The sequence below is a fragment of the Amblyomma maculatum genome, chromosome 5 (genome assembly GCF_055883805.1).
Source record: "Amblyomma maculatum isolate TAMU_Amacu chromosome 5, ASM5588380v1, whole genome shotgun sequence".
In the NCBI taxonomy this organism is placed as follows: Eukaryota; Metazoa; Arthropoda; class Arachnida; order Ixodida; family Ixodidae; genus Amblyomma; species Amblyomma maculatum.
Genome location: NC_139348.1, coordinates 38761707 through 38833795, shown reverse-complemented (window position 1 = coordinate 38833795; position 72089 = coordinate 38761707).

Here is a 72089-nt window from a genome sequence, read left to right as displayed (position 1 = left end):
TTCTAATTACATGCTCAAAACTTGAGGCACTACGGAGAAAACATTTTACTATATTTTACAATCATACCATCCCATTCCATCCCACCTTGCTTTTAGGAGAAAGAGCACTTGTAAACCTAGCATCTGTTCTCAGTTTCCTAGAAGAAGGAAGCTTTTTAAATAAACTATAGATTAAACATATCCATTTCCTCTTTTGCAACCAGAACATACATTAACCTCGCTCTTGGCGCATGATAGCCTTAGTTGCTTATGCGCCATAAAACCCAACACAACACAACACAACCAAAATGAATAGCCTATAGCGCGCACAATATGGCTTAAGGCGTACAACATGCACAATTTTTTGGTGCACTTGGCGTCGCTGAGATGCTGTCGCACCGTCGGGAACGTCCTCGTAGTTCAATTGTCTTAGTCGGCGAAACACCTTGTACGGGCCGAAGTATCGGTGTAAAAGCTTTACGCTCAGCCCGCTGCGGCGAATCGGCGTCGAAATCCAGACTTGATCTTCCGGCTTGTAGTCGCATCGCGTCGTCGTAAGTGGTAACCTTGGGCGTCGATTCGTTGCTGATCTTTATTGCGCATTCGGGCGAGTCTTCAGGCGTCCTCTGCACGTTTATGGTAGGCGGCAACGTCCAGGTTCTCCTCGTAAGTTGCGTGCGGCAGTATTGCGTCAAGCGTCATCGTGGACTCCCCGCCCTACAGAAGGCGTAACGGGGTTGACATGGTTGCCTTCTGGTCGGCGGCATTATAAGCGAAGATGACGTAGGGTAGAAGGGCGTGCGTCTTGTATTCGGCGTTAACTTACATTGCAATCATGTCCGTAATCGTTTTGTTGAGGCGCTCCGTAAGTCCGTTTGTCTGAGAATGGTACCCAGTAGTTCATCGATGGCTTGTATGACTATTCCAGGATGGCTTGCGTCAGCTCTGCCGTAAATGTCGTTCGCCTGTCCATGATGGGCACTTCGGGTGCGCTGTGTCGCGAGAAAATTTATTCGACAAGAAATTAGCGACTTCTTTCGCAGTGCTTTTGCTTCAGCGTAGAGGGTAAGGTAGTCGGTGGCCACGATAATTCACATGTTACCCGCAGATGAAGATGGAATGAGGCCAAAGAGATCCATCCCAATTTGTTGAAAGCGCAAGCTTGGGCGCGGTATTGGATTCAATAGCTCAGCTGGGCTGCTCGGGGGCGTCTTGCGTCGCTGGCACTCACTGCACGTTTTCACTTAATGGGCAACATCAGCAGGCAGTCGTGGCCAGTAGTAATTCACCTAGATTCGATGCAACTTGCGCGCAAACCTGAGATTCCCTACTGTTGCCCCGTCGTGTAACGCATGAAGAATATCTTGCCTGAGGCTTTTATTCGCGACAAGAAGCTGCGGGCTTTTGTTGGGAGCGAAGTTTTTCTTTACGAGGACGTCATTGCTTAAGATGAACGACGACAATTCACACCTAAACACAGCAGGAGGGGAAGCGGTCTTGACTTCCAAGTAATGGGCTAGTACTTTCAGCTGAGGATCTGATCGCTGCTGTTGTGCAAAACTGATGGCGCTTACTGGTCCCAGAAAGACATCGTCTTCATCCTTCTTCGGGGGAGCGTCGACGGAAGCGCGGGATAAGCAGTCTGCGTCGGAATGCTTGCGACCCGACTTTTAGACTGCAGTGAAGTCAAATTCTTTAAGTCGTAGGTTCCATCCGGAAAGGTGGCCGGGGAGGTCTTTCAAATTAGCCGCTTACCACCCTGAATGTTCGGCCGTATAGGTATGGACGGAACTTCGAAATGGCCGAGATGATCGCGAGGCACTCCTCGGTCGTCGAGTAATTGACTTCTGCTTTTGTGAGGGACCTGCTAGCGTACGCAATTACTTTCTCCTATCCGGCACACTTCTGGACGAGAATGGCTCCTAGGCCTATACTGCTCGCGTCGGTGTGAATATCGGTGTCGGCGTTTTCATCAAAGTCGCCAAGTACAGGAAAGCACTGCAGGCGGCGCTTAAGTACGTCGAAGGCTTCTACTTGTGGCATTCCCAATTAAAAGGTACGTCAGCCTTTGTAAGCTGCGTCAACGATTCGGCGATGCGCGAAATGTTTCTAAAAATTCGTGTGTAATAATCGCACAGCCCAAGGAATTTGCGCACAGCTTTCTTGCCGGCAGGCGGTGGAAATTGTGCGGCTGCAGCTGTTTTCTCCGGGTCTGGGCGAACACCATCCTTGCTAACGATGTGACCTAGGAACCACAATTCCTGGTAGGAAAAGTGGCACTTCTCTGATTTCAGCGTTAGTCCCGATAACTTGATGGCTTCCAGCACTGTCTGCAGTCGGTTTAGGTGGTCTTCAAAGTTTGGGGAGAAGACAACGACGTCATCCAAGTATAACAAACAAATCTGCCACTTCAAGCCCGACAGGACTGTGTCCATTACTGGTTGAAACGTGGCTAGTGCGGAGCAGAGGCCAAATTGCATCACTTTGAACTCAATAAGGCCGTCCGGTGTTATGAATGCGGTCTGCTCGCGATCTCTCTCGTGGACCTCAATTTAAATTCCAATAGCCGCTCTTCAGGTCCATCGATGAGAACTACCTTGCATTGCTGAGCCTATTCAGTATGTCATCAATGCGAGGGAGAGGGTACACATCTTTCTTCGTTCGCTGTTTAGGCGGCGGTAGTCGATGCAGACACGAAGTGTCCTGTCTTTCGTCTTCGCCAAAACGACTCGTGCCGCCCAGGGGCTCTTCGATGGCTGGACCACGTGATCACGAAGCATTTCCTCAAATGTATTGCGTATACCCTGGCGTCCTCGGAGCGATACACGATAGGGGCTTTGGTGTAGCGGTCGAGTGTGCTCTTCCGTAGTGATGCGGTGCTTTGCAGACGGAGTTCGTCGCACCTTCGACGCTGAAGAGAAACACTTCCTGTAGCTTTCAAGCAGAATGCGAATCTGGTCTCGTCTGTCTTGGGGTAGAGCTGCATTGATGTCGAATGTGGGCTGCTGTCCTCGGTTGGGTGCATCGTCTTGAGGTGGGTTGGGGAGGGTGAAGATGTTTTGGGTGTCCGCTAGCTCGTCTAAGGAAAGCATCGTCGTACCCTTGTTCAGGTGCCGGTATTCTTCGGTGATGTTTGTTACCTGAACTCGAGCTTGTCCGTGACTTAAATGAGCGACCCCTACTGAAAAATCAAAAGTTCTACAGGGCAATAACCTCATAAAATCTCATCTAATCGCATAGACTCTCATACGGTGCACATCATTATCATAATATATCGTACATAATTTATGATAACGTACAAGAAACTGAGACCTTATGCAATTATATGCGACTTGTATGTACTTTCTTATGCGAATTGAGTGAGATTGTGTGAGAAAATGTGAGGTTATTGCCTCATACAATTTTTTTTAATAGGGACGCCTCTTGCGATTCCTAGCCCACGCTCCAAGAGCAATTGAGTGTTTCCTTCGACGACGCCTTCGGCGGTTTCGACATTTGCATCGCGCACGCAGGCGATGGCCCTTGTTCTCGGCAGCATGGCGAAGTTTCCGTCGAGGACATTTAGAGAAACGCGTTGCTTCGAAGTCGTCGTAGTAGGTATAGCTTTGTCCAACCAACAACTTGATGAGCTTGGATCGGAGGTAGATGATCGCTCTATGATCATTTAGGAAGTCCATGCCCATATCACGTCGTGTGAGCATTGCTGTAGGTCGACGAAACTGGTAGGGTAAGTACGTCCTTTTACTGTAATCCTTGCGGTGCATCACCCCAACAGGGTAATAAGGTTACCGCCAGTGGTACGGATTCGTGGGCTATCCCAAGTGGTTGTCACCTTCTTGAGCTGGGCGGCGAACGCTCCGCTGATGACAGAATAGTCAGCTCCGGTATCCACTAAGGCGGTAATCGTGTGACCGTCGATAGCAACTTCGAGGTCACTCGTTCGCGTCCTCGTTGTGCATGTCGGCTTCGGTGTTCGATCTATTTCGTCTCGTTCTGAGGACGCGGCCGGGGCATATTGTCGGCGGTGTTGGGTTGGAGTCTGGTCGCGTCGTCTTGGATGATGACGTCGAGCGTAGTGACGGTGTCACTTTGAAGTCTGGGCGTGTCTAGGGCGTGTTCACAAGTAATGTCAGCGGCGGCGGCAGAGGATCTTCGTTAATTCAGCGTATAGCAACCTCACCTCCAAAGGTTGCTGCTTTTAGTTTCCCCTACGGGAGTTTGGGGACCTTCCTCGCACATTGTCATCGTAGCTGCGGCCTGGCGACGAAAAGCGGGCCCTGTACGGCGATGGGAATCTCAACTGACGGCTTCGTGGTGCAGTCACCGCTACGCAGGTAGCTATTACTTGGGGTAGCTCACCGGAGTGGTGTTGTGGGGCGTCGACTGCAAATCCGCGGAGGTCGATTCCTCCGTACGGGCAGTGGCGTAGAATGTGGCCGGCCTCACCTTAGTGGAAGCATATTGGCCGGTTGTTCGCAGTCCTCCAGGCGTCGCACTTCTTCGGGCTTGGGTGTCTTTGATAGGCTTGGCGGGCGCTGGCACGGGGCGGCTCTCTGGAACGGAACGATAGCGGCGAAGGCTTGGAAATTCACGCCGGGGCGCAGAACAACGTAATGCGGCAGCGTAATTAATCACTGTCGTTTCGTGTGCTGCAGTCGTCAAGAGCTGTAGCTTGAGGAACACCTAGCGCCTGCTGGACTTCTCTTCGGACGACGTCTGTAAGTGTCACCACCCGGGGTTGTTGGATTGATGGCCGCAACCGGCGAAGGTCCTTTCGCACGATCTCACGGATGAAGCCTTGAAAGCTTCCTCCGTTCGCATATGCATTGCTGCAGGGGTTCCGCTCCCCGGTTGCAGTGGTCGATCATAGTGGCGCATCCGGGTGTCCATCATCTTCTCGTTGGTCGACGCTTCGCTTTCAAATTAATCCACAGTTTTCGGAGGGTTCCGGAGAAGTCCTGAAGAAAGCGACCCTTTAGCGCTTCGCATTAAAAATTTGACTCTCTCACCTTCGGTCATATTAGAGTCGGCGCGGCTAAAAAGGCGCTTCATCTCCTCAACGTAAAGCATGGGAGGCTATTTTTGGATTTCAAGTCTTGATTGAAGGATGGCCCGGCTCTCTCCTTCTGGACAACACGTTCAAGGCATTTAAACTTTCTTTCTTGAAAATCTGTCAATCCTTCAAAGCTGCCTCGTGATTTTCGAACCATGCACGGGCAGATCCTTGAAGAGCAAAATAGACTTGCCTTACCTTCGCTTCGTAGTTCCAGCCATTTAATACTGCCGCACGGTCGAAAAGGTCCATCCAGTCTTCTGCATCTTCGGTGGGCAGTCCTTGGAAGATGGGGGCTCCCGGGGCTGCACAAAGACAACCGGTGCGTTTAACTGGACCCTTTTCAAAGTACGCCTTCCGGGGTCCAACGGTGTCAGGCAGCAGACCGTGTTCGGGTTGGAGCCCTTGAAGTCGGCGGCTGGTTCGGTGGCGTATTGGCTGGCCCCCAAGGTAACATGAACTGTACTGTTGTCTTGGCTTGAAGGGGTAAACCGAGACTCGAAGCGTAGCGCCTCCACCAGGTGTCACGTGGTGGTAAAAAGGTCGATTACACAAATAAATAGTGTGTGAGTGCACGGAAGAAACTTTTTATTGGGCTGACTTGCGCCCGCAAAAGAACTAAGCGATTCGACGGCGGAGATAGCAACAATCGTGCTCGGCGATAGTCGAAAAAAGAATACCTGTTTCCCTTGTCAGCACTGAATATCAAGGCGGCGAGGAAATATATAGATGAAGTCGCAAGTGGTACTAGCATGACCTGGAACATTGCTGAAACACACGCGAGCGGCTGGAATATTTGAGATACCGACTGACACATATTTCGCGACAAAGAAATTGATAAAGCTTTGTCTCACGAAAACGAGATTGAACAAACACTGAATACAGAATCGATAAGCTTGCTAGAATCACAGTAATAAGGCCACATTCCAGTGGCCGTCGAATAAGAACAAACAAAGATTTAAATTGTTCGCGGCAATATATTTGTCACTTGAAGTAATTTATGGTTACTCAGCGAATAATTTATGTCCTACTCCGTCTCAGGGGCTAGCTGTTGTGAAAATGAGGTCATATATTAGGACCGCGGGTTGGTTGCGCGACTAATTGAAATATGTTTAATTCTAACTTTATGTTTGCGAAGTTTGTTGAAACAGTGCAAGAAGTTGAGAGCTTTGTCCAGTCGATCTGTGAAAATTAAACTCGCCGTGTGGGTAAGCTACAAGTGCTCTCGTAATGTTTTCGTGGAGTTTTTCGAAAAGGATAGGTTGGAGTTCGGTACGCGGTAGCAGTTGACTATAAAACGTTTGGTGAAAGAATTAATGCAAGGTGCCGAAATGATCTCGAGGTAGGAATCGGTATTGATAGCAAATGAAGTGAGCGATTTTTAGTGCCTAAGAGTACTCCTCCCTCTCGTTTATGAATGCTATCACGCTTGTATATATTATATGTGTTGGAACCAGAAAGAACTTCGCAGTTCCTAGCATTGGGGTGCAGCCATGCTTCAGTGAAAGCGATATCAGATTCAGTCTTCGAGAAAAGATGAGGTGTGGTTACATTTGGATAAGATATTTTTGAAATTAGCAGACGATACTAATAATGGAGAAGATATGGCCTTTACAGTTTTTTTTTGGATGTGCGCACTCTTGCTTCGTATGAGCTATTGCACTAACTGCACGAAGAGCATCTGTAGTGACATTTATGTACGTTTTTGAAATCATGGGCAGTTTATCAACTGGTAACGTGTACTTCGTTTTCTGCCGTTTTGCGAACTCGATCAGCTTTGCTCTTGCCTTGCGTGTTGCAAGCGAAAATCATCATGGATCGCAAATTTTGTGCCCTTAAGTTTGTGCCCTGAAGACAGAATAAGAGCTTTGTCCTTCAATTAGGTTAACTTCGCTATTCTTAGCCGCCGCTTCTCAGAGCTATATTTTCCTACCGGTGAACTAGCTCAAATTGTTGTCCGGTAGTAGCAATTTCTAATTTTTTTCGGAGAAGTTGATAAGTTTCTGTTCTGATATTGCCCAGTCTTCGACAGATTCGTCTTCTATTCTAAAAAAAATGATATGAGCGCCGCATTCCATTTTCCGCTTCGTCACACGTTGACGTAATGGATGTCAGCTGATTCGAGACGCATACCACTTTTGCATTTGTTTCCTCATCCGTTGTGCTGCTTGAGGCGATGGCTGCTATTTAGGTAGTGCTAAATAGTACTAATGTAGTGCTATTTAGCACTACATAGTGCTAAATAGCTTAATTTGATTTTCACTTGCTGCCTGCTTTTCTTCAGTAAGAAAGCATGCTCTTTGCCTCGTTTACGGACTGTTTCGAGAGCCGTGGCAAATGGTTCAGCTCCGACTTCAGACGTCAGGCCGGGGTTTGATTCCGCATCATCAGATAACATGAGAAAAATATTGCACAAGGCGGAAAAAATGTCAAACGAAAACACAAACATTCGTTTCAATATGTCTTTAAAAGCTGGTGGGCAGGACACCGCAATAATACAATTACTACTCTTAACACAAGTGGCGTTGTTGAAATAACTAACCCGCAACATCAAGCAGCATGAGCGCATCGTCTAAGGTGCGATGTCGTACCCGTGGTGTGAACTTGGTGGGTGGCTCTTATAAAGCGCGCCAACCGCTCCGAACGCAAGTGTCGTAGATCTGGGTTCCCAGACGAATGGGACGTCTAGCTCTAAGTCTCGGCTCGGTGCACTTGGCCCTGTGGCTTATACGTAACTTAGCCAATGTGCTACTGCACGATGGGTTTCTACAAAAACGTTGTTTCGATCTCTGGAAAAGCTGCAAGGGCTTTTGGGAATGTCTCCTCTCAGTAAATCCCGAAAGGCTTTACCGGCACCTAATAATGCAAGTTCTTCAAGCATCAGTGCATCGACAGCAACGTGTCCATTGCGGTGGGCAAGAGATATGTTCTTCCAACCATGTCAGCAGACCTTCTGTTGCAACAGGCCCCAAGGAGTTTTTCCACTTCAACGCAGGAGTTGGCCCATGAGAGCTCGTCACGAAGACCGCGATTTATTTCTACCATGGGGTGCAAACTGCCTCGTGTGCGGCATGAGAGAGACCGCACAACACGTCTTCATGAAGTATATGGCGCTCAACTTCTGGGTCAAAGTGCATAGCTTTTTTGCATCCAGGTGAACACTACGGGACCAGACCTCTTGTGTGTCAATGCCGCCTTTGAATGTCTATGTTCCAAGGCTGCGTGCTTTTGCTTGAACTGCATGCCCTATGGCATATGTGTGTGAGTCTGTGGGCACATCCCAAACCCAGTGTACGACACTTTACGAACAAAACATAGTGGGTAGCGTGTACACTTAATTTGTCTGGCTCCTGACGGCCTGTGGAAGGAGCTGCAACGGAAATGCACCGCTGTGGATTCTTGCAAGGCCTGATAGTGCCAGTAGTTGGTGCCACTGAAGTCAGCATCATCAACAGCAATGCCGCTCAATGTTACCAGCCCCTTTTCCTGGCGAATTCTTTCTTGATTCGTTTGTTTTATGTGTCCAGCAAATATACAAGCAAATTTCTCTATCCCCTTATTACCTGTCCTTTTTCCTTGTTTCTTGCGCGACAATTTCGAAGCCTTCCGCATTGATTACGGACGCTCCGCGTCATTTGGCGTGTTATCAGGCAACTCATGCTTAGTTAACAACGTAGTTTTCCGTTTTTTTATTGACGCACCATTTCTAACCTGCCTTGAAGGTGCGGCTCATCTACTTTTTCATGCCACGCGATGATTTTCATGCCGATTTCAGAGCTTTTGGTCTAGTTTCCAAGGCAGCATGAGCTATCAACCGAATATTGGATCAATGTTTTGAAGTATTGGTAATGTACAGGTCATATAATGGGACAGACATAGCCACCACAGTCCCAATACTGGGTTATTGGGTTGATGGTTTGTGCTTTCTGGGCTATGGACGTGTTGAACCGCCTGTCACCTGATGAGTGGACTGAAATTTCATTTTTGATGTTTTATCGAGGCACTATTTTTTACCACATTCAAAATGCATAGTAGCGTCCAGGTTGACAACACTCAGACAGCAGAGCTAACTGGCCCGATATTGGGAATGTGCTGACAAAACACAGCCCAAGAGTGATGCAAAATGGCACAGTGATATTCGCAGCGCCATTTTATAACCTGGTTTCAATGGGCCATGTAGGCGACTGCGTACTGACATTGACAAATGTTTGGAAACCAGTGGTAAACATTGTCCTGCTATAAGTGTTGCTTGCCAATATTTCACATAAGCTGGTGTGAGCTGGGCAACATCGTCCTTCATTAGGTTTGGTGTTCAAACATCTCATATACGCTCATGTGCGTTGGCAAATAATGGTGGCGTGTTTAGATTTGAATGTGAATATTTAATATACAATCATGCATGCTTGAAATTATTGTTCGCTTGTTTAGGTATGACTGCCAACATTTGATAAACGTCTTTGTGTGTTAAGAAATATTGTTCGCTCATTAAGATCGCGTAGACAACATGACCCTATTGAAGAAGCCGTATGAGAAATGTGCGATATCTGACTGATGTGTATCCGAACGATGTGATAAAGGTAATAATTTTGTGCGATCTCACACAAAGCTCGAATGATTCCTGTTTGAGATCAAACAAGTTGTAGAAGTTATGTGATATCGTCATTCATGCAACATCGTATGTCAGCCGCCTCATTCAGCTCTCACACAACTGGCATCGATATCATATACGCTGCGTGACACTGAGCGTCAATCTCATTCAGGATCATTCAGTTGGTACGTGAGGTTACAAGAAATGCGTGATATTCTATCATTCAAAATCATTCACCTTTACTTTCACATAACATCATACAAAATATTTTGTAGAAAAATGAGCAAGGTACGTGTCACAGTGCTTGAGACGTCAGGATACTTTGTTGGCCACAATAAAGTTTGTACGATGTACCACGAAGAGTAATGAGTAATGTAAATAACTTATGGATGACTGAACAGCTTTTGACTAACATTTTGTGTGAACGCAATCTATTCGGAATAGTAGTATAAAAGAACACTGCACAATATATATTTAGGAGAATTTACTTAAGGAATAATCCCTACCGAAAAAGCTATGAGAAAGCTATGAGATATTAATAACCTCATACAGGGTTCTCATGCTAAACTCGTACAATTCTTAAGAAAATGTTATTCAACGTATGAGACCTATGTGGATTTGTATGAAATTTGTATGTGGTGATATGAGAAAATCTGCATGAGGTTATTCGGACTCAAAGACCTTTTCTCTAGGTATGCAGCGCAAATAAAGTCAACGTCGTTTGCCGTACCAAACAAGGCCAATAAACAGTGCTTTCGCATGTGTTGGACAGTGTATACGGAGTTAAACTGCGGTTAACGTGTTTGCGGGGACAAAAAGCAAAAAGCCAGAGCTGAAGCGGGCATTCTGAGATGTACGTACTTGTTTCCGCTCAGTTTCGTCGAACTCAAGGCCGGCCGAACGCTGCTTGCGAATGTGTATTTTTGCGCATGTGTGCGTGCGTGTGTATGTGTGTGGGTGAGCTGGAGGCTGAACTACACAGATATTTCCACCGTCATAGGTGCCGCGAGCGGGCGCTGACGAAGCGATGAGAAGAATCGGACCAGTTTCCGCCACCGTTTTTCATGTAACCATATGTCCGCCGCGACTATACATGCTTCGAAGACCCACAGAGTTCGGAGGCCTGCCAAGCACGAATGAGGTAAGAGAAGGAGACAAAGGAAGACCTGGAGAGGGAGGACAAGGCCAAGCGGCCTCGGGAACAGTGACTTGCGAGATGCCAAACGAAAGTGTAGTAGATATCATTTTCTCTAGTTTTCTTAGTTCGTCTAGCCAATTAAACGAGCGGTCAAGTTTTACCGGAGTTTTACTGTATGACCAATATCCCAATGCATAGACGACAACGACAAAAAACGACGACGGATTATGGGATAGATCAATCCAATAGCACCATCAGCTCACTCAGAATTGTTGAAATATCCGAGGTTAGTTGTACGCTGGGCCTCGATGCCGCTCAACTAAAAAAAAAGTATGCTTTCCAGGTGATAACAAATTATTTCAAGAAATTTTATTGAGCTTAAAGGAGATATATTAATCTAAGAGCAGAGTTTATTATTTCAGGTACAGACCCAGTGTATGCATTCTGCAAGCAATGTTTCTGGAGGTTGCTGTTTTTGTGCACTTTCTATTTAGTTCTGGAAACAGAAGTACACTTCGTGAGCCCAATTTATTTTTTCTTTAAAGCACAGCATATTGAAAATTGTTACACGATTTATTCAACCACAATACGAGCACTGATTTTCAAATCAATTTGAGAAACCGCACCGTTTTCGAGGTATTGAAATAAACAAAATTTAGACGCGAAATTTTTCATTTCTGCATTAAGCTTGAGCGTGAAGGAGCGTGTGCATATGTAAAAAAAATTTGTAAATCCAGTAATATGATCAATGTCAGTCTTTAAAAATTCTAATCCCTGTTTACACAAGCTTCAAGATGCATTTTTTCTCGAAACATATTCGGAAGATTAAGAATATTTATACGCACTACCACAAAAGCTTTTTTTTTCAGGGAGAGTTGAGATAGCCCCGTGTTACACCTGAGATGTTTGAGATGCAATGACTCAACGACGTCAATGCAGATGGAGTACTTGAACTCTAGTACAAACTAGGTTGTCAATGAAAACGCGCATTGAAAACGGAACCGTGCGATCAGAGCACGATCACGCGACATTAAATTGGCGAATCAGAATGTAACAATTTCAATGCTGACAAGGAACACGTTGCCTCAAGGAAAGTTGATCGAATAAGCGACCGTGCTCATAGTCACCTTCCTTCCGGACGCTGTTGCATTATCCATAAGGCACTACGCGCCGCGTCGTCTGTTTACTTAGGGAAAGGACCAAAAGCGCTGTGCGCGTTGTTTAGACATATGACGTGAAAATGAAACGCAGGAAGACCCTCAAGGTTACCATTTTAGTGTTTGCCATACTTATGGTAGCAAAAAACAACATGCGGTTTCTCGCACAGGCTGCAGGCATTACAAGGCTCGGTACGATATATGGAACACAACACATATATCGGCAATAAACTTGTCTATCAGTCCAACCGCTCTGCGCGGTAGAAAAGAAATAAAGATTACTAGTGAGAAGGAGCGCTTCCCATGAGTGGTAATCGAAAAAGGAGGAAAAGATCTGCGTGTTTGTCGACGTACGCAACTATATGGGTTCCCACAAGTTTGTTGCGTTGTCAGAAACTATAACGTGGTTCAGGACAGGGCGAAATCTTCTGGTCGAGACAAAATTGAAAACGTTATCCTTTCAAGCTGCTACAGGAGTTCAAATACTCAGCAGATGGGTGCATGCCTTTTTTTAGCACCGCGGCCGACCAACCCAGTTATTTGATAGGGGAGAGAGAGAGAGAGAGCCAGGATTGGCGCCTACAGCGAGCCGAGGAGAGATAGGCTTCTCTAAGCAGGGCTTTACTATAGAGCCGGAGTTCGCTAGACCCCTCCTTCTCTCCTGTCCCTATGTAAATGTCGTGCTGCGATCGCTTTGGTTTTCTGGGAAGACAATACTTAACTCGGGGGCCTGGGGGGTAAATTTCGAAAGAATGGATGTGCAATCTATGATGCCTAAGTCGGAGAACCGGAAGCCAAAATGGCAAAAGGGGAAAAATGTTGGAGGGTAGATGGGGAGGCTCTTTATTTTTTTAGACCAAGCGCTTGTAAAGGAGGAAAACATTTATTTAAACCTAATATTTGGGCACAGGTGAGAAGGGGGTCGAATCGTCTTCGGGCGGCTTCCTCAGTCGAGGATGCCAGCAGCCGCTACTAACCCGCGCTCGATCAGCCTTTCCTGATCTTGCAGGTGTGAGCTAGACAGAGCAGCTTCCCAAGATGAGACAGTTGATGGTGAATGGGCGGGAAGCCTTAAGGCTTTGGACACGTCCATAAAAATGGTATAGGATAGGTTTAGAGCTGCCGCATGACTGGCAGCTCGAGGGGTACTGCGAGGGAAAGAAAGGGTGTTTGTGGCAGAGGTTCGGGAACGTTTGCGTTTGGAGTTGTAGCAAGGTTGTGGCATCTTCTCTGGGGAGGGATTTGTGCGGTGCGGGAAGTATTCTTCGTTGTCTTCTGTAGTATTCAATGGTAGTGGTTCTCTGGTGATTGATAGCGGAGTGCTGGGTGGTGGCCTCGGAGCAACTTCCTCTTTGGTTTCCGTATTAACTGCTTTTCAGCCGTCCCCCTCCTGGTGACCGGAGAGCTAATTCGCGGGCGAGAGCGTGGCCATGCTCGTTGCCAGAAAGGAATGCGTGTCCTGGTGCCGAAAGTCTTCGAACAGGTGGCGTGTGCGCCTTCTCTTTGCACTGACGTAGAATTTTGTGGACTTTGGGAGACAGCAGGCCGGATGAGAAGACTGAGAAGCTGCCTGTGAGTATGTAACAATACTGCAGGTTTTCAAGTGTTTGACCTAGGGGTTGGATAAGATGTATCGGATGGCGAGGGCTGTGGCTGTTTCTTCCGCCATTCTAATCGAGGTCGTGAGCATGCAGCCTGTTATTTGTACATGACAGTCGTCGTTCGTGATGGCCAGACTTGCGGCAGGTTTGCCGAGATAACTTGTGGCATTGGAGTATAAAACGAATTCGTTTTTTCTAAATGTAGGTTGAAGTTTCTGCACTCAGGCTCTAATCCGCTCTCTGCATCAGTTCGCCTATGTTCACAACTCCTTACCTGCTTATTCCGGACAGTACCCGTATATGCAAAAGGCGGAAACCGGATTGCCTGCGCTGTGAAAGCAAGAGCCGCAAAAGAATGAAACTCAGCTCGAGTCTGTATGACGTTGTACACACCTTTCCTTTAAACCGCACTTTTCTCGAAAATATCCGAGGTCACTGCCGCAATTGAAACTTCGCACACATGGTACACGGACATTCTTCAGCATATTGAATTTTAAACACCGCACCAAAGTGTTGTTTTCAACATCAGCGTCAACATCTTGAGTGGTACGATCGAAAGCTACACAGCAAGTCAGAAAACAAGCTGAAGAGATTTTCCAGCCGTTCCTGCCGTTCGCTGTTTATTTCTTTTTTTTATTATTATTTCGGATACTGGGCTGAAGGAAGACCCATCTTTCGGACAGAGTTAGCGGGAAAGGAATGAACTGCTACGTGCACCAATGTCTCCACCCGGCACCTATGGGAGATCTGATGAGACCAGCCACAGCCGCTGCTTGAGTTTGGCCGTGGACCGGCGTTACTAGGAGTGCGTGGTCTGGCCGCCGCGCGGAATTCTTTTTCAAATAGTTTTCTTAATGACAGCTGCTATTGCTGTGGGGGTGTCTAGCCTGTCGCCTGCACATTGCCACAGGGAGCGAAGCCCAGTGCAATCTTGCTGCTTTGTGCTTTATCTGTGGCCTCCCATGCAGTGTGGCTTACTGTTCTTATGCAGAGCCAGTCTTCAAACGAAGCTCCGCCAGCCCAAGCTCTCAGGCATGAGGCGTGCCCCGGCTACCAACGTTCCAGCTCAGCCTTGTCGATCACTGTACCCGGGGTGTGCACGAAACAAGAAAGTATCAAAACCCAGGCCGCTATTCCTATGCGCTGTTGCAAAGGCGCTACCTCCCTCCTTTGAGTCCCCGCTTTTTGAGAATTCCTTTGTCCCTCTCCCATTGCCGAAAACCCATCTTAATGATGCTCCCCTCCTCCTCACACATAAGGTGCGCCAGACAAAAAGTAAGAGGCACGGAGTAAAGATTGAGCCTATAGTTTTGCACTTAAATATCAGGTGCCTATAGCTACTACGCATGACATTAGATACGGAGGGAGTAAATACATCACTTTATTCTGATAACAGCCCATAAAATATGGAGTAAACTTAATAGCTTGACCAGCCACCTTCTCGACGCTAACCGCTTGAGGCGACATATCGCGCGACGAGCTGAGGGCGCCAAACCATTGCCGTTCGTCGCTGTCGCTCAGTTTCTGGGTTTTGAGAAACTTTCGCGTGTCGCCCGGAAGCACCTCGCAAGGCAGCCAATCGCATTAGGATTTGGGGTGCTCAACTTTCGTTCTGGCTTTTATTTTGCGTGTGGTTTGTTTTCCTAGTTGGGTTTGAGACAAGGAGGTTATACCCTCCTTAGCTTGGGCGAAAAACCTGGTGCCTGCACGCGCTCACTTCGTATGATCCGTGTATATATGAGTGCATCGAGACAATTCAGTAAAAGCTTGGTAGGATAGTAAAAGAAAAAAAAAGGCTAGTGTGGATGGATATTGTTAATTTTCGAAAGGAACAGGAGAAAGTCACTGCTTGCAATTCAAGTCGACATCGCAGTGTAGTAGTGCACGGCTGCGCTGTGACCCTATCACATTCGATGCGTTACAAAAACTTTCATCAGTGTTTTATCGTACTTCATGCTGTTTAGGGAGAAGAAATGGGCATGGGCAGGACATGTAGTGAGAAGAGAGGATAACCGATGGTCCTTAGGGTGACAAACTGAATTCCAAGGGAAGGAATTAGGTGCGCGGATGAGGTTAAGAAGTTCGCAGGGGTCAAGTGGATGCAGCTAGCACACAACCGGGTTAAGTGGAAAAATATGGGAGAGGCCTTCGCCCTGCAGTGGGTGTAGTCAGGCTGCTGCTGCTGCTGCTGCTACTTATGATGATGATGATGATGATGCTGTTTAGTGTTCGAAAGGAGATATAGCATGATTGCACTCCCCTCAACCAAATGACGAGGTGGCGGTAACAGAGCAACGCTATAAACGAGTCTCAGTGTCGCTGAGCCCCGTCGCTCCGTGCGGTGTGCACCAGCGACAACGGCAGTCGTTGGCGGCGGCGTCGCGCGACAGATCGCTAGGGACTGTCGCCTCATACGGTGACCGCTTTACTGCGCCCTCACACCAACGCTCCCAGAAAGAATTTGGAAGAAAGGATATTTTCACCATTTTCGCTGAACCCAGTCGCCGCGGTCCAGAATGGCTATTGTGGGAGAGAGGGTATTGTGGCCAGGGGTAGCCCATACATGGGGAAACATGCGTGGCTCTTATTTCCCAAGATTTCGGCACTGCTCGGAGATGGCACTGCTGGGTGATCTGAAACGCGAAAACCGCCATCAGGGGAAGAATGCTAACCCCCTGTACCCTGCAGAATGGTACATCTTCCCGTCCTAGTACGAGTAGTGGCTTCCAGAGTGGCTTGTTGGGCAAATTGGTTGAACATTATGTTAAAACATCGCTAGAACACGGACAGATGAGTGATTGTGTGCTTGTCTCTACCTGTCCGTGTTCAAGCACTGTTTGAACACAGAGGTCTTCGTTTTATTTATTTATTTGCAAGTACTGTTAGCCCTTCCGGGCTGTTACAGGGTGGGTAATGTACATTTAGGCCGCACAACGAATTTCCAACACTTTCTCAAAAGTTTCTAAAGAACACGTTTTTTCAAATACGGTTCGGTCAAGATTGTTTCATTCAATGATTGTTTTATGCAGAAACGAAAATTTAAATACATCAACTCTTGGCACATGCGACATCACTGCAAATGAATGATTAGTGCGAGATGACAGTCTCCCGGGCGGCCGCAAGTACAAGCCGGAATCCAAATTGAGTTAATTGCTTTACAGTTGACAAAGGAACTTCAGCCTAGCAATTTTGTTACGAATAGCCAAGGTTTGTAGCTCAGCAAGTGAAAGAAGTTCGGTTGCGGACTGTGTTCTTCGATAGCGAGAAAACACGAACCTCACTGCTAATCTCTGAATCCGTTCAAGCTTATCTATGATATATTTCTGGTTTGGATCCCAAATTATGCTCGCGTATTCCAGACTTGGCCTTCCTTGCTTCCTTGCTTCCTTTTTAGTTTGTTTAGCAGCACACACAAGGCGTGTATGTGTGTTTAGCACAGCACAAAAAAGCGGACATGATGCTATCTGAGAGCAGGCATCTCGCTCATACGAGAAGCGAACAACTGCTTGCACAACAACAAGCGGAATTCACGAAAGAGAGAAATCCCCTTTACAGAAATGGCTGAGCAGAATCAAATTGCAGTCCTGTCATAATTTCAACCTGCCAGCTAGAGATCCAATGAAATACCATGATTACGCGGAATCGGGTTTGATTGAATCTCTATTGTCTGCTTTATTATTATTGAGTCCGTCATACAAGAGTCTGAGACGATGAATGATAGTATTGCGCGTTCCAGAGTTGGTATCACGCGAACTCTCGATGTTTCTTCTCCGAAGTCTTCCTCTTGTTTGGCCCTTACAGATGTTTAACAGTATGCGATACAGGTGCTCCCTGGTGCGACTTTGACCTTGGCGGCATGCATAAAAAGTACATTATCTCAGCTGCTCATCTCTATGTTAATAAAATGTAGAACACTTGAAACATCCTCATAAAGTCATAATCTACGATATTACAGAATGTTTTAATCAAACCAAATGCACAGGTAGTTTTTAGCATTAGCCTTCTCAAGAAGCTTGGAATGATCTAACGGGTGGTTTAAAATATCTTCTTTTTTAGCGAGGCTGATCGCAGGCTTGATACATCCAGCTGATACAGGCCGATACATCCAGCAGGCTTAGAATTTGCGGACCGCAATGTATAAGGCTAAGAACTGCATGCATCCTTACGCTGACATCTTAATAAGTGAAGCCAGACCCGAAAGCGCATTGCGGAAAGATTTATAGAACCTGATTGAGCACTGTCATACCCCCTCATGCATGAGTCTGTCATAACATACGGCATTACGACTGTCGGGCATAACGACGCATGAAACTTAGAATTCTGACTCCAGAACGAATGCTATCAATCGAATAAAGAACGTTAGAGAACGTTACATCGGTACAGGACTTCTACAGGGTAACACGAAATGCTAACACCTTAGACTTTGGATACTAGAAACGCAACAACCCTTTCGCTACACTGTACTCACTGCTCACACGCTATTACTTCCCCAACGATATTAAAAAGCCTGTGATGAAACCTTTCTTAAGAAGAAAGAAAAAGTAAAACCTAATGCTATAGGGATTACGAAGACAAATAATGTGTTATAATTACTTGTTGCATATATTTAATGCGCGATATGACGGTTTTCGTTAATTCACAGCAAAGCAAAAAACGGTAGAGGAAATGAGAAAATTTTGTTGGTTTTGCAAACACATGACAATTATCACATCAGATGTTGAACTGCGGTATATTTTATTGGGGCTTTGTCAGCACACATTCATTGCCGTTTGTTTATTTTCCGTTGGTTTTGTTGCGAATTGGGATTTACACAGCTTATGAAAGCTCTATGCAAAGCTTTGCTGCCCAGAGAGTCAAGAAACACCTTCTGATGCATCGACCCCATGCAAGCTACTCGGGACAGAAAAACAAAAAAGCAGAAAAACGCATGGCAGGGTTCCGGCAGATAACAATACCCCACCTCGGTCCTTTGTGTTTAAAGTTTCTTCTGCGCGTTCCCTCTCTTTTGGACGTGCATTTTTACTGGATCTGCGTTTCCCTGCGTGGCAAAGAAACCTTAGCAGTTAGAAAAGGCGGCCCTGAGTACTTCGCCGGTCCCATCGTGTACTACTGTGAGGGTGGAAACAACGATATAGCTCTCGGTGACTCCGTGTAGCTAGAGTCGTTCTTAGACTCTTCTTCACCATGAGCGCCGGAGCTGTTGTGAGGCTTTCGTTCCCGCTTCTTCACAGTTTCTACTATTTTTCCTTTTCCTTCGAAGCCTAGCTGTAGCGCCTGTGCTCTGTTCCATTACATCTGTTTTCCATACAACTCAGGACCACTGGAGGGGAAAGTGGGTGGTCACGCGTGCATTTTCTTATACAGAAACTAAGCTTTTTGTGAAACATTTGTCCTCGCCTCTCAAACTTTGTATCTTCTCTCCCTCACCTCACCGCCTATGCCCTCCCACGCCCTCGCTAAATTTTCGGTGCTCATCCTCCCTCACCCTCCCCACACCGATTCAAATTTTTGCTAGGAGAGGGTGAGGACGCCTTCATGAGTGTTCACCCTCGTGAAGATACTCCTGGCGGGTACTCAAGATAGCTGTTTATAAGACTTTAAAATACTCATTAAAGCAATAGATTTCGAGTTTTTTTATTAGCGTGTCATGGTTAATGCGATCAATGGACTTAGTCTATGAACCTTCCAGGTGTTAATATTTGTTTCGTATGCTTTCACAATATATTGTTTCTGCATTAAAAGAGCCATCTCAGTTGACCGACCTTTCCTGCAGCCGAATCAGTCATTTATCACGAAGCTTCTACCTGACCCTAACTTGTGCAACCAAAACCTAATAACAGCCAATAAAAATAGTTTTCTGAAATATTCCCAATGTTCTTTCCTATATTATTGTCAAAACAATTTAAGGAAATCATACCTTGTTCTTTCCTGCTTTCTGTCTCGGGAAAAACACGAAGCAAAAATGTACTTTTCAACATTTTTTCTTGAGCCCTCCATTCTCAAGTGCAGTCGTTTTGGCAGAGTATTGGTAAAATATCTTACATTTGAGCCTTCCGTTTTTAGCGCTGTGCGTTTATCGGCTTTGTTGTCTGTTGTACATGTCTGCGCTTGGGTTCTATTCTCGCGTTGTCCCATTTTTTTCTATTCCTTTACTTTATAACCATAAATGTTTCGATACATACAACAGCCTGTAATTATTAACTTTAAACACTGTCATTCAACGCGAAGTGGCACATTTACCATGAGCCTTGCGAGTCTCACGTGGCTGTGCTATTGGACGATCAGGATTTTTCTGTGATGCCGTCACCCACGTCGGCGCATCAGCAATTCCATCTCCGCAAAACTGTCAAGCTATTATCATGATGACAGCTCCCTCCGCTACACGAGCTACAAGTGAAATGCAACGCAAATTTCTTGACCATGCACCTTATACGTAAAACAGAAAAGGATAGCACAGCTGTGCTTAATTTGAATGGCATACATCTCTTCGAAGGAAAAAACTACAAGGCCAAGTAAACCTGAGATTTTCACCAGTGCGCCCCTGCATTGCTTCAGTCCTTTCTTAACATTAATGTTTGGAAATACACATAACAAAAGCTTTCAATGGGTATCATGAGATCAGCTCTGTATTCATTTCAGGGACAAAAACAGATCACGCATGCCTACATGAAATCCAAAACCCTTGGTGTAGACAAGGCATTTCTCTCTCTTGATGTTTGATATTCATCCATACTGCGAAACATCTGCATACTGCTACGAGGGGTGGGAAATACCATATGGTGCCTGTATCGGTTGCAGAATGCCCAGACTAATGGCAATAACCACCTTTTTTTTCTTCTGGGCTCCCAGTCGTGCCATGCTTTGAGTATACTGAGGTAAGCATGGAGTCTAATGACGAGAATTATTACAATATTGAGAAAGGTATCTGGTAAGCTTCGGTTAAAATATAAAAGTAGTGCCATACCAGTGTAATACAGTGACATGGACGAATGCTAAGATGACGTCGATGATCAGAAGAACAACTGTCGCGCCCGCCCAAGTGGTAAAAGCGATGAACAAGGTCAGCGATCCCCACTTGCTCCATGGCATCAGGCCGAACTTCATAATTTTCCAAGCCATGTCCGACAGCTCTGCAAAATAAGTGCCCACAATGCCCGCGCGCCAGCCGCAATGAGTTATACAATTGCAACAGATTATGCACTCTGGGAAGACATTAGAAGATACTTCCCAAACTGCTTGTTACTTCACAAAATGCCCCAAAGCAAAACCAACAAGCAATTGCTTGCTTTCGTAATTTATTTTTGCACATTTCTTCCTAGGAGCAAGTTGTGCTGATGGGCACATTCATAAGGTAACGTGATTGTGAGGCTGTGTTGAAGGTTTTAGAACAATATTGATGTATTTGTGCAGATGCACACTGGAATAAAATATTGCTGCTGTGCACACGAAAATCTAGGATATGGTGCCAGGTGGCTTGTTCAGTTGCCTCTATGTGAAGCTGCACGATTAGTACACGTCTACACTATATCGTTTCCAGTGCTGTTATCAGCCGGACTATACCCACAGCAGGGTGAAGGCCTGACCAGTATTACTCCAACCATATTTGCCATATTTGCATTTTCGCAATAGTCGCATGTAGTGAGGATCAGTGTGCCCGGCGAGCCGCCCATCACAAATGTACCCTGGCGCGGGCCCGACCGAAGTCTGAGTAAGAGGTTGGTGTCTAGAATGGGGAGATGGGAAAGCCGGCTGGAAGAAGGGGGCCCTCCTCGCGTGAATACCATGCTGCAGCGATGAACCAAGTGGTGCCGCCAGCAAGCGCGGCCTGTCTGCTTGCTTGCACTGGGAGAAGGTTGCAGTGGAGATGCACTTTACTTAACGTTTTTAGTCTTAGCAGGTATTGTAGAAGTGCTAAAAACTGTAGCATGGTTTCCGTACATAGGCAAATATGACAGCAATTTTGGGCATCTGCGCAAATGAAATTCGAGTTTTCTGCTTTTGTAAAACCAGGTGCCTGAGATTTTTAGTGGCGTTTTTCTAAGGCAGAATGCGTTGAACGCGGCAGGTATTTCCAGTGCCACCAAAAAAGCTTATTCTTTTACAGGTTCCATGCAGTAAGTGTTATCGCGTTTAAAAGCAGTCCAATGCATTGCCTGCCAAAGCAACGCTAATTAAATAACCACACATGTAGCGAAAGGTTTCAGAGCTACTCTGGCATAATTCTCGGAAAATTGCCGTCCCCACGGGCCTCGCGCACCCTACCAGAGCAAACTTAAGCTTTTCAGCTCTACAGTCACAAGACCGAGTGCTATATGACCTTATGTTTCATCCACATTTATTGAGGTGAAAGCGTTTCTTCGGCATGGACGCCATGGACATAAAGTGTGATTTGAAATTGTGATCATCAGAAAACCAGTTGTCTAAACCAGGAATCGAGCCCCCGTCCCACCAATCCCTAGCCGAGCTAGCAAACCACTGCTCAAAGTTGAGGTGGTGAGAAAGAGACCGTTATTTTATTGGTCTCGCGACAAGCCTGCTATGGCAAGGTAGGGGCCGAAACTACCTTGGCATAGAATATGAGAGTGTTCTGGCGGCTCTTGACTTAGTCTCTCCAAACGCGCGATGTGTAGTTGGCGTTCTCCTGTCTCCAAGTGCTAAACGCGATCGTGCCAGAGAGAGCAAGTGTCGAAATCATCAGGGAGAGACAAGTGATACTCTACTCAATCTCCAACAGTAAAGAGGGCGGAACTCACTCAGCCGATGCACTGCATATATCTGCACCAATGGAAAATGAGTGATGCTCAATGGACACCATAAATGAATTGCGTCACATAAAATGCACAAACTCTCTCAAATAAATATCTCAGCTTTCCAGTATTATTTGTTGCTACCCGAGTACATTGAAACCAATAAAGTCCGCAGAAGCAGTGTGTGTTCCACAGCTCATTTTTTACACAGTGGTTTAACCGACCTTGGTATGGTACCCACCGACTTCATGACCTGACGTCGGCACCTCAGAATGCGCAAAAAGGTCACTTTATCTAAACATGAAAACATGACTTACATCCAGACTCACACTCGAGTACGAAGCAGCACCTTTCATCTTTGAGCATGCAGCAACTGTAAATAGCCACACATGCAGCTAATTGCAGAAGACGCCAAACCACGTGCTGACCAGCTTCTCTCTCCGAAAAGCTGACGGCACCCCTGAGTGCAGCCCTTTATGTTTGCCTAGCGGTGCGTTCTTCCTCTTGTATACATTTTAGTAGAGGGCTTTTGGAGCAGCCCAAGTCCGTAACGCAGGCTTGGCTCGGTACGGCTTTCAGGTCAGCCCATACAGACCTCTAGACCTCCTAAACAATATGACCCAGGCTATCCAATTGCTCTAGCCTCGATCAACAGGGAGTGGGCTCATTTTACACAACCTGTGAATAAGCATTGGTGTACAGGGAGCGAGCTGTATTTCGCAAAAGTGAATAAGGAGTATGCTTCAGCGTGTCCGTCGATTGCCTATACTTAGCGTAGGTGTGGATCTATTACCAAAGAAGTCAGGCATGTTTTCTGATGAAAACGTTGAAATGCAGATGTTGCCTCAATACAACAGCCAGAAATAGAGAGATTTGTCCATGAAATACCTTTGTTTGTGAACTTTGTTTCATTTTATCTGTCACTGCGGCTACGTTAAAGATTATTGAATTCCTTAGCTAGCGAGGCTTAACATGAATACCTTAACACAGACACATTTTTTTGCAATGCTTATCGTGGTTGAAGTGAAAAAGATTGTTTACGCATGCAAATGTATTTTTCCGAAACTAGACCTTTAAGCACTTCTATATTGCTGGGAAATATGGCCTCTATTTTGTTAGTAGTAGCAGTTTGAACATTTTGAAACATCGCATTAATCAGAGTTAGTGTATATTTGTTGAAACTTCAGCGATATTTTCCTTGTTAATTTATACTATACCTTGAAGTGCAATTTTGGGTTTAATGCCACCTGAAAAAAATGCTTCACCGTGTGCCACAGATTTAGACGGTGTCACACCTGTAACTCTAGACGCAAATTTAGGCCGCTATAACATTGCTAAGCTACTGCATATTTGTGCTATATATTCTAGATAAATAAAATTTTCCTGCGAAAACGTTGTTTGGGCTATAAATTTGTACTTTTTTTCAATACCGGAAACACGTTGCTTTTGTAATAGGTATCGTAAGAGGGTAATACGTTCCTTTTTTCTTACTGTAATGTGTATGTATTTGGTTACTTCTTTTCGGAAAAGGCTACAACACTGGGTAGATCTCTGGTTTTTATCCCAGGAATCCATCAAGTGTGTGACTACTGGAAAATAAAACCCAGTTATGTTTCGTAACGCGTGATTCAACAGGACTGTACAGCACATCAGTGTTCTGGCCTTTAAGGTGATGCCTAATTAAATGCTCCCATGTAGAAACCATCCCTCTTAGGATTAGCTAAGACAGGTCATGCTCGGACAATGGCACGCTTCATTGTGTACACAGTTTCAAATTGTGGAACGCGAAAAAGTAGATGCTTAGAATATTTGTGAAATCCTACTCTTTGTGGAGTGAGCTTTTATGATAACGCTCAGGCACAGGCCGAAAAATAGTTACAGATATGATTATCAGCAAGCTCTGTGCAATAAATGCAACTACCATTTGTTTAGAGTACCGTGTTTCATTCTTTAAAATATATTTCATCATACTCATCATACCTCTCTTTACTACGCACTAAAGACCTCTGAAATGGCACGAAAAATTAAATGCCCCAAAATATGCAGCACTGCACTAAGCCATTAAAGGATATATCCAGTAACCAAGTTTTTTGTTGCCTGTACCTAAACGAGAATGAGATGATCTTGAAGACACACCGATATTGTTTCAAATAATTTCACATCTAAATATAAGATGAGAACAGCAGACTTGCTAACGCCAAATGAGCTTTAACAGTGCGCTCTCGATTGCGTGTGTGTTGTGTTGTGTTCGGTTTTATTGCACATTAGCAACTAAGGCTATCATGAGCCAAGAACAAGGTTAAAATGTGTTTTGCCAAAGAAGTAAAAACGGTGTGTTAAAATCTAAATTGTTTAAAAAGCCTACTTCTTTTAGGAGGCTTCAAAAAACAAAAAAAACACTTGTTAATCCTAATATTGCACTTTCTTATAAAAGCAAGCTCGGGTGGAGTGACATAGCATGGTATATTAGAAAATAGTAAAAGGCTTCTTCCGTAGTGTCTCAAATTTCGGGCATGTAATTAGGATGTGGTTGACTGTGAGCCTCTCTCCGCATTCTTCACAAGTAGGCTCATTGTGTTTCATTAGTAGAAAGTTGTGTGTTAGACGTGTGGCCGATACGAAGACGGCAGGCTATCACTCCATGAAACACTGCTGTGTGCTTGGTTTGCATTCTTCTATTATGGGTTTTACGGCGTGCAATTTATATTTTCTGCATTTTTCCACACAGACTGCCATTTATCTTTCTGGTTCACTGTATTCCCTTAAGGCAGTATTTATGTGAAATGTTTACGTTCTTAATACTTTTGTTGCGAGTTTTGCAGCGCAAATATCCACTCTCTCATTGTCGTCAATACCTACGTGACTTGGAAACCAACAGAAAGTTAAGTTATGCCCTTTTGCTATCATCTTTGTTATATTGTGTACTATATTACTAAGTAACGGCATGACTGTATTTATGGAATTTAGAGCTCTGAATACTCTCAGCGAATCTTTGTAAACAACACTATTCTCGATAGTATTAATAATTATTTTCTGCACCTTTAGGGACAATGCAGCATTCGGCTGTAAACACTAATGGACATTGATGAAGTCTAATTATTTTTTGGATATCCCCTCCACCATTGTGCAGCCAACATAAGACTTACATTTGAATTTTGTGTCTAAACCTCATGTACTATTACGTACGTGTTCTTTACCGAACTGGCACGCGTAAATAGAATCTCCGGCATGCTTTTTAGCATTTGAACATTGACCCGAAGAAGAACTACTCTTGTCAATGCCCCAAAGCTTGTGTCTGAAGCAACTGGTTGTGGACGCTCTGCATGCAACGATGCAAATGCTACGGGTAAACAAATTCATAGCACGAGGACTGCGTAGAAACTTATGGCTACTAAATAAAACAGCCTGTTACTGTTGTGTACTAAGTGTACTGTGCTCGTCCATTCTGTTGTGACTGGAGCAGTGCGCGCTAATAAGATTCATAGAACCTGATTGAGCACTGTCATACCCCTCATGCATGAGTCTGTCATAACATACGGCATTACGACTGTCGGGCATAACGACGCATGAAACTTAGAATTCTGACTCCAGAACGAATGCTATCAATCAAATAAAGAACGTTAGAGAACGTTACACCGGTACAGGTCTTCTACAGGGTAACACGAAATGCTAACACTGTAGACTTTGGATACAGGAAACGAAACAACCCTTTCGCTACACTGTACTCACTGCTCACACGCATTTACTTCCCCAACGATATTAAAAAGCCTGTGATGAAAACTTTCTTAAGAGAAAGGAAAAGGTAAATCCTAATGCTATTGGGATTACGAAGAGAGATAATGTGTTAAAATTACTTGTCGCATATATTTAATGCACGATATGACAGTTTTCGTTAATTCACAACAAAGCAAAAAACGGAAGAGGAAATGAGAAAATTTTGTTTGTTTTGCAAACACATGACAATTATCACATCAGATGTAGAACTGCGGCTTATTTTATTGGGGCTTTGTCAGCACACATTCATTGCCGTTTGTTTATTTTCCGTTGGTTTTGTTACGAATTGGGATTTACACAGCTTATGAAAGCTCTATGCTAAGCTTTGCTGCCCAGACAGTCAAGAAACACCTTCTGATGCATCGACCCCATGCAACCTACTCGGGACAGGAAAACAAAAAAGCAGAAAAACGCATGGCAAGGTTACGGCAGATAACAATACCCCACCTCGGTCTTTTGTGTTTAAAGTTTCTTCTGCGCGTTCCCTCTCTTTTGGACGTGCTTTTTTACTGGATCTGCGTTTCCCTGACTGGCAAAGAAAGTTTAGCAGATAGAAACGGCGGCCCTGAGTACTTCGCCGGTCCCATCTTGTACTACTGTGAGGGTGGAAACAGCGATATAGCTCTCGGTGACTACGTGTAGCTAGGGTCGTTCTTAGACTCTTCTTCACCATGAGCGCCGGAGCTGTTGTGAGGCTTTCGTTCCCGCTTCTTCACAGTTTCTACTATTTTTCCTTTTCCTTCGAAGCCTAGCTGTAGCGCCTGTGCTCTGTTCCATTACATCTGTTTTCCATACAACTCAGGACCACTGGAGGGGAAAGTGGGTGGTCACGCGTGCATTTTCTTATACAGAAACAAAGCTTTTTGTGAAACATTTGTCCTCGCCTCTCAAACTTTGTATCTTCTCTCCCTCACCTCACCGCCTATGCCCTCCCACCCCCTCGCTAATTTTTCAGTGCTCATCCTCCCTCACCCTCCCCACACCGATTCAAATTTTTGCTAGGGGAGGGTGAGGACGCCTTCATGAGTGTTCACCCTCGTGAAGATACCCCTGGTGGCTACTGAAGATAGCGCTTTATAAGACTTTAAAATACTCATTAAAGCTATAGATTTCAAGTTTTTTTATTAGCGTGTCATGATTAATGCGATCAATGGCCTTGGAAAGTCTATGAATATTCCAGGTGTTAATATTTTTTTCGTATGCTTTCACAATATATTGTTTCTGGATTAAAAGAGCCATCCCAGTTGACCGACCTTTCCTGCCGCCGAATCAGGCATTTATCGCGAAGCTTCTACCTGACCCTAACTTGTGCAACCAAAACCTAATAACAGCGAATAAAAATAGTTTTTTGAAATATTCCCTATGTTCTTTCCTATGTTATTGTCAAAACAATTTAAGGAAATCATACCTTGTTCTTTCCTGCTTTCTGTCTCGGGAAAAACACGCAGCAAAAATTTATTTTTCAACATTGTCTCTCGAGCCCTCCATTCTCAAGTGCAGTCGTTTTGGCAGAGTATTGGTAAAATATCTTACATTTGAGCCTTCAGTTTTTAGCGCTGTGCGTTTATCGGCTTTTTTGTCTGTTGTACATGTCTGCGCTTGTGTTCTATTCTCGTGTTGTCCCATTTTTTCTATTCCTATGGTGAAGTCAGTTACTTTATAACAATAAATGATTCGATACATACAACAGCCTGTAATTCACATAAAACACTGTCATTCAACGCGAAGTGGCACATTTACCATGAGCCTTGCGAGTCTCACGTGGCTGTGCTATTGGACGATCAGGATTTTTCTGTGATGCCGCCACCCCCGTCGGCGTTTCAGCAATACCATCATCGTAAATCTGTCAAGCTATTATCATGATGACAGCTCTCTCCGCTACACGAGCTAGAAGTGAAATGCAACGCAAATTTCTTGACCATGCACCTTATACGTAAAGCAGAAAAGGATAGCACAGCTGTGCTTAAATTGAATGGCATACATCATCTCTTTGAAGAAAAAAACTACAAGGCCAAGTAAACCTGAGATTTTCACCTGTTCACCCCTGTATTGCTCCAGTCCTTTCTTAACATTAATGTTTGGTAATGTACATAAGAAAGGCTTTCAACGGGTATCATGAGATCAGCTCTCTATTCATTTCAGGGACAAAAACAGATCACGCATGCACACATGAAATACAAAACCGTTGGTGTAGACATGGTATTTCCCTCTCTTGCTGATGTTTGATATTCATCCATACTGCGAAACATCTGCATACAGCTACTAGGGGTGGGAAATACCATATGGTGCCTGTATCGGTTGCAGAATGCCCAGACTCATGGCATTAACCACCTTGTTTTTCGTGTGGGCTCCCAGTTGTGCCATGCTTTCAGTGTACTGAGGTAAGCATGGAGTCTAATGACGAGAATTATTACAATATTGAGAATGGTATCTGGTAAGCTTTGGTTCAAATATAAAAGTAGTGCCATACCAGTGTAATATAGTAACATGGACAAATGCTAAGATGACGTCCATGATCAGAAGAAGAACTGTCACGACCGCCCAAGTGGTAAAGGCGATGAACAGGGTCAGCCATCCCCACTTGCTCCATGGCATCAGGCCGAACTTGATAATTTTCCAAGCCATATCCGAGAGCTCTGCACAATAAATGCCCACATTGCCCGCGCGCGGAGCCACAATGAGTTATACAATTGCAACAGATTATGAAGATACTTCCCAAACTGCTTGTTACTTCACACAATGCCCGAAAGCAAAACCTACAAGCAATTGCTTGCTTTCGTAATTTTTTTTTTGCACATTTCTTCCCAGGAGCAAGTTGTGCTGATGGGCACATTCATAAGGCAACGTGATTGTGAGGCTGTCTTGAAGTTTTTAGCTCAATAGTGATGAATTTGTGCAGATGCACACTGGAATAAAATATTCCTGCTGTGCACGCGCAAATCTAGGATATGGTGCCAGGTGGCGTGTTCAGTTGCCTCTATGTGAAGCTGCACGATTAGTACACGTCTACACAATATCGTTTCCAGTGCTGTTATCAGCCGGACTATACCCACAGCAGGGTGAAGGCCTCTCCAGTATTAGTCCAACTAACCTGGTCCTGCGCTATCCACATGAACCCAGTGAACTTCTTAAACTCATCTACACACCTAATTTTCTCGCATTCCCTGCAAGAGTTTACTTCCCTTAGATTACAATTAGTTACTCTAAGCGGCCATCGGTTATCCTCTGTTCGCCCTACGTGCCCTATACCCATGCCCATTTCTTCTCAATTTTTACTAGAATATCATCAAATAAGAGTTAGTTCTTCGGCCCACTCTGCATGCTTCCTTTCTCTTAACGTTGCACCTTCCATAGTTCGTTCTATAGCCCTCTGTGTTGTCGTAAGTTTAAGTAAAACCCTTTTTTTAGACTCCATGTTTGAGTCCCACAGGTGGGTACAGGTCAGATGCAACTGTTACAATGCCGCGAACGATTCAAATCTTTGTTGTTTTTCGGGAGCCGCCGGCATGCGGCCTTACATGGTAATTTCTGACGCACGGATCGATTCTGTGGTTTGCTTCTTCATACTAATTGTCGCGAGATGCTGTTATCATTTTCTATGTAGCGCAGGATGAGTCGCGATGTGTCTAGAAGATTCCGGCCACTCACGTATGTTTCTGCACTATTCCAGGGTGTGCTGTCACGATATGCGGCTTTATCTCGATGTTTCTTCGCCGCCTTTAAATTGAGCGTTTGCTCTCGTGACGAGCATTCTTAATTCAACGACGGCCGAGCACAATTGTTGCTATAGCCGCAACCTATTGCTTAGTTCTCTTGCGAGCGCGAGTCAGCCCAATAAAGAGTTTATTCAAGGGAAGTTCAAAGCTCCTGAGTTGTTTCCAACGGCATTGTCACAACTACGTTACATCTGGTGGAGGTGCTGGCCTTCACGTTCCTGTCTACGCTTTCAATCATCCAGAGCCCTGTTCCTGCCGCCCTCGGGCACCAGCCTACATGCCACCGAACCAGCCGCCGACTTCCCGGCTCTAACCCGAATACGGTCTTTTGCCGCACCACGTTCGACCTCGGATGCCACCACCATTGGCAATGGCCCAGTCTACAGCACCGGTTGTCTCCATGCAGCCCCAGGAGCACCATCTTTCAATAAATGCCTGCTGAAGATGCGGAATACAGGAGGATCATTTCGACCCGGTGACAGAATTCAATGGCGGGAACAATGCTGAGAAACTCCGGCATGTCTATTTTGCTCTTCAGTAAACTTCCTGAGTCTAGTTCGAATATGATGAGACTTCTTTGATAGATTGGGACACATAAAAAGCGGAGTTCTTGACGGCCTTTGCAAGTTTAGCCCATACGTAATACGCCCAGGCCCTCTTCTACGCAAGAGTGTAGCTCCCAAATGAGCCTGTCTTATGTTGAGGAGATAAACGTCTCCCCATCGCCGTACAGGTACCGCTTTGCACCACCGGGCAAGAGGTACGTGGAAGGGAAGTCCCATAGCCCGCGCAGGAGGTACTAAAGAGAGCAACTTTTTGAGGTGAAGCTGTTACAGGGCGAACTAACGAACATCCTCTACCGCCGACGAGTGACGAAGATACCGCCATTATGCCGACGTTCCGTACTGAGACTCGCTCGACGATCACGCGCTCAGACTTCAAAATGACACCGCGACTATGAATGAGCGTAACATCGACACCAGAGGACCAGACTCCACGTTGACGCCGCTGCCTAATGAACTGACAATGGTGTGCGCCGGCAGCGACCTCAGAAGACGACGAAGCAGAGACCAAACACAGAAGCCAATATGCATACCAGGACACGAACACATTACCTCAAAGTTTTTGTTGATGGTGCCCAGCGAAGCCATCTATTCTGTCTTCAGTGGAACGTTCACCACCCAGCTCAGGAAGGTAACGACCGCTTGGGATGGTCCGCTGAGTCGCCTCGCTGGTGGTAACATTATTATGATAACCTGAATAACTTTGTACCCAACAAGACCACATACCTAGTTTCGCGCCGAAAGAAATACAATAATTTTGCAGGCTTTCCGCAATGAGCCAGCAGCAGGACCTCTCTGAATGGCAAGCACACTGCATCGAGTTCAAGAGTAGTATTATTGGACGCGTTTATGTGCTGACGTTGCACATTACGTAAAAACGTGTCGTGAGTGTCAACGATAAAGACGACTCCCATGAGACCTGCTGGCCTACTGAACACCATACCACCACCGACCAAACCATTTCAACAAATTGTGATGGATCTCCTCGGCTCCTTTTCGACTTCATCTATAGCTAACAAGTGGGTCATCGTGGCAACTGATTAGCTTACGCGCCATGCTGAAGCAAAAGCACTGCCTAATGGTGCCGCAGGACAAGTAGCCAAGTTTTTTGTCGAGCGAACTCTCCTGCGATACGTCGCACCGTAGTGCTCATCACGGACATAGGAATAGCATTTACAGCGGCGCTCACTCAAGCCATCTTTAAACACAGCCACACAAGCTAGCTACCAGAGGACAACCGTCTGCCGCCCACAGAAGGACTCACGGAACGTGTGAATGAAAGGATATCGGATATGCTGGCCATGTAAGTCGATGCAGAACGCAAGATATGTGACGCCATCTTGACGTACTTGATATGCGCGTATAACACGGTCATCCAGGAGGCAACTAGAGCAACCTCGTTGAAGTTTGTGTACGGTAGGGAGCCCACAATAACGCTTGACGCGATAGCGCCGCTGGTGAGAGAAGAAAAGCTCGTCGTCGCCGCCTACCTGCAGCGCGCATTTGAAGCCCGACGATTCGAACGGCGGCGTATTAAAGATCAGCAACCAATCGACGCCCGACGACACAACTTGCGGCGACGTGACGCAAGAGTAAAGGCCAGGAGCCCAAGTGTGGGTTTGGACTCCGAATCCTCCCCGCAGACTGAGTGTAAAGGTCATATAGCGGTATTTCGGACGTGCTGTCCTGTGACGCATCGGTCAGTTTGACTACGACGTCATCCCCTACGACACGACGTCATCGCTACAACGTGGAACACAGCCACAAATCGTCATATCGTGCGCCTCAAACCTTATTACAAACGCTAGGTTTTTTAATTTCCAGTATTTTGTTTACCGGTGCGTTTTTAAGGGGGGAGTAATGCTGCGAACGGTTATGATGTTTTTAGAAGCTGCCGGCATGTGGCTTTGTCCCTATGATTCTATCGCATGAATAAATTTTGTATTTTTTATTCACGCTTGTGTCGCGAGAAGCTGCCTTATGCCTTATCATTTTCTTTGTCAGGGAGGACGCGTCGAGATACATCTAGAAGATTCCATCCACTCCCGAGTGTTTCACCAATGCTCCAGGTTGTGCTAGTCACGGTCTGCGGCTTTATCTAGATGTTTCTTCACGGCCTATAAACTGAGTGCTAACGAGTGCGACGGGCGCTCTTTGGTCGATCACCGACTCCGCATGGTCAAAATAAAGAACACTTTATGCAGTGCATATAAGACACCTAGCTTATCATAGCCATATTTGCATTTTCGCAATAGTCCTATGTAGTGAGGATCACTGTGCCCGGCGAGCCGCCCAACACAAATGTACACTGGCGCAGGCCCGACCCAAGCCTGCGTAAGAGGTTGGTGTCTAGAATGGGGAGATGGAAAGCCGGCTGGAAGAAGTGGGCCCTTCTCGCGTGAATACCATGCTGCAGCGATGTACCCAGTGGTGCTGCCAGCATGCGAGGCCTGTCTGCTTGCTTGCTCTGTGAGAAGGTTGCAGTGGAGATGCACTTTACTTAACGTTTTTAGTCTTAGCAGGTATTTTAGAAGTGCTAAAAACTGTAGCATGGCTTTCGTACATTGAAAAATATGACAGCAATTTTAGGCATCTGTGGAAATGAAATTCGAGTTTTCTGCTTTTGTAAAGCTAGGTGCCTGAGAATTTTAGTGGCGTTTTTCTAAGGCAGAATGCGTTGAACGCGGCAGGTATTTCCAGGGCCACCAAAAAAGCTTATTCTTTTACAGGTTCCATGCGGTAAATGTTATCGCGTTTAAAAGCAGTCTAATGTATTGCCTGCCAAAGCAACACTAATTAAATAACCACACATGTAGCGAAAGGTTTCAGAGTTTCTCTGGCATATTTCTCGGAAAATTGCCGTCCCCACGGGCCTCACGCACCCTACCAGGGCAAACTTGAGCTTTTCAGCTCTACAGTCACAAGACCGAGTGCTATATGACCTTATGTTTCATCCACATTTATTGAGGTGAAAGCCTTTCTTGGGTATGCACGCCATGGACATAAAGTGTGATTTGAAATTGTGATCATCAGAAAACCAGTTGTCTCCACCGGGAATCGAGCCCCCGTCCCACCAATCCCTTGCCGAGCTAGCAAACCACTGCTCAAAGTTGAGGTGGTTAGAAAGAGACCGTTATTTTATTGGTCTCACGATAAGCCTGGTATGGAAAGGTAGGGGCCGAAACAACCTTGGCATATAGACAAGTGATACTCTACTCAATCCCCAACAATAAAGAGGGCGGAACTCACTCAGCCGATGCACTGTATATATCTGCACCAATGGAAAATGAGTGATGCTCAATGGACACCATAAATGAATTGCGTCACATAAATTGCACAAACTCTCTCAAATAAATATCTCAGGTTTCCAGTATTATTTGTTGCTGCGCGAGTATATTGAAACCAATAAAGTCCGCAGAAGCAGTGTGTGTTCCACAGCTCATTTTTTACACCGTGGTTTAACCGACCTTGGTATGGTACCCACCGACTTCATGACCTGACGTCGGCACCTCAGAATGCGGAAAAAGGTCACTTTATCTAAACTTGAAATCATGACTTACATCCAGACTCACACTCGAGTACGAAGACGCACCTTTCATCTTTGAGCATGCAGGAACTGTAAAAACCCAGACATGCAGCAAATTGCAGAGGACGCCAAACCACGTGCTGACCGGCTTCTCTCTCCGAAGAGCTGACGGCACCCCTGACTGCAGCCGTTTATGTTTGCCTGGCGGTGCGTTCTTCCTTTTGTAGACATTTTAGTAGAGGGCGTTTGGAGCAGCCCATGTCCGTAACGCAGGCTTGGCTCGGTACGGCTTTCAGGTCAGCCCAACAGACCTCTAGACCTCCTAAACAATATGACCCAGGCTATCCAAATGCTCTAGCCTCGATCAACAGGGAGTGGGCTCATTTTACACAACCTGTGAATAAGCATTGGTGTACAGGGAGCGAGCTGTAGTTCGCAAAAGTGAATAACGAGTATGCTTCAGCGTGTCCGTCTAGTGCCTATACTTAGCGTAGGTGTGGATCTATTACCAAAGAGGTCAGGCATGTTTTCTGATGAAAACGTTGAAATGCAGATGTTGCCTCAATACAACAGCCAGAAGTAGAGGAATTTGTCCATGAAATACCCTTGTTTGTGAACTTTGTTTCATTTTATCTGCCACTGCGGCTACGTTAAAGATTATTGAATTCCTGAGCTAGCGAGGCTAAACATGAAAACCTTAACATAGACACATTTTTTTTTTGCAATGCTTATCGTGGTTAAAGTGAAAAAGGTTTCTACGCATGCAAATGTATTTTTCCGAAACTAGACCTTTAAGCACTTCTATATTGCTGGGAAAAATGGCGTCTATTTTGTTAGTAGTAGCAGTTTGAACATTTTGAAACATCGCATTAATCAGAGTTAGTGTATATTTGTTGAAAATTCAGCGATATTTTCCTTGTTAAGTTATACTTGATCTTGAAGTGCAATTTTGGGTTTAACGCCACCTGAAAAAAATGCTTCACCGTGTGCCACAGATTTAGACGGTGTCGCACCTGTAACTCTAGACGCAAATTTAGGCCGCGATAACATTGCTAAGCTACTGCATATTTGAGCTATATATTCTTGATAAATCAAATTTTCTGGCGAAAACGTTGTTTGGGCTACAAATTTGCACTTTTTTTCAATACCGGAAACACGTTGCTTTTTTAATAGGTATTGTAAGAGGGTAATACGTTCCTTTCTTCTTACTGTAATGTGTATGTATTTAGTTACTTCTTTTCGGAAAAGGCTGCAATACTGGGTAGATCTCTGGTTTTTATCCCAGGAATCCATCAAGTGTGTGACTACTGGAAAATAAAACCCAGTCATGATTCGTAACGCGTGATTCAACAGGACTGTACAGCACATTTGTGTTCTGGCCTTAAAGGTGAAGCCTAATTATATGCTCAAATGTAGAAACCATCCCTATTAGGATTAGCTAAGAGAGGTCATGCTCGGACAATGACACGCTTCATAGTGTACACAGTTTCAAATTGTGAAACGCGAAAAAGTTGATGCTTGCAATATTTAATAAATCCTACTCTTTGTGAAGTGAGCTTTTATGATAACGCTCAGAAACAGGCCGAAAAATAGTTACAGATATGATTATCAGCAAGCTCTGTGCATTAAATGCAACTACCATTTGTTTAGAGTACCGTGTTTCATTCTTTAAAATATATTTCATCATACTCATCATACCTCTCTTTACTACGCACTAAAGACCTCTGAAATGGCATGAAAAATTAAATGCCCAAAAAATATGCAGCACTGCACTAAGCCATTAAAGGATATATCCAGTAACCAAGTTTTTTGTTGCCTGTACCTGAATGAGAATGGGAGGATCTTGAAGACACACCGATATTGTTTCAAATAATTTCACATCTAAATATAAGATGAGAACAGCAGACTTGCTAACGCCAAATGAGCTTTAACAGTGCGCTCTCGATTGCGTGTGTGTTGTGTTGTGTTCGGTTTTATTGCACATTTGCAACTAAGGCTATCATGAGCCAAGAACAAGGTTAAAATGTTTTTTGCCAAAGAAGTAAAAACGGCGTGTTAAAATCTAAATTGTTTAAAAAGCCTACTTCTTTTAGGAGGCTTCAAAAAACAAAAAAACACTTGTTAATCCTAATATTGCACTTTCTTCTAAAAGCAAGCTCGGGTGGAGTGACATAGCATGGTATATTAGAAAATAGTAAAAGGCTTCTTCCGTAGTGTCTCAAATTTCGGGCATGTAATTAGGATGTGGTTGACTGTGAGCCTCTCTCCGCATTCTTCACAAGTAGGCTCATTGTGTTTCATTAGTAGAAAGTTGTGTGTTAGACGTGTGGCCGATACGAAGACGGCAGGCTATCACTCCATGAAACACTGCTGTGTGCTTGGTTTGCATTCTTCTATTATGGGTTTTACGGCGTGCAATTTATATTTTCTGCATTTTTCCACACAGACTGCCATTTATCTTTCTGGTTCACTGTATTCCCTTAAGGCAGTATTTATGTGAAATGTTTACGTTCTTAATACTTTTGTTGCGAGTTTTGCAGCGCAAATATCCACTCTCTCATTGTCGTCAATACCTACGTGACTTGGAAACCAACAGAAAGTTAAGTTATGCCCTTTTGCTATCATCTTTGTTATATTGTGTACTATATTACTAAGTAACGGCACGACTGTATTTATGGAATTTAGAGCTCTGAATACTCTCAGCGAATATTTGTACACAACACTATTCTCGATAGTAATAATAATTATTTTCTGCACCTTTAGGGACAATGCAGCATTCGGCTGTAAACACTAATGGACATTGATGAAGTCTAATTATTTTTTGGACATCCCCTCCACCATTGTGCAGCCAACATAAGACTTACATTTGAATTTTGTGTCTAAACCTCATGTACTATTACGTACGTGTTCTTTACCGAACTGGCACGCGTAAATAGAATCTCCGGCATGCTTTTTAGCATTTGAACATTGACCCGAAGAAGAACTACTCTTGTCAATGCCCCAAAGCTTGTGTCTGAAGCAACTGGTTGTGGACGCTCTGCATGCAACGATGCAAATGCTACGGGTAAACAAATTCATAGCACGAGGACTGCGTAGAAACTTATGGCTACTAAATAAAACAGCCTGTTACTGTTGTGTACTAAGTGTACTGTGCTCGTCCATTCTGTTGTGACTGGAGCAGTGCGCGCTAATAAGATTCATAGAACCTGATTGAGCACTGTCATACCCCCTCATGCATGAGTCTGTCATAACATACGGCATTACGACTGTCGGGCATAACGACGCATGAAACTTAGAATTCTGACTCCAGAACGAATGCTATCAATCAAATAAAGAACGTTAGAGAACGTTACACCGGTACAGGTCTTCTACAGGGTAACACGAAATGCTAACACTGTAGACTTTGGATACAGGAAACGAAACAACCCTTTCGCTACACTGTACTCACTGCTCACACGCATTTACTTCCCCAACGATATTAAAAAGCCTGTGATGAAAACTTTCTTAAGAGAAAGGAAAAGGTAAAACCTAATGCTATTGGGATTACGAAGAGAGATAATGTGTTAAAATTACTTGTCGCATATATTTAATGCACGATATGACAGTTTTCGTTAATTCACAACAAAGCAAAAAACGGTAGAGGAAATGAGAAAATTTTGTTTGTTTTGCAAACACATGACAATTATCACATCAGATGTTGAACTGCGGCTTATTTTATTGGGGCTTTGTCAGCACACATTCATTGCCGTTTGTTTATTTTCCGTTGGTTTTGTTGCGAATTGGTATTTACACAGCTTATCAAAGCTCTATGCAAAGCTTTGCTGCCCAGACAGTCAAGAAACACCTTCTGATGCATCGACCCCATGCAAGCTACTCGGTACAGGAAAAAAAAAGCAGAAAAACGCATGGCAGGGTTCCGGCAGATAACAATACCCCACCTCGGTCTTTTGTGTTTAAAGTTTCTTCTGCGCGTTCCCTCTCTTTTGGACGTGCTTTTTTACTGGATTTGGTTAGGCTGAATGGCTAAGAAACATTAGCAGTTAGAAACGGCGGCCCTGAGTACTTCGCCGGTCCCATCGTGTACTACTGTGAGGGTGAAAACAGCGATATAGCTCTCGGTGACTACGTGTAGCTAGGCTCGTTCTAAGACTCTTCTTCACCATGAGCGCCGGAGCTGTTGTGTGGCTTTCGTTTCCGCTTCACAGTTTCTACTCTTTTTCCTTTTCCTTCGAAGCCTAGCTGTAGCGCCTGTGCTCTGTTCCATTACATCTGTTTTCCATATAACTGAGGCCCACTGGAGTGGAAAGTGCGTGGTCACGCGTGCATTTTCTTATACAGAAACTAAGCTTTTTGTTGAACATTTGTCCCCGCCTCTCAAACTTTGTATCTTCTCTCCCTCACCTCACCGCCTATGCCTTTCAATGCCCTCGCTAATTTTTCGGTGATCATCCTCCCTCACCCTCCCCTCACAGATTCAAATTTTCTCTAGGGGAGGGTGAGGACGCCTTCATGAGTGTTCACCCTCGTGAAGATTCCCCTGGTGGGTACTCAAAATAGCTCTTTATAAGACTTTAAAATACTTATTAAACACATAGATTACGAGTTTTTTTTTATTAGCGTGCCATGGTTAATGCGATCAATGGCCTTGGAAGAGTCTATGAACATTCCAGGTGTTAATATTTTTTTCCTATGCTTTCACAATATATTGTTTCTGGATTAAAAGAGCCATCTCAGTTGACCGACCTTTCCTGCAGCCGAATCAGGCATTTATCGCGAAGCTTCTACCTGACCCTAACTTGTGCGACCGATACCTAATAACAGCGAATAAAAATAGTTTTCTGAAATATTACCAATGTTCCTTACTATATTATTGTCAAAACAATTTAAGGAAATCATACCTTGTTCTTTCCTGCTTTTTGTCTCGGGAAAAACACGAAGCAAAAATTTATTTTTCAACATTTTCTCTCGAGCCCTTCATTCTCAAGTTCAGTCGTTTTGGCAGAGTATTGGTAAAATATCTTTTATTTGAGCCTTCAGTTTTTAGCGCTGTGCGTTTATCGGCTTTGCTGGCTGTTGTACATGTCTGCGCTTGGGTTCTATTCTCGCATTGTCCCATTTTTTCCATTCCTAAGGTGAAATCAGTTACCTTATAACAATAAATGATTCGATACATACAACAGCCTGTAATTCACATTAAACACTGTCATTCAACGCGAAGTGGCACATTTACCATGAGCCTTGCGAGTCTCACGTGGCTGTGCTATTGGACGATCAGGATTTTTCTGTGATGCCGCCACCCACGTCGGCGTTTCAGCAATACGATCTCCGTAACACTGTCAAGCTATTATCATAATGACAGCTCTCTCTGCTACACGAGCTACAAGTGAAATACAACGCAAATTTCTTGACCATGAACCTTAAATAGAAAGCAGAAAAGGATAGCACAGCTGTGCCTTAATTGAATGGCATACATCATCTTTTTGAAGCAAAAAACTACAAGGCCAAGTAAGCCTGAGATTTTCACCTGTTCACCTCTGTATTGCTCCAGTCCTTTCTTAACATTAATGTTTGGTAATGTACATAAGAAAGGCTTTCAACGGGTATCATGAGATCAGCTCTCTATTCATTTCAGGGACAAAAACAGATCACGCATGCACACATGAAATACAAAACCGTTGGTGTAGACATGGCATTTCCCTCTCTTGCTGATGTTTGATATTCATCCATACTGCGAAACATCTGCATACAGCTACTAGGGGTGGGAAATACCATATGGTGCCTGTATCGGTTGCAGAATGCCCAGACTCATGGCATTAACCACCTTGTTTTTCGTGTGGGCTCCCAGTTGTGCCATGCTTTCAGTGTACTGAGGTAAGTATGGAGTCTAATGACGAGAATTATTACAATATTGAGAATGGTATCTGGTAAGCTTTGGTTCAAATATAAAAGTAGTGCCATACCAGTGTAATATAGTAACATGGACAAATGCTAAGATGACGTCCATGATCAGAAGAAGAACTGTCACGACCGCCCAAGTGGTAAAGGCGATGAACAGGGTCAGCCATCCCCACTTGCTCCATGGCATCAGGCCGAACTTGATACTTTTCCAAGCCATATCCGAGAGCTCTGCACAATAAATGCCCACATTGCCCGCGCGCGGAGCCACAATGAGTTATACAATTGCAACAGATTATGCACTCTGGCAAGACGTTAGAAGATACTTCCCAAACTGCTTGTTACTTCACACAATGCCCGAAAGCAAAACCTACAAGCAATTGCTTGCTTTCGTAATTTTTTTTTGCACATTTCTTCCCAGGAGCAAGTTGTGCTGATGGGCACATTCATAAGGCAACGTGATTGTGAGGCTGTCTTGAAGTTTTTAGCTCAATAGTGATGAATTTGTGCAGATGCACACTGGAATAAAATATTCCTGCTGTGCACGCGCAAATCTAGGATATGGTGCCAGGTGGCGTGTTCAGTTGCCTCTATGTGAAGCTGCACGATTAGTACACGTCTACACAATATCGTTTCCAGTGCTGTTATCAGCCGGACTATACCCACAGCAGGGTGAAGGCCTCTCCAGTATTAGTCCAACTAACCTGGTCCTGCGCTATCCACATGAACCCAGTGAACTTCTTAAACTCATCTACACACCTAATTTTCTCGCATTCCCTGCAAGAGTTTACTTCCCTTAGATTACAATTAGTTACTCTAAGCGGCCATCGGTTATCCTCTGTTCGCCCTACGTGCCCTATACCCATGCCCATTTCTTCTCAATTTTTACTAGAATATCATCAAATAAGAGTTAGTTCTTCGGCCCACTCTGCATGCTTCCTTTCTCTTAACGTTGCACCTTCCATAGTTCGTTCTATAGCCCTCTGTGTTGTCGTAAGTTTAAGTAAAACCCTTTTTTTAGACTCCATGTTTGAGTCCCACAGGTGGGTACAGGTCAGATGCAACTGTTACAATGCCGCGAACGATTCAAATCTTTGTTGTTTTTCGGGAGCCGCCGGCATGCGGCCTTACATGGTAATTTCTGACGCACGGATCGATTCTGTGGTTTGCTTCTTCATACTAATTGTCGCGAGATGCTGTTATCATTTTCTATGTAGCGCAGGATGAGTCGCGATGTGTCTAGAAGATTCCGGCCACTCACGTATGTTTCTGCACTATTCCAGGGTGTGCTGTCACGATATGCGGCTTTATCTCGATGTTTCTTCGCCGCCTTTAAATTGAGCGTTTGCTCTCGTGACGAGCATTCTTAATTCAACGACGGCCGAGCACAATTGTTGCTATAGCCGCAACCTATTGCTTAGTTCTCTTGCGAGCGCGAGTCAGCCCAATAAAGAGTTTATTCAAGGGAAGTTCAAAGCTCCTGAGTTGTTTCCAACGGCATTGTCACAACTACGTTACATCTGGTGGAGGTGCTGGCCTTCACGTTCCTGTCTACGCTTTCAATCATCCAGAGCCCTGTTCCTGCCGCCCTCGGGCACCAGCCTACATGCCACCGAACCAGCCGCCGACTTCCCGGCTCTAACCCGAATACGGTCTTTTGCCGCACCACGTTCGACCTCGGATGCCACCACCATTGGCAATGGCCCAGTCTACAGCACCGGTTGTCTCCATGCAGCCCCAGGAGCACCATCTTTCAATAAATGCCTGCTGAAGATGCGGAATACAGGAGGATCATTTCGACCCGGTGACAGAATTCAATGGCGGGAACAATGCTGAGAAACTCCGGCATGTCTATTTTGCTCTTCAGTAAACTTCCTGAGTCTAGTTCGAATATGATGAGACTTCTTTGATAGATTGGGACACATAAAAAGCGGAGTTCTTGACGGCCTTTGCAAGTTTAGCCCATACGTAATACGCCCAGGCCCTCTTCTACGCAAGAGTGTAGCTCCCAAATGAGCCTGTCTTATGTTGAGGAGATAAACGTCTCCCCATCGCCGTACAGGTACCGCTTTGCACCACCGGGCAAGAGGTACGTGGAAGGGAAGTCCCATAGCCCGCGCAGGAGGTACTAAAGAGAGCAACTTTTTGAGGTGAAGCTGTTACAGGGCGAACTAACGAACATCCTCTACCGCCGACGAGTGACGAAGATACCGCCATTATGCCGACGTTCCGTACTGAGACTCGCTCGACGATCACGCGCTCAGACTTCAAAATGACACCGCGACTATGAATGAGCGTAACATCGACACCAGAGGACCAGACTCCACGTTGACGCCGCTGCCTAATGAACTGACAATGGTGTGCGCCGGCAGCGACCTCAGAAGACGACGAAGCAGAGACCAAACACAGAAGCCAATATGCATACCAGGACACGAACACATTACCTCAAAGTTTTTGTTGATGGTGCCCAGCGAAGCCATCTATTCTGTCTTCAGTGGAACGTTCACCACCCAGCTCAGGAAGGTAACGACCGCTTGGGATGGTCCGCTGAGTCGCCTCGCTGGTGGTAACATTATTATGATAACCTGAATAACTTTGTACCCAACAAGACCACATACCTAGTTTCGCGCCGAAAGAAATACAATAATTTTGCAGGCTTTCCGCAATGAGCCAGCAGCAGGACCTCTCTGAATGGCAAGCACACTGCATCGAGTTCAAGAGTAGTATTATTGGACGCGTTTATGTGCTGACGTTGCACATTACGTAAAAACGTGTCGTGAGTGTCAACGATAAAGACGACTCCCATGAGACCTGCTGGCCTACTGAACACCATACCACCACCGACCAAACCATTTCAACAAATTGTGATGGATCTCCTCGGCTCCTTTTCGACTTCATCTATAGCTAACAAGTGGGTCATCGTGGCAACTGATTAGCTTACGCGCCATGCTGAAGCAAAAGCACTGCCTAATGGTGCCGCAGGACAAGTAGCCAAGTTTTTTGTCGAGCGAACTCTCCTGCGATACGTCGCACCGTAGTGCTCATCACGGACATAGGAATAGCATTTACAGCGGCGCTCACTCAAGCCATCTTTAAACACAGCCACACAAGCTAGCTACCAGAGGACAACCGTCTGCCGCCCACAGAAGGACTCACGGAACGTGTGAATGAAAGGATATCGGATATGCTGGCCATGTAAGTCGATGCAGAACGCAAGATATGTGACGCCATCTTGACGTACTTGATATGCGCGTATAACACGGTCATCCAGGAGGCAACTAGAGCAACCTCGTTGAAGTTTGTGTACGGTAGGGAGCCCACAATAACGCTTGACGCGATAGCGCCGCTGGTGAGAGAAGAAAAGCTCGTCGTCGCCGCCTACCTGCAGCGCGCATTTGAAGCCCGACGATTCGAACGGCGGCGTATTAAAGATCAGCAACCAATCGACGCCCGACGACACAACTTGCGGCGACGTGACGCAAGAGTAAAGGCCAGGAGCCCAAGTGTGGGTTTGGACTCCGAATCCTCCCCGCAGACTGAGTGTAAAGGTCATATAGCGGTATTTCGGACGTGCTGTCCTGTGACGCATCGGTCAGTTTGACTACGACGTCATCCCCTACGACACGACGTCATCGCTACAACGTGGAACACAGCCACAAATCGTCATATCGTGCGCCTCAAACCTTATTACAAACGCTAGGTTTTTTAATTTCCAGTATTTTGTTTACCGGTGCGTTTTTAAGGGGGGAGTAATGCTGCGAACGGTTATGATGTTTTTAGAAGCTGCCGGCATGTGGCTTTGTCCCTATGATTCTATCGCATGAATAAATTTTGTATTTTTTATTCACGCTTGTGTCGCGAGAAGCTGCCTTATGCCTTATCATTTTCTTTGTCAGGGAGGACGCGTCGAGATACATCTAGAAGATTCCATCCACTCCCGAGTGTTTCACCAATGCTCCAGGTTGTGCTAGTCACGGTCTGCGGCTTTATCTAGATGTTTCTTCACGGCCTATAAACTGAGTGCTAACGAGTGCGACGGGCGCTCTTTGGTCGATCACCGACTCCGCATGGTCAAAATAAAGAACACTTTATGCAGTGCATATAAGACACCTAGCTTATCATAGCCATATTTGCATTTTCGCAATAGTCCTATGTAGTGAGGATCACTGTGCCCGGCGAGCCGCCCAACACAAATGTACACTGGCGCAGGCCCGACCCAAGCCTGCGTAAGAGGTTGGTGTCTAGAATGGGGAGATGGAAAGCCGGCTGGAAGAAGTGGGCCCTTCTCGCGTGAATACCATGCTGCAGCGATGTACCCAGTGGTGCTGCCAGCATGCGAGGCCTGTCTGCTTGCTTGCTCTGTGAGAAGGTTGCAGTGGAGATGCACTTTACTTAACGTTTTTAGTCTTAGCAGGTATTTTAGAAGTGCTAAAAACTGTAGCATGGCTTTCGTACATTGAAAAATATGACAGCAATTTTAGGCATCTGTGGAAATGAAATTCGAGTTTTCTGCTTTTGTAAAGCTAGGTGCCTGAGAATTTTAGTGGCGTTTTTCTAAGGCAGAATGCGTTGAACGCGGCAGGTATTTCCAGGGCCACCAAAAAAGCTTATTCTTTTACAGGTTCCATGCGGTAAATGTTATCGCGTTTAAAAGCAGTCTAATGTATTGCCTGCCAAAGCAACACTAATTAAATAACCACACATGTAGCGAAAGGTTTCAGAGTTTCTCTGGCATATTTCTCGGAAAATTGCCGTCCCCACGGGCCTCACGCACCCTACCAGGGCAAACTTGAGCTTTTCAGCTCTACAGTCACAAGACCGAGTGCTATATGACCTTATGTTTCATCCACATTTATTGAGGTGAAAGCCTTTCTTGGGTATGCACGCCATGGACATAAAGTGTGATTTGAAATTGTGATCATCAGAAAACCAGTTGTCTCCACCGGGAATCGAGCCCCCGTCCCACCAATCCCTTGCCGAGCTAGCAAACCACTGCTCAAAGTTGAGGTGGTTAGAAAGAGACCGTTATTTTATTGGTCTCACGATAAGCCTGGTATGGAAAGGTAGGGGCCGAAACAACCTTGGCATATAGACAAGTGATACTCTACTCAATCCCCAACAATAAAGAGGGCGGAACTCACTCAGCCGATGCACTGTATATATCTGCACCAATGGAAAATGAGTGATGCTCAATGGACACCATAAATGAATTGCGTCACATAAATTGCACAAACTCTCTCAAATAAATATCTCAGGTTTCCAGTATTATTTGTTGCTGCGCGAGTATATTGAAACCAATAAAGTCCGCAGAAGCAGTGTGTGTTCCACAGCTCATTTTTTACACCGTGGTTTAACCGACCTTGGTATGGTACCCACCGACTTCATGACCTGACGTCGGCACCTCAGAATGCGGAAAAAGGTCACTTTATCTAAACTTGAAATCATGACTTACATCCAGACTCACACTCGAGTACGAAGACGCACCTTTCATCTTTGAGCATGCAGGAACTGTAAAAACCCAGACATGCAGCAAATTGCAGAGGACGCCAAACCACGTGCTGACCGGCTTCTCTCTCCGAAGAGCTGACGGCACCCCTGACTGCAGCCGTTTATGTTTGCCTGGCGGTGCGTTCTTCCTTTTGTAGACATTTTAGTAGAGGGCGTTTGGAGCAGCCCATGTCCGTAACGCAGGCTTGGCTCGGTACGGCTTTCAGGTCAGCCCAACAGACCTCTAGACCTCCTAAACAATATGACCCAGGCTATCCAAATGCTCTAGCCTCGATCAACAGGGAGTGGGCTCATTTTACACAACCTGTGAATAAGCATTGGTGTACAGGGAGCGAGCTGTAGTTCGCAAAAGTGAATAACGAGTATGCTTCAGCGTGTCCGTCTAGTGCCTATACTTAGCGTAGGTGTGGATCTATTACCAAAGAGGTCAGGCATGTTTTCTGATGAAAACGTTGAAATGCAGATGTTGCCTCAATACAACAGCCAGAAGTAGAGGAATTTGTCCATGAAATACCCTTGTTTGTGAACTTTGTTTCATTTTATCTGCCACTGCGGCTACGTTAAAGATTATTGAATTCCTGAGCTAGCGAGGCTAAACATGAAAACCTTAACATAGACACATTTTTTTTTTGCAATGCTTATCGTGGTTAAAGTGAAAAAGGTTTCTACGCATGCAAATGTATTTTTCCGAAACTAGACCTTTAAGCACTTCTATATTGCTGGGAAAAATGGCGTCTATTTTGTTAGTAGTAGCAGTTCGAACATTTTGAAACATCGCATTAATCAGAGTTAGTGTATATTTGTTGAAAATTCAGCGATATTTTCCTTGTTAAGTTATACTTGATCTTGAAGTGCAATTTTGGGTTTAACGCCACCTGAAAAAAATGCTTCACCGTGTGCCACAGATTTAGACGGTGTCGCACCTGTAACTCTAGACGCAAATTTAGGCCGCGATAACATTGCTAAGCTACTGCATATTTGAGCTATATATTCTTGATAAATCAAATTTTCTGGCGAAAACGTTGTTTGGGCTACAAATTTGTACTTTTTTTCAATACCGGAAACACGTTGCTTTTTTAATAGGTATTGTAAGAGGGTAATACGTTCCTTTCTTCTTACTGTAATGTGTATGTATTTAGTTACTTCTTTTCGGAAAAGGCTGCAATACTGGGTAGATCTCTGGTTTTTATCCCAGGAATCCATCAAGTGTGTGACTACTGGAAAATAAAACCCAGTCATGATTCGTAACGCGTGATTCAACAGGACTGTACAGCACATTTGTGTTCTGGCCTTAAAGGTGAAGCCTAATTATATGCTCAAATGTAGAAACCATCCCTATTAGGATTAGCTAAGAGAGGTCATGCTCGGACAATGACACGCTTCATAGTGTACACAGTTTCAAATTGTGAAACGCGAAAAAGTTGATGCTTACAATATTTAATAAATCCTACTCTTTGTGAAGTGAGCTTTTATGATAACGCTCAGAAACAGGCCGAAAAATAGTTACAGATATGATTATCAGCAAGCTCTGTGCATTAAATGCAACTACCATTTGTTTAGAGTACCGTGTTTCATTCTTTAAAATATATTTCATCATACTCATCATACCTCTCTTTACTACGCACTAAAGACCTCTGAAATGGCATGAAAAATTAAATGCCCAAAAAATATGCAGCACTGCACTAAGCCATTAAAGGATATATCCAGTAACCAAGTTTTTTGTTGCCTGTACCTGAATGAGAATGGGAGGATCTTGAAGACACACCGATATTGTTTCAAATAATTTCACATCTAAATATAAGATGAGAACAGCAGACTTGCTAACGCCAAATGAGCTTTAACAGTGCGCTCTCGATTGCGTGTGTGTTGTGTTGTGTTCGGTTTTATTGCACATTTGCAACTAAGGCTATCATGAGCCAAGAACAAGGTTAAAATGTTTTTTGCCAAAGAAGTAAAAACGGCGTGTTAAAATCTAAATTGTTTAAAAAGCCTACTTCTTTTAGGAGGCTTCAAAAAACAAAAAAACACTTGTTAATCCTAATATTGCACTTTCTTCTAAAAGCAAGCTCGGGTGGAGTGACATAGCATGGTATATTAGAAAATAGTAAAAGGCTTCTTCCGTAGTGTCTCAAATTTCGGGCATGTAATTAGGATGTGGTTGACTGTGAGCCTCTCTCCGCATTCTTCACAAGTAGGCTCATTGTGTTTCATTAGTAGAAAGTTGTGTGTTAGACGTGTGGCCGATACGAAGACGGCAGGCTATCACTCCATGAAACACTGCTGTGTGCTTGGTTTGCATTCTTCTATTATGGGTTTTACGGCGTGCAATTTATATTTTCTGCATTTTTCCACACAGACTGCCATTTATCTTTCTGGTTCACTGTATTCCCTTAAGGCAGTATTTATGTGAAATGTTTACGTTCTTAATACTTTTGTTGCGAGTTTTGCAGCGCAAATATCCACTCTCTCATTGTCGTCAATACCTACGTGACTTGGAAACCAACAGAAAGTTAAGTTATGCCCTTTTGCTATCATCTTTGTTATATTGTGTACTATATTACTAAGTAACGGCACGACTGTATTTATGGAATTTAGAGCTCTGAATACTCTCAGCGAATATTTGTACACAACACTATTCTCGATAGTAATAATAATTATTTTCTGCACCTTTAGGGACAATGCAGCATTCGGCTGTAAACACTAATGGACATTGATGAAGTCTAATTATTTTTTGGACATCCCCTCCACCATTGTGCAGCCAACATAAGACTTACATTTGAATTTTGTGTCTAAACCTCATGTACTATTACGTACGTGTTCTTTACCGAACTGGCACGCGTAAATAGAATCTCCGGCATGCTTTTTAGCATTTGAACATTGACCCGAAGAAGAACTACTCTTGTCAATGCCCCAAAGCTTGTGTCTGAAGCAACTGGTTGTGGACGCTCTGCATGCAACGATGCAAATGCTACGGGTAAACAAATTCATAGCACGAGGACTGCGTAGAAACTTATGGCTACTAAATAAAACAGCCTGTTACTGTTGTGTACTAAGTGTACTGTGCTCGTCCATTCTGTTGTGACTGGAGCAGTGCGCGCTAATAAGATTCATAGAACCTGATTGAGCACTGTCATACCCCCTCATGCATGAGTCTGTCATAACATACGGCATTACGACTGTCGGGCATAACGACGCATGAAACTTAGAATTCTGACTCCAGAACGAATGCTATCAATCAAATAAAGAACGTTAGAGAACGTTACACCGGTACAGGTCTTCTACAGGGTAACACGAAATGCTAACACTGTAGACTTTGGATACAGGAAACGAAACAACCCTTTCGCTACACTGTACTCACTGCTCACACGCATTTACTTCCCCAACGATATTAAAAAGCCTGTGATGAAAACTTTCTTAAGAGAAAGGAAAAGGTAAAACCTAATGCTATTGGGATTACGAAGAGAGATAATGTGTTAAAATTACTTGTCGCATATATTTAATGCACGATATGACAGTTTTCGTTAATTCACAACAAAGCAAAAAACGGTAGAGGAAATGAGAAAATTTTGTTTGTTTTGCAAACACATGACAATTATCACATCAGATGTTGAACTGCGGCTTATTTTATTGGGGCTTTGTCAGCACACATTCATTGCCGTTTGTTTATTTTCCGTTGGTTTTGTTGCGAATTGGTATTTACACAGCTTATCAAAGCTCTATGCAAAGCTTTGCTGCCCAGACAGTCAAGAAACACCTTCTGATGCATCGACCCCATGCAAGCTACTCGGTACAGGAAAAAAAAAGCAGAAAAACGCATGGCAGGGTTCCGGCAGATAACAATACCCCACCTCGGTCTTTTGTGTTTAAAGTTTCTTCTGCGCGTTCCCTCTCTTTTGGACGTGCTTTTTTACTGGATTTGGTTAGGCTGAATGGCTAAGAAACATTAGCAGTTAGAAACGGCGGCCCTGAGTACTTCGCCGGTCCCATCGTGTACTACTGTGAGGGTGAAAACAGCGATATAGCTCTCGGTGACTACGTGTAGCTAGGCTCGTTCTAAGACTCTTCTTCACCATGAGCGCCGGAGCTGTTGTGTGGCTTTCGTTTCCGCTTCACAGTTTCTACTCTTTTTCCTTTTCCTTCGAAGCCTAGCTGTAGCGCCTGTGCTCTGTTCCATTACATCTGTTTTCCATATAACTGAGGCCCACTGGAGTGGAAAGTGCGTGGTCACGCGTGCATTTTCTTATACAGAAACTAAGCTTTTTGTTGAACATTTGTCCCCGCCTCTCAAACTTTGTATCTTCTCTCCCTCACCTCACCGCCTATGCCTTTCAATGCCCTCGCTAATTTTTCGGTGATCATCCTCCCTCACCCTCCCCTCACAGATTCAAATTTTCTCTAGGGGAGGGTGAGGACGCCTTCATGAGTGTTCACCCTCGTGAAGATTCCCCTGGTGGGTACTCAAAATAGCTCTTTATAAGACTTTAAAATACTTATTAAACACATAGATTACGAGTTTTTTTTTATTAGCGTGCCATGGTTAATGCGATCAATGGCCTTGGAAGAGTCTATGAACATTCCAGGTGTTAATATTTTTTTCCTATGCTTTCACAATATATTGTTTCTGGATTAAAAGAGCCATCTCAGTTGACCGACCTTTCCTGCAGCCGAATCAGGCATTTATCGCGAAGCTTCTACCTGACCCTAACTTGTGCGACCGATACCTAATAACAGCGAATAAAAATAGTTTTCTGAAATATTACCAATGTTCCTTACTATATTATTGTCAAAACAATTTAAGGAAATCATACCTTGTTCTTTCCTGCTTTTTGTCTCGGGAAAAACACGAAGCAAAAATTTATTTTTCAACATTTTCTCTCGAGCCCTTCATTCTCAAGTTCAGTCGTTTTGGCAGAGTATTGGTAAAATATCTTTTATTTGAGCCTTCAGTTTTTAGCGCTGTGCGTTTATCGGCTTTGCTGGCTGTTGTACATGTCTGCGCTTGGGTTCTATTCTCGCATTGTCCCATTTTTTCCATTCCTAAGGTGAAATCAGTTACCTTATAACAATAAATGATTCGATACATACAACAGCCTGTAATTCACATTAAACACTGTCATTCAACGCGAAGTGGCACATTTACCATGAGCCTTGCGAGTCTCACGTGGCTGTGCTATTGGACGATCAGGATTTTTCTGTGATGCCGCCACCCACGTCGGCGTTTCAGCAATACGATCTCCGTAACACTGTCAAGCTATTATCATAATGACAGCTCTCTCTGCTACACGAGCTACAAGTGAAATACAACGCAAATTTCTTGACCATGAACCTTAAATAGAAAGCAGAAAAGGATAGCACAGCTGTGCCTTAATTGAATGGCATACATCATCTTTTTGAAGCAAAAAACTACAAGGCCAAGTAAGCCTGAGATTTTCACCTGTTCACCTCTGTATTGCTCCAGTCCTTTCTTAACATTAATGTTTGGTAATGTACATAAGAAAGGCTTTCAACGGGTATCATGAGATCAGCTCTCTATTCATTTCAGGGACAAAAACAGATCACGCATGCACACATGAAATACAAAACCGTTGGTGTAGACATGGCATTTCCCTCTCTTGCTGATGTTTGATATTCATCCATACTGCGAAACATCTGCATACAGCTACTAGGGGTGGGAAATACCATATGGTGCCTGTATCGGTTGCAGAATGCCCAGACTCATGGCATTAACCACCTTGTTTTTCGTGTGGGCTCCCAGTTGTGCCATGCTTTCAGTGTACTGAGGTAAGTATGGAGTCTAATGACGAGAATTATTACAATATTGAGAATGGTATCTGGTAAGCTTTGGTTCAAATATAAAAGTAGTGCCATACCAGTGTAATATAGTAACATGGACAAATGCTAAGATGACGTCCATGATCAGAAGAAGAACTGTCACGACCGCCCAAGTGGTAAAGGCGATGAACAGGGTCAGCCATCCCCACTTGCTCCATGGCATCAGGCCGAACTTGATACTTTTCCAAGCCATATCCGAGAGCTCTGCACAATAAATGCCCACATTGCCCGCGCGCGGAGCCACAATGAGTTATACAATTGCAACAGATTATGCACTCTGGCAAGACGTTAGAAGATACTTCCCAAACTGCTTGTTACTTCACACAATGCCCGAAAGCAAAACCTACAAGCAATTGCTTGCTTTCGTAATTTTTTTTTGCACATTTCTTCCCAGGAGCAAGTTGTGCTGATGGGCACATTCATAAGGCAACGTGATTGTGAGGCTGTCTTGAAGTTTTTAGCTCAATAGTGATGAATTTGTGCAGATGCACACTGGAATAAAATATTCCTGCTGTGCACGCGCAAATCTAGGATATGGTGCCAGGTGGCGTGTTCAGTTGCCTCTATGTGAAGCTGCACGATTAGTACACGTCTACACAATATCGTTTCCAGTGCTGTTATCAGCCGGACTATACCCACAGCAGGGTGAAGGCCTCTCCAGTATTAGTCCAACTAACCTGGTCCTGCGCTATCCACATGAACCCAGTGAACTTCTTAAACTCATCTACACACCTAATTTTCTCGCATTCCCTGCAAGAGTTTACTTCCCTTAGATTACAATTAGTTACTCTAAGCGGCCATCGGTTATCCTCTGTTCGCCCTACGTGCCCTATACCCATGCCCATTTCTTCTCAATTTTTACTAGAATATCATCAAATAAGAGTTAGTTCTTCGGCCCACTCTGCATGCTTCCTTTCTCTTAACGTTGCACCTTCCATAGTTCGTTCTATAGCCCTCTGTGTTGTCGTAAGTTTAAGTAAAACCCTTTTTTTTAGACTCCATGTTTGAGTCCCACAGGTGGGTACAGGTCAGATGCAACTGTTACAATGCCGCGAACGATTCAAATCTTTGTTGTTTTTCGGGAGCCGCCGGCATGCGGCCTTACATGGTAATTTCTGACGCACGGATCGATTCTGTGGTTTGCTTCTTCATACTAATTGTCGCGAGATGCTGTTATCATTTTCTATGTAGCGCAGGATGAGTCGCGATGTGTCTAGAAGATTCCGGCCACTCACGTATGTTTCTGCACTATTCCAGGGTGTGCTGTCACGATATGCGGCTTTATCTCGATGTTTCTTCGCCGCCTTTAAATTGAGCGTTTGCTCTCGTGACGAGCATTCTTAATTCAACGACGACCGAGCACAATTGTTGCTATAGCCGCAACCTATTGCTTAGTTCTCTTGCGAGCGCGAGTCAGCCCAATAAAGAGTTTATTCAAGGGAAGTTCAAAGCTCCTGAGTTGTTTCCAACGGCATTGTCACAACTACGTTACATCTGGTGGAGGTGCTGGCCTTCACGTTCCTGTCTACGCTTTCAATCATCCAGAGCCCTGTTCCTGCCGCCCTCGGGCACCAGCCTACATGCCACCGAACCAGCCGCCGACTTCCCCGCTCTAACCCGAATACGGTCTTTTGCCGCACCACGTTCGACCTCGGAAGCCACCACCATTGGCAATGGCCCAGTCTACAGCACCGGTTGTCTCCATGCAGCCCCAGGAGCACCATCTTTCAATAAATGCCTGCTGAAGATGCGGAATACAGGAGGATCATTTCGACCCGGTGACAGAATTCAATGGCGGGAACAATGCTGAGAAACTCCGGCATGTCTATTTTGCTCTTCAGTAAACTTCCTGAGTCTAGTTCGAATATGATGAGACTTCTTTGATAGATTGGGACACATAAAAAGCGGAGTTCTTGACGGCCTTTGCAAGTTTAGCCCATACGTAATACGCCCAGGCCCTCTTCTACGCAAGAGTGTAGCTCCTAAATGAGCCTGTCTTATGTTGAGGAGATAAACGTCTCCCCATCGCCGTACAGGTACCGCTTTGCACCACCGGGCAAGAGGTACGTGGAAGGGAAGTCCCATAGCCCGCGCAGGAGGTACTAAAGAGAGCAACTTTTTGAGGTGAAGCTGTTACAGGGCGAACTAACGAACATCCTCTACCGCCGACGAGTGACGAAGATACCGCCATTATGCCGACGTTCCGTACTGAGACTCGCTCGACGATCACGCGCTCAGACTTCAAAATGACACCGCGACTATGAATGAGGGTAACATCGACACCAGAGGACCAGACTCCACGTTGACGCCGCTGCCTAATGAACTGACAATGGTGTGCGCCGGCAGCGACCTCAGAAGACGACGAAGCAGAGACCAAACACAGAAGCCAATATGCATACCAGGACACGAACACATTACCTCAAAGTTTTTGTTGATGGTGCCCAGCGAAGCCATCTATTCTGTCTTCAGTGGAACGTTCACCACCCAGCTCAGGAAGTAACGACCGCTTGGGATGGTCCGCTGAGTCGCCTCGCTGGTGGTAACATTATTATGATAACCTGAATAACTTTGTACCCAACAAGACCACATACCTAGTTTCGCGCCGAAAGAAATACAATAATTTTGCAGGCTTTCCGCAATGAGCCAGCAGCAGGACCTCTCTGAATGGCAAGCACACTGCATCGAGTTCAAGAGTATTATTATTGGACGCGTTTATGTGCTGACGTTGCACATTACGTAAAAACGTGTCGTGAGTGTCAACGATAAAGACGACTCCCATGAGACCTGCTGGCCTACTGAACACCATACCACCACCGACCAAACCATTTCAACAAATTGTGATGAATCTCCTCGGCTCCTTTTCGACTTCATCTATAGCTAACAAGTGGGTCATCGTGGCAACTGATTAGCTTACGCGCCATGCTGAAGCAAAAGCACTGCCTAATGGTGCCGCAGGACAAGTAGCCAAGTTTTTTGTCGAGCGAACTCTCCTGCGATACGTCGCACCGTAGTGCTCATCACGGACATAGGAATAGCATTTACAGCGGCGCTCACTCAAGCCATCTTTAAACACAGCCACACAAGCTAGCTACCAGAGGACAACCGTCTGCCGCCCACAGAAGGACTCACGGAACGTGTGAATGAAAGGATATCGGATATGCTGGCCATGTAAGTCGATGCAGAACGCAAGATATGTGACGCCATCTTGACGTACTTGATATGCGCGTATAACACGGTCATCCAGGAGGCAACTAGAGCAACCTCGTTGAAGTTTGTGTACGGTAGGGAGCCCACAATAACGCTTGACGCGATAGCGCCGCTGGTGAGAGAAGAAAAGCTCGTCGTCGCCGCCTACCTGCAGCGCGCATTTGAAGCCCGACGATTCGAACGGCGGCGTATTAAAGATCAGCAACCAATCGACGCCCCACGACACAACTTGCGGCGACGTGACGCAAGAGTAAAGGCCAGGAGCCCAAGTGTGGGTTTGGACTCCGAATCCTCCCCGCAGACTGAGTGTAAAGGTCATATAGCGGTATTTCGGACGTGCTGTCCTGTGACGCATCGGTCAGTTTGACTACGACGTCATCCCCTACGACACGACGTCATCGCTACAACGTGGAACACAGCCACAAATCGTCATATCGTGCGCCTCAAACCTTATTACAAACGCTAGGTTTTTTAATTTCCAGTATTTTGTTTACCGGTGCGTTTTTAAGGGGGGAGTAATGCTGCGAACGGTTATGATGTTTTTAGAAGCTGCCGGCATGTGGCTTTGTCCCTATGATTCTAGCGCATGGATAAATTTTGTATTTTTTATTCATGCTTGTGTCGCGAGAAGCTGCCTTATGCCTTATCATTTTCTTTGTCAGGGAGGACGCGTCGAGATACATCTAGAAGATTCCATCCACTCCCGAGTGTTTCACCAATGCTCCAGGTTGTGCTAGTCACGGTCTGCGGCTTTATCTAGATGTTTCTTCACGGCCTATAAACTGAGTGCTAACGAGTGCGACGGGCGCTCTTTGGTCGATCACCGACTCCGCATGGTCAAAATGGAGAACACTTTATGCAGTGCATATAAGACACCTAGCTTATCATAGCCATATTTGCATTTTCGCAATAGTCCTATGTAGTGAGGATCACTGTGCCCGGCGAACCGCCCAACACAAATGTACCCTGGCGCAGGCCCGACCCAAGCCTGCGTAAGAGGTTGGTGGCTAGAATGGGGAGATGGAAAGCCGGCTGGAAGAAGTGGGCCCTTCTCGCGTGAATACCATGCTGCAGCGATGTACCCAGTGGTGCTGCCAGCATGCGCGGCCTGTCTGCTTGCTTGCTCTGTGAGAAGGTTGCAGTGGAGATGCACTTTACTTAACGTTTTTAGTCTTAGCAGGTATTTTAGAAGTGCTAAAAACTGTAGCATGGCTTTCGTACATTGAAAAATATGACAGCAATTTTAGGCATCTGTGGAAATGAAATTCGAGTTTTCTGCTTTTGTAAAGCTAGGTGCCTGAGAATTTTAGTGGCGTTTTTCTAAGGCAGAATGCGTTGAACGCGGCAGGTATTTCCAGGGCCACCAAAAAAGCTTATTCTTTTACAGGTTCCATGCGGTAAATGTTATCGCGTTTAAAAGCAGTCTAATGTATTGCCTGCCAAAGCAACACTAATTAAATAACCACACATGTAGCGAAAGGTTTCAGAGTTTCTCTGGCATATTTCTCGGAAAATTGCCGTCCCCACGGGCCTCACGCACCCTACCAGGGCAAACTTGAGCTTTTCAGCTCTACAGTCACAAGACCGAGTGCTATATGACCTTATGTTTCATCCACATTTATTGAGGTGAAAGCCTTTCTTGGGTATGCACGCCATGGACATAAAGTGTGATTTGAAATTGTGATCATCAGAAAACCAGTTGTCTCCACCGGGAATCGAGCCCCCGTCCCACCAATCCCTTGCCGAGCTAGCAAACCACTGCTCAAAGTTGAGGTGGTTAGAAAGAGACCGTTATTTTATTGGTCTCACGATAGGCCTGGTATGGAAAGGTAGGGGCCGAAACAACCTTGGCATAGAATATGAGAGTGTTCTGGCGGCTCTTGAGTTAGTCTCTCCAAACGCGCGATGTGTAGTTGGCGGACTCCTGCCTCCAAGTGCTAAACGCGATCGTGTCAGAGAGAGCAAGTGTCGAAATCATCAGGGATAGACAAGTGATACTCTACTCAATCCCCAACAATAAAGAGGGCGGAACTCACTCAGCCGATGCACTGTATATATCTGCACCAATGGAAAATGAGTGATGCTCAATGGACACCATAAATGAATTGCGTCACATAAATTGCACAAACTCTCTCAAATAAATATCTCAGGTTTCCAGTATTATTTGTTGCTGCGCGAGTATATTGAAACCAATAAAGTCCGCAGAAGCAGTGTGTGTTCCACAGCTCATTTTTTACACCGTGGTTTAACCGACCTTGGTATGGTACCCACCGACTTCATGACCTGACGTCGGCACCTCAGAATGCGGAAAAAGGTCACTTTATCTAAACTTGAAATCATGACTTACATCCAGACTCACACTCGAGTACGAAGACGCACCTTTCATCTTTGAGCATGCAGGAACTGTAAAAACCCAGACATGCAGCAAATTGCAGAGGACGCCAAACCACGTGCTGACCGGCTTCTCTCTCCGAAAAGCTGACGGCACCCCTGACTGCAGCCGTTTATGTTTGCCTGGCGGTGCGTTCTTCCTTTTGTAGACATTTTAGTAGAGGGCGTTTGGAGCAGCCCATGTCCGTAACGCAGGCTTGGCTCGGTACGGCTTTCAGGTCAGCCCAACAGACCTCTAGACCTCCTAAACAATATGACCCAGGCTATCCAAATGCTCTAGCCTCGATCAACAGGGAGTGGGCTCATTTTACACAACCTGTGAATAAGCATTGGTGTACAGGGAGCGAGCTGTAGTTCGCAAAAGTGAATAACGAGTATGCTTCAGCGTGTCCGTCTAGTGCCTATACTTAGCGTAGGTGTGGATCTATTACCAAAGAGGTCAGGCATGTTTTCTGATGAAAACGTTGAAATGCAGATGTTGCCTCAATACAACAGCCAGAAGTAGAGGAATTTGTCCATGAAATACCCTTGTTTGTGAACTTTGTTTCATTTTATCTGCCACTGCGGCTACGTTAAAGATTATTGAATTCCTGAGCTAGCGAGGCTAAACATGAAAACCTTAACATAGACACATTTTTTTTTGCAATGCTTATCGTGGTTAAAGTGAAAAAGGTTTTTACGCATGCAAATGTATTTTTCCGAAACTAGACCTTTAAGCACTTCTATATTGCTGGGAAAAATGGCGTCTATTTTGTTAGTAGTAGCAGTTCGAACATTTTGAAACATCGCATTAATCAGAGTTAGTGTATATTTGTTGAAAATTCAGCGATATTTTCCTTGTTAAGTTATACTTGATCTTGAAGTGCAATTTTGGGTTTAACGCCACCTGAAAAAAATGCTTCACCGTGTGCCACAGATTTAGACGGTGTCGCACCTGTAACTCTAGACGCAAATTTAGGCCGCGATAACATTGCTAAGCTACTGCATATTTGAGCTATATATTCTTGATAAATCAAATTTTCTGGCGAAAACGTTGTTTGGGCTACAAATTTGTACTTTTTTTCAATACCGGAAACACGTTGCTTTTTTAATAGGTATTGTAAGAGGGTAATACGTTCCTTTCTTCTTACTGTAATGTGTATGTATTTAGTTACTTCTTTTCGGAAAAGGCTGCAATACTGGGTAGATCTCTGGTTTTTATCCCAGGAATCCATCAAGTGTGTGACTACTGGAAAATAAAACCCAGTCATGATTCGTAACGCGTGATTCAACAGGACTGTACAGCACATTTGTGTTCTGGCCTTAAAGGTGAAGCCTAATTATATGCTCAAATGTAGAAACCATCCCTATTAGGATTAGCTAAGAGAGGTCATGCTCGGACAATGACACGCTTCATAGTGTACACAGTTTCAAATTGTGAAACGCGAAAAAGTTGATGCTTACAATATTTAATAAATCCTACTCTTTGTGAAGTGAGCTTTTATGATAACGCTCAGAAACAGGCCGAAAAATAGTTACAGATATGATTATCAGCAAGCTCTGTGCATTAAATGCAACTACCATTTGTTTAGAGTACCGTGTTTCATTCTTTAAAATATATTTCATCATACTCATCATACCTCTCTTTACTACGCACTAAAGACCTCTGAAATGGCATGAAAAATTAAATGCCCAAAAAATATGCAGCACTGCACTAAGCCATTAAAGGATATATCCAGTAACCAAGTTTTTTGTTGCCTGTACCTGAATGAGAATGGGAGGATCTTGAAGACACACCGATATTGTTTCAAATAATTTCACATCTAAATATAAGATGAGAACAGCAGACTTGCTAACGCCAAATGAGCTTTAACAGTGCGCTCTCGATTGCGTGTGTGTTGTGTTGTGTTCGGTCTTATTGCACATTTGCAACTAAGGCTATCATGAGCCAAGAACAAGGTTAAAATGTTTTTTGCCAAAGAAGTAAAAACGGCGTGTTAAAATCTAAATTGTTTAAAAAGCCTACTTCTTTTAGGAGGCTTCAAAAAACAAAAAAACACTTGTTAATCCTAATATTGCACTTTCTTCTAAAAGCAAGCTCGGGTGGAGTGACATAGCATGGTATATTAGAAAATAGTAAAAGGCTTCTTCCGTAGTGTCTCAAATTTCGGGCATGTAATTAGGATGTGGTTGACTGTGAGCCTCTCTCCGCATTCTTCACAAGTAGGCTCATTGTGTTTCATTAGTAGAAAGTTGTGTGTTAGACGTGTGGCCGATACGGAGACGGCAGGCTATCACTCCATGAAACACTGCTGTGTGCTTGGTTTGCATTCTTCTATTATGGGTTTTACGGCGTGCAATTTATATTTTCTGCATTTTTCCACACAGACTGCCATTTATCTTTCTGGTTCACTGTATTCCCTTAAGGCAGTATTTATGTGAAATGTTTACGTTCTTAATACTTTTGTTGCGAGTTTTGCAGCGCAAATATCCACTCTCTCATTGTCGTCAATACCTACGTGACTTGGAAACCAACAGAAAGTTAAGTTATGCCCTTTTGCTATCATCTTTGTTATATTGTGTACTATATTACTAAGTAACGGCACGACTGTATTTATGAAATTTAGAGCTCTGAATACTCTCAGCGAATATTTGTACACAACACTATTCTCGATAGTATTAATAATTATTTTCTGCACCTTTAGGGACAATGCAGCATTCGGCTGTAAACACTAATGGACATTGATGAAGTCTAATTATTTTTTGGATATCCCCTCCACCATTGTGCAGCCAACATAAGACTTACATTTGAATTTTGTGTCTAAACCTCATGTACTATTACGTACGTGTTCTTTACCGAACTGGCACGCGTAAATAGAATCTCCGGCATGCTTTTTAGCATTTGAACATTGACCCGAAGAAGAACTACTCTTGTCAATGCCCCAAAGCTTGTGTCTGAAGCAACTGGTTGTGGACGCTCTGCATGCAACGATGCAAATGCTACGGGTAAACAAATTCATAGCACGAGGACTGCGTAGAAACTTATGGCTACTAAATAAAACAGCCTGTTACTGTTGTGTACTAAGTGTACTGTGCTCGTCCATTCTGTTGTGACTGGAGCAGTGCGCGCTAATAAGATTCATAGAACCTGATTGAGCACTGTCATACCCCTCATGCATGAGTCTGTCATAACATACGGCATTACGACTGTCGGGCATAACGACGCATGAAACTTAGAATTCTGACTCCAGAACGAATGCTATCAATCAAATAAAGAACGTTAGAGAACGTTACACCGGTACAGGTCTTCTACAGGGTAACACGAGATGCTAACACTGTAGACTTTGGATACAGGAAACGAAACAACCCTTTCGCTACACTGTACTCACTGCTCACACGCATTTACTTCCCCAACGATATTAAAAAGCCTGTGATGAAAACTTTCTTAAGAGAAAGGAAAAGGTAAAACCTAATGCTATTGGGATTACGAAGAGAGATAATGTGTTAAAATTACTTGTCGCATATATTTAATGCACGATATGACAGTTTTCGTTAATTCACAACAAAGCAAAAAACGGTAGAGGAAATGAGAAAATTTTGTTTGTTTTGCAAACACATGACAATTATCACATCAGATGTTGAACTGCGGCTTATTTTATTGGGGCTTTGTCAGCACACATTCATTGCCGTTTGTTTATTTTCCGTTGGTTTTGTTGCGAATTGGTATTTACACAGCTTATCAAAGCTCTATGCAAAGCTTTGCTGCCCAGACAGTCAAGAAACACCTTCTGATGCATCGACCCCATGCAAGCTACTCGGTACAGGAAAAAAAAAGCAGAAAAACGCATGGCAGGGTTCCGGCAGATAACAATACCCCACCTCGGTCTTTTGTGTTTAAAGTTTCTTCTGCGCGTTCCCTCTCTTTTGGACGTGCTTTTTTACTGGATCTGGTTAGGCTGAATGGCTAAGAAACATTAGCAGTTAGAAACGGCGGCCCTGAGTACTTCGCCGGTCCCATCGTGTACTACTGTGAGGGTGAAAACAGCGATATAGCTCTCGGTGACTACGTGTAGCTAGGCTCGTTCTAAGACTCTTCTTCACCATGAGCGCCGGAGCTGTTGTGTGGCTTTCGTTTCCGCTTCACAGTTTCTACTCTTTTTCCTTTTCCTTCGAAGCCTAGCTGTAGCGCCTGTGCTCTGTTCCATTACATCTGTTTTCCATATAACTGAGGCCCACTGGAGTGGAAAGTGCGTGGTCACGCGTGCATTTTCTTATACAGAAACTAAGCTTTTTGTGAAACATTTGTCCTCGCCTCTCAAACTTTGTATCTTCTCTCCCTCACCTCACCGCCTATGCCTTTCAATGCCCTCGCTAATTTTTCGGTGATCATCCTCCCTCACCCTCCCCTCACAGATTCAAATTTTCTCTAGGGGAGGGTGAGGACGCCTTCATGAGTGTTCACCCTCGTGAAGATTCCCCTGGTGGGTACTCAAAATAGCTCTTTATAAGACTTTAAAATACTTATTAAACACATAGATTACGAGTTTTTTTTTTTATTAGCGTGCCATGGTTAATGCGATCAATGGCCTTGGAAGAGTCTATGAACATTCCAGGTGTTAATATTTTTTTCCTATGCTTTCACAATATATTGTTTCTGGATTAAAAGAGCCAACTCAGTTGACCGACCTTTCCTGCAGCCGAATCAGGCATTTATCGCGAAGCTTCTACCTGACCCTAACTTGTGCGACCGATACCTAATAACAGCGAATGAAAATAGTTTTCTGAAATATTACCAATGTTCCTTACTATATTATTGTCAAAACAATTTAAGGAAATCATACCTTGTTCTTTCCTGCTTTTTGTCTCGGGAAAAACACGAAGCAAAAATTTATTTTTCAACATTTTTTCTCGAGCCCTTCATTCTCAAGTTCAGTCGTTTTGGCAGAGTATTGGTAAAATATCTTTTATTTGAGCCTTCAGTTTTTAGCGCTGTGCGTTTATCGGCTTTGCTGGCTGTTGTACATGTCTGCGCTTGGGTTCTATTCTCGCATTGTCCCATTTTTTCCATTCCTAAGGTGAAATCAGTTACCTTATAACAATAAATGATTCGATACATACAACAGCCTGTAATTCACATTAAACACTGTCATTCAACGCGAAGTGGCACATTTACCATGAGCCTTGCGAGTCTCACGTGGCTGTGCTATTGGACGATCAGGATTTTTCTGTGATGCCGCCACCCACGTCGGCGTTTCAGCAATACGATCTCCGTAACACTGTCAAGCTATTATCATAATGACAGCTCTCTCCGCTACACGAGCTACAAGTGAAATACAACGCAAATTTCTTGACCATGAACCTTAAATAGAAAGCAGAAAAGGATAGCACAGCTGTGCCTTAATTGAATGGCATACATCATCTCTTTGAAGCAAAAAACTACAAGGCCAACTAAACCTGCGATTTCCACCAGTTCGCCCCTGCATTGCTCCAGTCCTTTCTTAACATTAATGTTTGGAAATGTACATAAGAAAAGGTTTCAATGGGTATCATGAGATCAGCTCTCTATTCATTTCAGGGACAAACAGATCACGCATGCACACATGAAAAACAAATCTCTTGGTGTAGACATGGCATTTCTCTTTCTTGCTGATATTGGATATTCATCCATACCGCGAAACATCTGCATACTGCTACTAGGGGTGGGAAATACCATATGGTGCCTGTATCGGTTGCAGAATGCCCAGACTCATGGCATTAACCACCTTGTTTTTCGTCTGGGCTCCCAGTTGTGCCATGCTTTCAGTGTACTGAGGTAAACATGGAGTCTAATGACGAGAATTATTACAATATTGAGAAAGGTATCCGGTAAGCTTTGGTGCAAATATAAAAGTAGTGTCATACCAGTGTAATACAGTAACATGGACGAATGCTAAGATGACGTCCATGATCAGAAGAAGAACTGTCACGACCACCCAAGTGGTAAAGGCGATGAACAGGGTCAGCCATCCCCACTTGCTCCATGACATCAGGCCGAAATTGATAATTTTCCAAGCCATATCCGAGAGCTCTGCACAATAAATGCCCACATTGCCCGCGCGCGCAGCCACAATGAGTTATACAATTGCAACAGATTATGCACTCTGGCAAGACATTAGAAGATACTTCCCAAACTGCTTGTTACTTCACAAAATGCCCCAAAGCAAAACCAACAAGCAATTGCTTGCTTTCGTTATTTTTGTTATGCGCATTTCTTCCCAGGAGCAAGTTGTGCTGATGGGCACATTCATAAGGTAACGTGATTGTGAGGCTGTCTTCAAGTTTTTAGCACAATAGTGATGTATTTGTGCAGATGCACACTGGAATAAAATATTCCTGCTGTGCACACGCAAATCTAGGATATGGTGCAGGTGGCTTGTTCAGTTGCCTCTATGTGAAGCTGCACGATTAGTACACGTCTACACTATATCGTTTCCAGTGGTGTTATCAGCCGGACTATACCCACAGCAGGGTGAAGGCCTGACCAGTATTACTCCAACTAACCTGGTCCTGTGCTATCCACATGACCCCAGTGAACTTCTTAAACTCATCTACTCATCTAATTTTCTCGCATTCCCTGTAAGAGCTTGCTTCCCTTGGATTACAATTAGTTACCCTAAGCGGCCATCGGTTATCCTCTGTTCGCCCTGCATGCCCTATACCCGTGCCAATTTCTTCTTGATTTATACTAGAACATCATCAACTAGAGTTATTTCTTCGACCCACTCTGCATGCTTCCTTTCTCTTAACGTTGCACCTTCCATAGTTCGTGCTATAGCCCTCTGTGTTGTCGTCAGTTAAAGTAAAACACTTTTAGACTCGATGCTTGAGTCCCACAGGTGGGTTCAACGACGGCCGAGCACAATTGTTGCTATAGCCGCAACCTATTGCTTAGTTCTCTTGCGAGCGCGTGTCAGCCCAATAAAGAGTTTATTCAAGGGAAGTTCAAAGCTCCTGATTTGTTTCCAACGGCATTGTCACAACTACGTTACATCTGGTGGAGGTGCTGGCCTTCACGTTCCTGTCTACGCTTTCAATCATCCAGAGCCCTGTTCCTGCCGCCCTCGGGCACCAGCCTACATGCCACCGAACCAGTCGCCGACTTCCCGGCTCCAACCCGAATACGGTCTTTTGCCGCACCACGTTCGACCTCGGAAGCCACCACCATTGGCAATGGCCCAGTCTACAGCACCGGTTGTCTCCATGCAGCCCCAGGAGCACCATCTTTCAATAAATGCCTGCTGAAGATGCGGAATACAGGAGGATCATTTCGACCCGATGACAGAATTCAATGGCGGGAACAATGCTGAGAAACTCCGGCATGTCTACTTTGCTCTTCAGTAAACTTCCTGAGTCTAGTTCGAATATGATGAGACTTCTTTGATAGATTGGGACACATAAAAAGCGGAGTTCTTGACGGCCTTTGCAAGTTTAGCCAAAAATTAAAGCGCCCAGGCCCTCTTCTAGTCAAGAGTTTAGCTCCCAAAGGAGCCTGTTTTATGTTGAGGAGATAAATTGTCTCCCCATCGCCGTACAGTTACCGCTTTGCACCACCGGGCAAGAGATACTTGGAAGGGAAGTCCTATAGCCCGCGCAGGAGGTACTAAAGAGAGCAACTTTTTGAGGTGAAGCTGTTACAGGGCGAACTAACGAACATCCTCTACCGCCGACGAGTGACGAAGATACCGCCATTATGCCGACGTTCCGTACTGAGACTCGCTCGACGATCACGCGCTCAGACTTCAAAATGACACCGCGACTATGAATGAGGGTAACATCGACACCAGAGGACCAGACTCCACGTTTACGCCGCTGCTTAATGAACTGAAAATGGTGTTCGCCGGCAGCGACCTCAGAAAACGACGAAGCAGAGACCAAACACAGAAGCCAATATGCATACCAGGATACGAAAACATTACCTCAAAGTTTTTGTCGATGGTGCCCAGCGAAGCCATCTATTCTGTCTTCAGTGGAACGTTCACCACCCAGCTCAGGAAGGTAACGACCGCTTGGGATGGTCCGCTGAGTCGCATCGCTGGTGGTAACATTATTATGATAACCTGAATAACTTTGTACCCAACAAGACCACATACCTCCTCGTCGCGCCGAAAGCAGTACAATAATTTTACAGGCTTTCCGCAATGAGCCAGCAGCAGGACATCTCTGAATGGCAAGCACACTGCATCGAGTCCAAGAGTAGTATTATTGGCCGCGTTTATCTGCTGACGTTGCACATTACGTAAAAACGTGCCGTGAGTGTCAGCATAAAAACGACTCCCATGAGACCTGCTGGCCTACTGAAGACCATACCACCACCGACCAAACCATTTCAACAAATTGTGATGGATCTCCTCGGCTGCTTTTCAACTTCATCTATAGCTAACAAGTGGGTCATCGTGGCAACTGATTGGCTTACGCGCCATGCTGAAGCAAAAGCACTGCCTAATGGTGCCGCAGGACAAGTAGCCAAGCTTTTTGTCGAGCGAACTCTCCTGTGATACGTCGCACCGTAGTGCTCATCACGGACATAGGAATGGCATTTACAGCGGCGCTCACTCAAGCCATCTTTAAACACAGCCACACAAGCTAAAAGAGGACAACCGTCTGCCACCCACAGATGGACTCACGGAACGTGTGAATAAAAGGATATCGGATATGCTGGCCATGTACGTCGATGCAGAACGCGATATGTAACGCCATCTTGCCGTACGTGATATGCGCGTATAACACGGCCATCCAGGAGGCAACTAGAGCAACCTCGTTGAAGTTAGTGTACTATAGGGAGCCCACAATAACGCTTGACGCGATAGCGCCGCGCGTGAGAGAAGAAAAGCTCGACGTCGTCGCCTACCCGCAGCGCGCATTTGAAGCCCGACGATTCGAACGGCGGCGTATTAAAGATCAGCAACCCATCGACGCCCGACGACACAACTCGCGGCGACGTGACGCAAGAGTAAAGGCCAGGAGCCCAAGAGTGGGTTCGGACTCCGAATCCTCCCCGCAGACTGAGTGAAAAGGTCATATAGCGGTATTTCGGACATACTGTCCTGCGACGCATCGGACAGTTTGACTACGAGGTCATCCCCTACGACACGACGTCATCGCTACAACGCGGAACACAACCACAAATCGTCATATCGTGCGCCTCAAACCTTATTACAAATGCTAGGTTTTTTAATTTCCAGTATTTTGTTTACCGGTGAGTTTTTAAGGGGGGAGTAATGCTGCAAACGGTTATGTTGTTTTTCGAAGCTGCCGGCATGTGGCTTTGTCTCTATGATTCTAGCGCATGGATAAATTTTGTATTTTTTATTCATGCTTGTGTCGCGATATGCTGCCTTATCATTTTCTTTGTCAGGGAGGACGCGTCGAGATACATCTAGAAGATTCCATCCACTCGCGAGTGTTTCACCAATACTCCAGGTTGTTCTAGTCACGGTCTGCGGCTTTATCTAGATGTTTCTTCACGGCCTATAAACTGAGTGCTAACGAGTGCGACAGGCATTCTTTGGTCGATCACCGACTCCGCATGGTCAAAATGGAGAACACTTTATGCAGTGCATATAAGACACCTAGCTTATCATAGCCATATTTGCATTTTCGCAATAGTCGCATGTAGTGAGGATCACTGTGCCCGGCGAGCCGCCCAACACAAATGTACCCTGGTGCAGGCCCGACCCAAGTCTGAGTAAGAGGTTGGTGTCTAGAATGGGGAGATGGGAAAGCCGGCTGGAAGAAGGGGCCCTTCTCGCGTGAATACCATGCTGCATCGATGTACCCAGTGGTGCCGCCAGCATGCGCGGCCTGTCTGCTTGGTAGCAGGTATTGTAGAAGTGCTAAAAACTGTAGCATGGCTTCCGTACATTGAAAAATATGACAGCAATTTTGGGCATCTGCGCAAACGAAATTCGTGTTTTCTACATTTGTAAAGCCAGGTGCCTGAGGTTTTTAGTGGCGTTTTTCTAAGGCACAATTCGTTGAACGCGGCAGGTATTTCCAGGGCCACCAAAAAAGCTTATTCTTTTACAGGGTTCATGCGGTAAGCGTTAGCGCCTTTAAAAGCAGTCCAATGCATTGCCTGCCAAAGCAACGCTAATTAAATAACCACACATGTAGCGAAAGGTTTCAGAGTTGCTCTGGCATATTTCTCGGAAAATTGCCGTCCCCACGGGCCCCATCCACATTTATTCAGGTGAAAGCCTTTCTTGGGTATGCACGCCATGGACATAAAGTGTGATTTGAAATTGTGATCATCAGAAAACCAGTTGTCTGCACCGGGAATCGAGCCCCTGTCCCACCAATCCCTACCCGAGCTAGCAAACCACTGCTCAAAGTTGAGGTGGTGAGAAAGAGACCGTTATTTTATTGGTCTCGCGACAAGCCTGCTATGGCAAGGTGGGGGCCGAAACTACCTTGGCTTAGAATATGAGAGTGTTCTGGCGGCTCTTGAGTTAGTCTCTCCAAACGCGCGATGTGTAGTAGGCGGACTCCTGTCTCCAAGTGCTAAACGCGATCGTGCCAGAGAGAGCTAGTGTCGAAATCATCAGGGACAGACAAGCGATACTCTACTCAATCTCCAACAATAAAGAGGGCCGAACTCACTCAGCCGATGCACTGCATATATCTGCACCAATGGAAAATGAGTGATGCTCAATGGACACCATAAATGAATTGCGTCACATAAATTGCACAAACTGTCTCAAATAAATATCTCAGCTTTCCAGTATTATTTGTTGCTGCGCGAGTATATTGAAACCAATAAAGTCCGCAGAAGCAGTCCGTGTTCCATGAAAGTGCCTTCAAAACAGCTCATTTCTTACACCATGGTTTAACCGACCTTGGAATGGTACCCACCGACTTCATGAACTGATGTCGGCACCTCAGAATGCGGAAATAGGTCACACTATCTAAACATGAAAACATGACTTACATCCAGACTCACACTCGAGTACGAAGACGCACCTTTCATCTTTGAGCATGCAGGAACTGTAAAAAGCCACACATGCAGCAAATTGCAGAGGACGCCAAACCACGTGCTGACCGGCTTCTCTCTCCGAAAAGCTGACGGCACCCCTGACTGCAGCCCTTTATGCTTGCCTAGCGGTGCGTTCTTCCCTTTGTAGACATTTTAGTAGAGGGCTTTTGGAGCAGCCCAAGTCCGTAACGCAGGCTTGGCTCGGTACGGCTTTCAGGTCAGCCCATACAGACCTCTAGACCTCCTAAACAATATGACCCAGGCTATCCAATTGCTCTAGCCTCGATCAACAGGGAGTGGGCTCATTTTACACAACCTGTGAATAAGCATTGGTGTACAGGGAGCGAGCTGTAGTTCGCAAAATTTAATAAGGAGTATGCTTCAGCGTGTCCGTCGAGTGCATATACATAGCGTAGGTGTGGATCTATTACCTAACAAGTCAGGCATGACAACTTTGAAATGCAGATGTTGCCTCAATACAACAGCAAGAAATAGAGGGATTTGTCACTGAAATACCCTTGTTTGTGAACTTTGTTTCATTTTATCTGCCATTGTGTCTACGTTAAAGATAATTTTTTATCTTTAAAGTAGACACATTGGCTTTTATCTTTATCTCGATGTTTCTTCGGCGCCTTTAAATGCTCAATTCAACTTCTAACACCAGGAAGAGACCAACACACATGAAAAACCCGAAAAAAAAAGCGATGTCAAAGCATGTCACACATGTCGCATAAAAATTACAAAACTAAACAGATGTAAATAAAGAAGAAAAAATTAACATTAAAGGGCACTGCAGAATCTGCATTGGAGTAATGCGAAAGTACGGATGCTGCTATTGGTTGCTCATAGTTGCCTAATTTACTTCTTGTTTGCCCATTTTAGTCTTTAGTAGTTTCACATGGCGCTCCTATCCCTTCCTATACCCTTTTTCGGCTCTACTTCCGGTTGCTTGACATCACATCGTCTACCTCATATTAATTCACTTCTTGTTTTCCGATTTTAGTCTTTGGTACTTTCAAATTGCGCGGCAATCCTTTCCTATGCAGTTTTTTCGGCTCTACTTCCGGTTGCGTGGAGTCACATTCATGACATCATATCCACTACGGCACCCCTTTGTCTCTTTTTGCTTTCACTTCCACCTTCCTTCCTTCGCTTAAGCGTGATCCAGGCGTCCACAGAACAAGTGTTGCAGATACTGCGCCTTTACTTTCCTGTGCACCAGTTAATCCAATTAATTACCTAATTAATTGATTCGCCTAATTATTTTTCCGCAACAACATTACGTCACCCTCTATCGATTGACACCACTCATTAACCTCTACCACTTCTCAATAACTCGCAACTGCTACGGACATGATTTTGCGGACACGTTCTGCGGACATGATCTGCGGACACAGCCTGCGGACGCAATCTGCGGATACGGCCTGCGGACACGGTCTGTGGACGCGGTCTGCGGACAGAAATCTGTGAACATAGCGAAGTAATGCTTTCGCATTAATAACATGCATACACGCTGGAAACTAGACCCCAAACACCGCAAAGAAACAACACTCATGTTTCCACATCCGATACTCGCACTGGGAACAAGCACTAGGTTCGCATCAAAATATATACAGCAGACACAGACAAAACAGCAGTTTGGACGTGTTGGTTATTCATCTTCAGGTAACAGCACAAAAAACATGGAGGGGACACAAGAGCAAGAACAAACAACCTGCGCTGTTGTGTGTTCTTGCTCTTGTGTCCCGTCCATGTTTTTTGCGTTGTTACCTGAAAGCATAGCAAGTCCATAAAAAAAAACCAGTTCCTCCTACTACACCACCACTGATGGACGACTGATGCAAGTGTTGCATCATACATTTCTATAAATTAAGGTCGGACAGTTTCTCGAGGTAGTTTATGCGTGAAAAGATTACGGTGCTCTCAAAAATAGATATTCTTCCACATGAATACGATGCTGAGCAAGATGAATCGATGATGCAGTAGAATCATTTTCACAGGAATCTAAGTGTTCTTGATGTCTCACTGATGAATCGCCCGGTATGCCCGAGCCACACACCACCACAAAAAAGCGCCAACTTTCATACAACAGCAACTTTACATAAAATGAACTTTGGGCGATGTTTGACGTCTCATGCACCATATTGGCCTCCTGAAGAAATATCAGGTTTCGGCTGCTGCCCCCAAATACTACTCAATTTTAAAGGTGCAGAGAAAACGACCTTGACACCACTATAGCTGACTATTTTCTTTAAACCAGTTATGCACATATGGCATAATTGCTAAGCATAAGGCATAAGCCTTTCCTATGTTGGCAGAATTTGTGATATCCATGGTTGAATAAAGGCACTTGAACTTTTAAAATCATCGGCCTTTCCCCGTTTGCGTATGCCCTTTCTTATCATCCTGTTTACTTTATCACAAGCTCTAGTTATAAGATGGTCAGTGTTCTTATTCTCCTCATGCTGTCAAAAGAATATCAATCTTGTGAGCACATAATTTAAGTACCAGTGACCGAATGGACTCCCCCACTACGCCAAGCTTAACTAGCTTTGAATGCCCTGATCTATAGTATAGTAAAGGTTTTAGAGTTCTAGCTTTATCATGCCAACACAAACGACTTGTACTAGTGTGCAAAACATAGGTTCAAAGATTGCAATCTGCTGACCTCTGAAATTTCAGTACTGAATTTCAAGCCTTTCCTATGTTGCCAGAATTTGTGATATCTATGGTTGAATAAAGGCACTTGAAATTTCAATTACCAGGTAATCATCTACAAAACGAAAAACATTTTGCAAAAAGCAAAGGGAATTCTCATTAACAGCTCTATCTACAATGCTCAAAAATACATTTCTAAACATCAGAGTCATTGCAACCCTGTGCATACACCAGAATTTTGCGTGATCTTTATCATTTCAATCTACAATAGCAGACTTCAAATAAACCACAGGATCTCCAAAAATGTGTAACTGACACCTCATCTTCCTATGACTTCAGTCTCGTCGTTATCTTGAGAATACACACTTTATTAAGTCTGCATCAAAGAGAAAATAATATAAATATTCCATATGTACACTGAAAATATGAGTCACATGGCTTCTGGTCCTAAGTAATCTCACCAGCGTGTCAGAGTTATAAGTTAGGAAAGGATCCATAACCAGAAGCAAATTCAATTTTTTTTGCAAATAAGACGCCACCACACATTGCCACGTATTAGCCTCTGACCATAGATTAAAAGGAACTTCTGACTTGTGCGGTTTGGCGGAGAAAAACGATTCCAGAACACTGTGCTTGGAATTCCAAACTGCCGATGAAACACACTCCATAATCCGGGTAGTTTTCATGTTTGCAGTGTAGATGTGAAAGGCATAGAGACACCAAATTACAATTGCTGTGCAAAGCTTGTCACGCACTTCCTTGGTGTTTGAACACAATCACAGTCACAATCACACAATCAAACTCAAGGGAAACATAGCAAACATTTTATTTCCTTTTTGAAGAAGTTTGTGAAAATCCTGGCTGTTGCATTCAGGACCTATCGCTAGCGCATTGTCTGTGACGTAGGTTCGCTGAAAAAACCTTAGTCAAGTATTTGTGACATCATTGCACAGTTTTTTTTTTTACGTAAGAGACGATCGATGCTGCTCGGCAGCTTGTTTCGGCTGTTCTTATGCACCCATACTGTTCTAACAGTTCTAACGCACGGGCAACATAACAGCTCACTGTATCCAAAATTATGCTTAATGGCAATATTCATTAACTAAAATTTTTGAAGGCTGCAGCCGACGGCGTGGCAATGGTCGGCGGACGTCGTTGTTGTTGGTCGCAGTAGCCAACGCCGGACTGGCCGGCGGCGCAGCAGTGAGGCAGTTTAGCGCGCCTTGGCTTTGTACCAGAAAAGAAAAATGTTATCAGGACTGCCTGCTATACTCGTGCAACAGTAGCATGCCTGCAGAAGTGCGGAGCCTTCGGCAACGGCGCCTCCTGCGGGTACACCGGGCGATGAACTGCGAGCTCTCTGCCTGCTCTACTCGTCGCTAGCATAGTCGGTTTCACCGGACGGCACTCGGAACGGGTAAGCGACGCAACTCTGTAATAAAGGGTCGTCTTCCGTCGCCGCTTTATTATATGGCGCCTATCACGTAATAAAATAAGCTCGATAAAACGTATGTATGGCGGCTATCCTCAATCGGCCCAATTTTCTCTCCACAAGTAGCGCCGACGACTGTTCCGGGACGCTTGCAGCATTGCTCGCCGCACCCGGTCACACCGGCGCTTCGTGATGATTGTACGCGTATACTGTGATGTAAGCAATTGTCGATTTCAGTTCATTGTTACCAAAAATATATTTGATGACCATTCTCATTCGCTAAAATCTGTGAATTTTCTCTAAACGATCAGCAGATTTGCACACATGAAACGGC